Source organism: Lichenostomus cassidix, chromosome 4 (assembly GCF_008360975.1).
Source record: "Lichenostomus cassidix isolate B80296 chromosome 4, HeHo_3.0, whole genome shotgun sequence".
Taxonomy (NCBI): domain Eukaryota; kingdom Metazoa; phylum Chordata; class Aves; order Passeriformes; family Meliphagidae; genus Lichenostomus; species Lichenostomus cassidix.
In genome coordinates, this window is record NC_139484.1 from 60763441 (window position 1) to 60825916 (window position 62476).

General features: G+C 38.9%; 1 long non-coding RNA gene across 1 annotated transcript; it reads right to left on the bottom strand.

The window, feature by feature from the left end:
* Positions 1-30862: 30862 nt before the first annotated feature.
* On the bottom strand, positions 30863-34076 carry LOC146438647 (uncharacterized). The gene is made up of 3 exons (XR_014852106.1): positions 33950-34076; positions 31434-31453; positions 30863-31341 (listed from the first exon to the last, which is right to left on the bottom strand). It is a non-coding gene; the product is annotated as an uncharacterized LOC146438647 (long non-coding RNA).
* Between the last annotated feature and the right edge of the window lie 28400 nt (positions 34077-62476).

Genomic DNA, 62476 nt, shown 5'->3' on the forward strand with positions numbered 1-62476 from the left:
AAAAACCCTACCCAAAACCAAAACCAAAACCAAACCAAACAAACAAAACAACCAAAAAACTAAAACAAGAACCCAGCCAACTGAAACAGCAACAATGAAACAAGCCCAAAAACCTCTCAAACCCCTCGGAGGGACCTGAGCTAGGGGAAAGTGTCCCTGTGTATGGCAGGGGGTTGGGACTAGGTGATCTTTAACATCCCTTCCAAACCAAACCATCCTCTGATGTGAAACACTCAATAAAGTTATTAAATATATATTATTTCCTATCAGTCAGGGAACAAGAGAGTGAAGTTGCACCTGGGAGAGGAAAGGCAGCAGGTTTTTTTTTGTTTCTCACTACCCAAATCTAGTTTAATTTGCAAAGATTAGAATCACAGTATCATTTGGGTTGGACAAGACCTTTCAGATCATTATGTCCAATGTTTACCAAACACAGCCAAGCCCATCACTAAACCATCTTCACAAGTGCCACATTTACACACATTTTAAATGCCTCCAGGGACAACAACTCAGCCACTTCCCTGAGAAGAACATTTAAACTCTGATGACTTTCTTCAAGTTGAGCCTGTTTTGGCAGTGACTGTAGGTAAATCGATGTACCTCTGTTTGTCTCAACTCCTGAGCTTTCTCATCCCATTTTCTCCTATCCTGATATTAGCTTCTCTCTAGAAGAGAAGCTGGCTGGGAATTTGGCCCTTGATGGTGGTTAACTCATCACAAGAGTGTGTGTGTTGTCTGCAACAAGGAGTCCACAACAAGAGAGCAAGTTAAAAAAAAAAAAATTAATTGAGGATTTTAAGAACACAAGGCACAGTTCTAGGCTGATGATTTGTTGCCCACTAAACAGAAAGAGAAAATGTTCCTTGTCTGAGTGAAGCAGCCAGCACATCTATTTTATGCAATACTAAATATAACATTACAGCTAATCTGTTCAATTTATAGCACCAAGAGAGCTTTTCTTGCTTCTGTTGTCTGGCCTATTAAAACATATCACCATAATAAAATAATATCTACAGGGGTGTTGTGCTTTAACCTCAGCTGGCTAGTAAGCCCCACGCAGACACTCAATCACTCTCCCACAGTGGGATGGGGGAGAGAACCCAAAAAGTGAGAAAACTCATGGGTTGAGATAAAGACAGGTTAATAGAATAAGGCAAAAGTTGTGCACACAAGCAAAGCAAAGCAAGGAATTAATTCACTTCCCATGGGCAGGCAGGTGTTCAGCCATCAGTACAACCATTGTATGACATCTTGAGAGCAGAAAACATAGTGAAATTACATGGTACTTGGGTGCCACTTCCTCAGGAATTAAATCTTATTAATAAATAAGAGGGGCACAATCAAACAGAGCAAAAATGTTTGCTTAGACTTCAGAGAACAGATGTACATGTGGGAGAAAACATGGGACTAATGATGGACTTGGAAAATGTGAGTTTAAGTCTGCTTTGCAGAATGCTTAGCAAGGAACCCCAAGTAGGCTGCTGCTGTGCTGAGACCAGATACTGCCTGACAGATAGCTAGTGATGAAGAAATATTTTTCTTCTCTTCCAAATTACTGACACCATGTCAGCACTTTTCCTTAGCCAAGAAAGAATCCCACTCCATTTTTTGTCCAGTTTTAGTGTTGCCTAGGAGTGAGGGCTGTCTGCCCAAGGGCTGAGGCAGCTGGCCTGCTGGGAGCCATAAAGGACATTGATCATGAGCACACACTCCTCAGCTATTTGTCCCTGGACCTCATGCTTGTTTAACCATTGTCTCTGAGACACAAGCTCTGGGCTCTGTCAGACCTTGATCTCTGCTGGAGCAGCTTTGGAGAATGTCCAAAGCCAGTTTGGAAAAGCCTTTTTCAGACATATGTCTGTGCTGAATGCATAAATCATGCCAAAGTACTGTGTCTCCTTGAACTCCTCTGATTTCAGGCAGGAGGGATGGAACCCTGATTGCTCTGACACTGAAAGACAGTTCTCATTTTATAAAAGCCTGAAATATCTTGGCTTTGAGGTTTAAGAGAATTCACTCAGCCTCTCTCCCTTATAGCTGCTCTAAAGAATCTCCAGGGTGATTTGTGAGAGGGTAGATTGGAATTGGCCAATCTTGGGTTATTTGCTTCCCAACCCTGTTGTGTGAGGAAGGCAAAGAAAAGCAGAGCAAACCTCAGCTTCCCTCAAACCTCTTTTATGTAACAGTTTTATATATCAGGATTTCCTGAAAGCTCTGCACACATTTTCATGTGTTATTCCTGAGACTGCCCAAGAGGAAATGGAACTTCAAGCACACCAATCTGTGCTTTTTCCTTGTACTTAGCAGGGTCAGAAGTGGGGTACCAGGCTGAGGCCAGGGCCACAGAGGTGACAGAAGCACTCTCACTGGAAGTCAAACCATTGTAGAGGTCCTAAGGCTCAGATGTTTTTTGGATCTAAACTATTCTGACAAAATAAATTCTGTTTGGAAGTCTGGTCTGTCCCATCTGGATGTGTTTTGTCATGAGAAAAAGCACCCCAGATTGCTCCAGTCATGGGTGAAAATCATCAACAACTGTGGCTGGAGCAGCAACAACTTTTCCTCCTTCTCCAGTCAGAATCATCCCATGGACATGGAAGCTGCTGATCCATATTTCAGTGACTCTCAGCAGAAGCAGCTTTTGGGGAACAACTGATGCAATTCTCCAGCTTCAGCAACAAAAGGCAAGTCTAATGTGATTTTTGTCACTACAACCTTCTTTAACCCTTGTCATTATTCTCTATTTATTTAATTGCTCTTTTTTGGCATTGTTTATTGAACTACAGTAAGGTTACTAATTACAGTGTTCTGATCCAAACCCCCTTTCTGTGAAGAGATACCTGAATCTCTCCTCTCCTTCCCATCTGAAACACAATATTCCTTCTTTGAACTTCTGCTCACTTGGAATAGATTCTTTAAAATCTTGGCTCTTTCAACACTGGTGTTTATTCTGGTTTTTGGTTTTTTGTTTTCTTTTTTTTTTTTTTTTTTGGTTGGTTGGGTGGGTTTTTTTCTTCTTTGAAATTCTTTCCTTTCATAGGATAGAATAAGTCAAATAAAAACAAAGTGGAGCACAGGATAGAAGTTGTAAGAACAAAGCATCCAAATAATCTTTCATTCTCATTTTTTCTTTTTCTCTAAACTAAGATCAGAGGATGGCAGAAGGCTCTGAAATACAAAGATACATAGGATGTGACTCTGTGTGCAAATTTCTGTCACAGAATTTGGAGAAACATTTAGAAAACATTTGTAAAAGTTCTCCAAATGAGGAATAGATCCAGAAGTTTTATAATGTTTTAATATTAATATTTATAGGTAGACATAGGTGGCAAGATGTTAAGAAATCTGCAGATTTTGTTCTTTTTCCTGTTTCCAAGATACTACTGCAGCCAAATTTTCAATATCAAGAATTTGTGTCAATACAAAAAGGTGTTTAATTCTGTACTTACATGAAATGTTGCAAAATCTCAGTCTTCCTGCCCTTTATCTGTGAGAGTATAGCACAGAGATACTATTTTATTATAAAGATGCTGTAAAGCATGAAACAAAGCAGATGACTATTTAGGCTCTAGTTTAAAAAAATACTCATAGAACAAGTTTTAGTGAATCACTGTGGACATTGATGATCTTGTTTATCATATTCAAGGCACCAAACCATGGTAGTGCCTTGAGTAAGAGGAATTGTGGTAGAGAAATGTTTTCCACCTGTGGTCTGATGCAGAACCTGATCTAGACTTTTTTGATTGTTAGCTGTTGATATTCTGTGCCTTCTGTTTCCAATTTTTACTACCTTTCCTATGAGGTCTTCATGGATTTAGACAAGAAGTTACTTGAGGCAGAAACATCCAGGTGTGGGAAAAAATAATGAGCCCTGGCTGGAAACTTTCTATGTAACAGAAATACAACTGGAAATAAGTAATGCTAACAAAAATAGATTGACCACCCTAACCTAATCTGTTCCTTCACTGTGGTCATCCCAGTGTCTTCCCAGAACATGAAATTCCAATATTAGTAGGCTGTACAATTCTGTGTTTTTCTTCTCATTGCATATTATGTGTCAGTTTTATTCTTTTTTTTTCCTCTGGAGAGAGGCAAAATTGCAGAGGCTGTGGCCTCTGCAGTTGAATTGCTCTGGGTAGGATGGCAGACAGTCAGAATTCTGTTAAACACTGACAACTGTTGAAATAACAGAAGAAGTAAACTTCGTGACAAATACAGAGCCAATAAGTAGAACTGAAGTGCTGTTAAAATTTCATTGGACTATTCAGCCATACTCTTCACACTCCATTCCTTGTCTTTGTGGGCTAAATCAGATGTTAATGCACATTCATTTTTGACAGATTTTGATAACTTTGCTGCTTTTTAGCGATTAAATCTGACAAGCCAGCAGACCCATTCTATGGCTGGGGATGGAGAGGTGGCAATAACTGGAATTATTTCAGGCAGGGGAAGCTGAGTTAATATTGAAGAGCAGTTTTCAAATAAAGCAGAAATTAGTCAAGTGCATTAAGAAATTCTTTAAAGTCTCAAAGCATTCCCTCTTTTCTATTTCAATAAAATCACAGTAAATTTCTATGAAGAGCCTAATGACAGAACCATTTGCTCTTGCAGTGGCTGTAAAGAAAAATGACTTCATGAACATGAAGACACAACAAAATGTTGCAACACTAGCTGTTAATATAAAAACCTGTTTTTCCCAGGCCAGGGAATGTAAGTCTTGTTTACTAACATCACAATTTATAAACTCTTGCACAACCTTATTACAAATAAATAATCACATTGAAGAACAATTCCATTAATTTCCTGAAATTAGGTTGCAGAGCTGAGCACACAAAAGCAAAGGAACATTAAAATTGACACAGTCTTTTGTTCCTATATTTTTCCTAGAGCTATTTTCCGTTAAGTAAACTGAAAATAAAAATTGCATTATGTGTAGAAACACTAATGCCCTCAGGAGGAGTCAGCAGGGAGATTTGCCTCCACTCTGTAGATTCATGTGCCTATTTATTCTCTCCCTGATATCCTGAGGATGAAATATGCTTTGATAGTGCAGCTTTCAAAGGATTGGTGGTAAGATGGGCTGTGTTGGGTGAAATCCTCCAAAATATTTTTAGTCTAGCATGGACATTTACCATGCAAAAATGCCAGTTTTAGTGTTTTAGGCTCATCAAATCAAGTTCCATATGGCCAAAATCAATATCTCGGTTTTATTAGATAACCCTGATTAAACCATGGTTATGATAGTGGAGAACATGTCAGACTGTGGAAGTTATTCCTGCTTCTGGAGACATCCCACTTCCCTACCCAGTGTTCAGCAGTCATTAAAATTGCAGCCTTTTGTCACAGTCAATTTTTAAAAGTAAAAGGAAGGATTAATTATTGGCTAAGAGTTCTGTTATACAATTTTTAAAAGGTCTAATTGAAAGCACATAAAATTCAACAGAAAAGCTTGAAATTACTTTGTTGGACATTTTTACAGAGAGAAAAGAGGCAGTCCCTGTACAGCCTGGAGAGAGCCCTGAACTCCTTAGCATACATATTAGAAATTAGGGGAGAAATTCCTTTGTATTTCTGGTAAAATATCTTCTGACCAAACCCACTCAGTCACATACTCCTTTGGCAAGCAAAGCTGGATATCTCCTCTGCAGTTTCCTCAAATCCCAGTTGGAGTCTGCACTAGGATAGGATAAAACCTACAGACCATTGCCTGAGGAGGTTGTTTTCCATTTCTTCATGCCCATAAGGCACTGGAGTATCCCTCAGAGGAGACAAGCAAAATTCTTCTCTCTGTGTCTACCTATGCATACCATTTGAGGGAAGGGAATAACTCCTGAGGAGCAGATTCTGTACATCCATTTGTTCCAGCTTTGCTGGCCTTGCTCCGTTGAGGGAAGTTTATTTCTCCATTTGGCTTTTCACAGCTGGCCTGTATTTCAACCTAGATAAACTGATCCCCTACAAAGACAATATCTAGAGGTAGCAAAATTTTCTGCTGACTCTTGGCCCAGATGTTCAGCTTCCAGCTGCTTATGGTTGCTGAATAGGTTTTGATTCATAAACAGGCAGTATTGACAGTAATCCCTCACAAGGCCATTCCTTCATATCAGGCCTTTGCAGCACATAAATCCTATTCTTCAAGGAAAATACATTATGTTTTCTCCTTTATATACTCAGAAACACTGCATACAGTACACAATATTGTTCCCTCATAAAGAAATTTAATAAAAAAGAACACATAGCCATAACCTGCTTCCATCAAGGTGTGCAAGTGCATCACACTTTCATGTCACTGGAGATATAGTCAGATAGAATGGCAATAACAGGAAAAATTGCAGTGGCTTGTCCCTTTCTTGGATGGATGGATGGATGGATGGATGGATGGATTTCTTTTTTTTCCCCTCCAGATTCCATGTGATCGGCATTGTCTCTCCAGGAAGTTTGCTGATTCTCAGCAGGAGCTTAACAACAATTTATTAAGCTACTTCTGTAAATTCTCCTGGCCCCTCAGTGGAAACCTTTAGTCTTCTTTGTAAATCAAGTCACTGAGCTTCTAAATCACTGAGAGTCATCTAATATGTAGATCAGACCCCTCCAGAAAGAGTAATTGTGCAGTGAGTCAAAGATTCAAGTAGGAAAAAGAGATATCACTGATTGAATTACCTGGTCAAATTTAAAAATGGTCAATGAAACAAAGCCAAATGAGTACATTTCCCATTGCAGTGATGTGTTAATGTCTGACTTCTTTTCATACATTTTAAAATAAAACATAGACTGCAGATATGTTATTGGAATGGTATCTTTAGAGTGAAAAAACTGCATAAAGCAGATGGTAAACACTAGCATTGATGTATATTCATAAAGGTACTTTATGACCATAATCAATGTGCTAAAAGAAAACACAGTTTTGCCAGCTGATAAGCACAGGTGATGAGTGTGTTTTGTCTCTGTTGAGAATGAACAAAGGAAACAAGAAACAATCAAACTGAATTTTTTAAATAAAGAAAATATATTTTTTCACCAGGCAAAAAGTCAAGAGGCTCATCCATTTTCATGGTCCAAATAGTTTTTGCTCTCTCTTGGAAGACTGCATGGGTTTGTTCCTGTATAAAGATTGAACCTAAGCCTATGGAAGTCAAAAAAGAAGATTTTAATTGACTTCAGGTAACTTTGAAACACCTCCACAGATAATTTTATTTTAAACTGTTTGCAATTTATAGAGGTGAAAGAAACCTAAATGCATAGAAAACATACATATACCTTAAGCTTGGTCTAGTACCTACTAGTCACTACTGATTTTGTAGCAGAAATCCTTCCTCTCTCTGAGCAGAAATGCATCTTCAAACACCAAAACCCAATCCACAGGAGCATGAAACAGCAGAGAGAGCTAAGGGCAGTGCAGGGTTTGTCCTTATACAGCAAGGAACAGTTTAGTGAAATAAGTTCTGCTAACAAGATTGATGTTCCCAGCTGATAAACCTGTTATGAACCTCTCTCTTATCCATCACTTGAAGTCCTCTAGCAATTTTAAATGATAAACTGCACATATACAAAGTGACTTGCCACAGCTCTTTTATTTGTTAAAAAAAAGAGAAATACATTATTTATGAGATCCAGCTATAGGGACAGCTAAGCAGCTTCCTTTAGGTTGACTCAGCAGGGAATCTGATGCTGAGCCATACTCATGGAGTGACTGCCTGGGAACATTTGCAAAAATGATCAGAAGGATTTATAACACCAAAGCTCAGCAAGACACATCTTAAAGCATCACCTGTCTTTATGAAGGACATTGTATTTCATTGGTGGGACTCCAGCTAAACCAGAGCTTCAACAGATTTTTAAAAACTCATGTGGGTCAAGAAATCTGTGTCCTCATTATATGTTGCCTGAATTTTTTTTAATCATAATCAAACCATATCCTCTTGGTTTATTTTTATAGTTTTGTTTTGTTTTTCTGTGGTAGATATTTTGTCTTTCCTTTCCATACCTGTTTTTTTGGAATTGCCTGGAACTGCCTATTCCAGTGTGCCCAGACAGAGCAGTGGGACCTCATCTGCTCCTGTCAGTGCTAACCTTGTTTGCAATTTTGCCAGTTCTCCTTCATGTATGTTAGGCAGGGTGGCTTGGACATTGGAGTACCTTGTACTTACCTTATTCTTTATTTGGCACCTTTTTTATCATGTGGGTTTCTTCAAGTTTTACACCTTTAGCCATCACATTGCTCAGATGCTGCAGCAGCAGCATTACAAAAATCACATGTTATTTGTGTTCTGTTGGATAGAATATTTTAGTGTGTTTGTGTTTATATCTGGGTTCAAGGCCAGCTAACTTTTTTATTTACCTGATTAATGCATTTTTAGTTTGAAATTGTCACAGTCCTCTGCTTTGGTTACACCAGTCTTCCCTGTTTACAGCAAATAAAGTGTATATTAGATAACATGGGAAATCTGAAGGCAAACCTCCTCCAGAGAGGTACTTGCTCCAAATTCCTTCAGTTTGGACATCCTCTTCTTTGTGTGACTAATGAAGGTAATGACTCAGCCAGATTTACTTAAAATAGCTCCTATAACTCCACATTAAACCTGTGTCTCTATCTGTGGTGTGTTTTCCTGCCCTCTGTCTCATACCTGCTGTCACATTTTCTTCCTCTCTTGAGAGCCTTTAGATTAACAAATGCCACACCTGAATCTGCATTGGCTCCAGAGGTCAGACTGCAGAGCAGCATCTCCACCTAGGAGAGATGAAATAACATAATCCAATCACTGGTGCATCAGAATAACAACCAGCAGACATGGATTTTACTCCTGACTCTACCACTATCAGGTTGTATGACTTTGAGAAAATAATTCTGTTTTCTGCGCTTTCAGTTTTCTTATCTACACAACCCCCCCCCCCAAAAAAAACCCCAAAACTTCCCAAAAAACAAAACCAAAACAAACCCAAACAAGCAATAATAACTTTAAGTAAGCATTTTTTTCAGTAATGTCCATGAAATTAATGCATTGAAAATAATGTGTGAGAACTAAATATTGCCAGCCATTCTGAGGTTTATTTGACTTGACTGTCTTTCCTTCGTAATCCAGTGTGAAAAAAGATCTTCAGAGTGAAGCAGAAAAAGGATTAAAATTCAGTATTGTAGGACAGTTTCATTGCCAGTGTCTACTTCCCTGTTTTCTTATAGTTTAGAATAGAGGAAAAAAAGCTCATTTTGTGTCCTGTAATTTTTCATTTAAACCTAATTGCTAAATTATTCCACATCGGCTTAAAATTTTGGACTAAAAATATCCTTTAATTGTCACTTTAGCAAGAGACAAAATACAAAAGAAAACCAATGGAAATATTTGATAGACAAATATATTTAAACTAAAAAATGATATATTTATTTATTTGGTTGATTGGTTGGTTGTTTATTTATTTAAATAAGGAGCTTAAGAGATCCAAGGCCTATGTTATAATTTTACCTAATTACGTATATCTTTCACTAGTTTCTAAATGATGCCCTATATTTCAAATTTCATTGCTTGTGGTAATTCAGGGATCCATAAACATAATTTTCGGGCTGACATCTTGCAAAAGACTCACAATAAATCAGAATTAGAAGCGTGGCCTTGATGAATGTCCATGTAGTAAAGAGATCTTTGAGGAAAACAGAGGTGTTTCCATAGATAAATCATTTTTTATGGCATCTCTTAGCAGAGGGAAGGCAATTCACACCCACCTGGCCATGGCACAGGGGTTGGGATGAGGTGGCCTTTAAGGTACCTTTCAACCCAATCCATTCCATGACTCTTTGTTATGGATAGCAAATATTTGATGAAGCCACAAAGCCAAGGTAAGAGCAGAAGAAAAGCAAACTGGAGAGCTGAATAAGCAGGAGCATACATCCAGGAGTTAAAAAGATGCACTGAGTGGCACAGCTGAGTTGTTTGTACAAATAGGTGAAGATTCAAATTAGTCACAGGACCCAGTGATATTTTAAAAAATACACCAAAGAATGGAGCCTTCATGCTCTGCTCCTCTCTTGGGATTTCCATGGAAAGGGGTTTGACTGCTGGAGGCACAGACTTTATTGTGACTCCACATCAACATGGTTTGGGAGAAATGTCCCTTGCAGCCTTTTCTGTCTGCACCATGCTTTGGACATGACAAACTCTGTGTACCATCTAAACTCACTGGCTGGAGAGCAGTTTGCCATATTTAGATCCCAGGGCATCATTAACTAGGATTCACTGAATTCAACTGAGTGGATTAGGTTGTCAATGAAAGCAGATCTCCCAGGTTGATATGGTAAATACAAGGTCTTGGCTGCATGGGAAGAGCAGCCACAAAATTTGGAGCTTCTCCACTGGCCTGACAAGTGCTCTTGCATAAATCTGTCACTCTGTTCCAGTCTTCCATATCCTGAGGTTGTTCTCTGCTTTAGTTTCAATGTTTTCTCATATATACAGAAATACCATTCATTTCGACTCTATGGGATAAATTTCTTATATTCTTAACATCTTTTCTGAAAACATGTCACTCGTGGTGATTAGATTATATACAGAAAATGAATGTTCTTTTTTTAGCTCCAGAACCATCACAATTAAATGGGTATTGTCATTACATACAAATGACCAAAATAAATGTGTAGTGACCATCTGGAAAGCTCATTCCACAATCTGAATTTTCAGTGGTGGAAAATCTCAACCTGTCTGCTCCATATTTCTTACCTCAGATAAGCATGAGATGGACTTTCATTGCTAATAAATTAAATTTTGTCTTTAAATTGTGTTTCTACACTGTGAGAGATTGTAAGAATACCGTGAGAGAAAGAACAAGATTCTGAAAAAAAGGATCCACTCATAGTCTGCTTTTTTTAAAGGAAAAAACATTTATTTTTACCAGTCAATGTAAATTGAAGGGAAAAGTAAATGAGCACAAAGAGCCATGCAAGATGTGTGCTGCTGTCTATAGATTTTCTGAAAGAATGGTTCTGTGAAATGTGACTGTCATTTTGTCATTTTCCATGGTCCTTAAACCTTTTATGTCGAGTAATGACTTAATTATATAACCGTGTGCTCAGATTTCACAAAATAGTGCTGTATTTTCAGATGGACTCCATGTATCTTTGAGATGACATAATAGAGGAGTTACTGGCATCTCCAGACTTTATTCTTATTAACATTGTTTGAGAAAAATAATCAATTTCTTATTTCTGAATCACACATAATCAGTGTTTTAAGCTCTCAATACTTTTATTTTCTTAATATCCATGTGCTTTTTTACAGCACACAGTGTAACAAATTGGTAAGTAATCAAAACCTGGTAATTTTCACCTCTGAAAAGTCAGAATATGCTCACAAAGTGCTTTTTTCAAGATGGATTCTAACACAATAAATGAGAAATATTCTTGCTGCAATCTATTTACCTGCTGGTAAAGTCCTCGCAAAGTTTCTTGCAAAGCTTCTTACAAATATTTAATTCTATCCTCCTTACAGACCTTGATGCAAGAACTAATTCAAAGACCTCTACTAGACAAGGTTTCCAATGAGAAATACCTTCCCTAGACTTTGGGAAGAGGAGACTACATGCAAGAAAGAAAATATCTGTCATGTTTCTGTGTGAAATGGTGTTTGTCTGCTTAAGAAAAGCTTTGCTGGAGAGGGCAGACTGGCTGGAAAGGAGTTTTAGGGGGAGAGCAGGGTGATCAGAGTTGCTGTTATCACTTATTGTCAATTCTGCTCTGAATAACTCAGTAGTAATTTCACATTAATGCATGGTGGAAGTCTCACTAACTTCAGTATGCTCAGACTCTCTCCCTCTGATAACAAAAGGGGATAAAGGATAGTCTGGGGAAAGGCTTCCCATAGAACTTTGGTGAGCTTTAATTAGTTTCCTGATGAAAATTAAAAATCTTCCAATGTACATGTCAAACATACATGCTTGCCCATTAGCCTGTGAACGTGACACAGGTTACAGAAACCTTCTAGATGCCCAGCTCCTCTAAAAACTCACACTTACTGAGTTGTTGGTTGTCCTTCACACTCTCATTGACTTGGCTAAAAGGTAAAATCAGGAATTATTGCCTCCTTTGAGTTTTTCAGCATTTTCACTTCCAGCTGATACATACAAAAAGTTGAAATTCTCTGAAGTGCAGGAGGAAAACATAAGTCATCTTGAGTTAGCAGATCTTCTCCTGAAGTACTCAAGATGCTGACCATGCAGGAATCCCATTCTTCTTTGGTTATAAATTCTATTTCTCAAAAAGCCTGAGAAGAAAAATGCAGTAAGGAACATAAACTAAAACCTAAATTGTGAAATACATTTCTTTCTTTCACTTCAGGTATTCAGCACCAGATACTGCACTGCAGCTCATGATGGTCTGCACCAATTTATTAATATTACTGGATGTTTATTCAACACATTAAATTATATCTCGGATTATAAATGACCAGAAATCAAATGCATGAGAGTAATCCAGATGGGAAATCAAATGTATCTCTCTCAATATCCTTGATGCAGTGGCAGATGAGAAAATTTGGGAAGAGAAAAACTTTAATTTTATCTCTTCTTGTAATATTGGACACAGTTACCTGCACAGGTTCTGGTGTTGTTTCCAGTCACTCACCAGACAACAGAAACCCCTGAAGTTTACTCATGGCTCTTCCTGGCTTGAACAAACACCTTCAATAAAGATGAAGAAGATTAGAACCTATTTTATACAGCACAGCTTATTTTATGGGGAAGGAGCTTAAAATCACAGATATTAACCAATCATTTTTTGATGCTGAATTGATTACAAACTTGCTTAAAAGCTGCACAGTGCTTGCTGAGTAGAGAAGCATCCTAGCACCCAAGGAACATGGATTGCAGAAATGACACAATAATCTGCATAAACCCTCCATGAATGTGCTCAGCAGGATGAGACCAAGCTGTTCTGTTCAGGGCTTGACTGATTTTGATTTTCTCAACAGCGACAACTTAGAACATCTCAGAGGCTGTGAAATGCCTTTCTGTGAGCTTGGCTAATGGAACTCTGTCCCCCTCTTCAGTTGAATTGGGATTAATACCTTTTACTACAGGTAATCACTTGTAAAGTGTATCCTACTTCCATTTTGAAGTAGGAGCAAATAGCATTGAATAATTCCAATTTTAGTGTGAAATATTTCTGTTCTGAGCTATCCTGACAGCCACAGCAACTGAGGCAGAACTGCTTTTCTCTTTTTGTACACTTGAGGATTAAAGAGGATTCTTGAGAACTGAAGGACAGGCAGCTGAGAGATACTCAAAATCATTTATTGGTGATTGTATAAACCCATGCTTATATCATTGAAAGAAGATGTGGAGGATTTTCATTTGCTAAGGTGTAATTTATACATTAGTACTTTGAATGAATGTACTTTGAATAGAAGCTGTCCAATATATACAGATTATATTCTGGAAGTCAACTACTATTTGAATTACCTCCAACATCTTATAATAAAAGCCAATGCTGTTCATCCATCCATCTCTTCCTATTTTCTTTAAATACTTCCTATATCATGAGTGCTGTGCCCTGCAGCCCAACAAGCTTAGCTAAAAGAGAGGACTAAAACAAAAATCCCACATCCAAGTGCTTTCTCAGAGGGTACTGCTGAAGGCTTGGGGTACAGGAAATTTGGGCCAGTTTGTGAAGAAAGTGAATTTACACCCAGAAAATCAGAAAGAATCTGAAGAGCTTACTGGAAGCCAATAGACACTTATCTCATGACAACAATTCTTGGAACTGTAATTAGCAAATAATACTTATTTTTGATCCTTTCCCAGAAGGTTATGATGTGGTTCTAGAGGATAACCTGATGGGAAAAGGTGATGACAAATCTGAACAGGGATCAATAGGTGAAATACATTCATAATACCTAAAAATAAAATGAATTAATTTTCCATAGGAGAGCTGTGCTACTGGTGATTTCTCACTGACAATGACAGAGGGGGATTAATCTAATGTTGGCTACACTGTTTTATTTTAATATTATAAAGAGAAACTTTATTAATAAAGAAATAACAGCTTTGTGTGCTGTTGTCAAGAACAATGGATTTCTTCAAGAACCCAGTGAGAAGATTGGTACAAATGTATGAATTTCACCTCCAAGCTCATCTAAGCCTGAATACATTGACACTACTGACAACTCCACCCCTCCTTTGATAGAATGAGTCTCACAGTTCCAGGACAAATTCATTCATTTCCCTGTTATCTCTGCCTGTCCTGTCATCACTTCTTCCCAAGTCCAAGGGGAGAGGTTTTCAGTGGCAGGTGAGAATATCTTATTTAAACTCATCTCTGGCTGTCAAAGCTGCTGCTCAAGGATCTTCCTCAGCAGCCTTGGATCCTCATGGCTTTTCCTTGACACTCATTATTACACTGAGTCACTCCTGAGTTATCCTGCAACCTGCATCTTATCATTTCCTCACACAAAATTTGTATTCCTGCCATGATTTCTGAGTCTTCCCCTGGCATTGCAGACAAGTAGATCCCTTTGTTCAGCTTGTCCTGAGTTTCATGGAAGAACTGCCAGCAGCTTGAGCTTTGTGCCCACATGAGCTGGCAAGGCTGTTCAAGTCACTTCTGTGCTGCTTTAATTCAGATTTTCTGAGTTCATCTCAAACAGAAAATCAGGTCTGCCAATCACATGGTCCTGTACTCTGTGTCAGCCCAGAAACTGGGAATTTTAGCTGATATTTATAGGATCATAGGCCATCATTTCCTTATCACTGAAAGGAAATACTTATTTTCATCCCATAACTCTTTTCTGTATCTTCAACTTCCTTAGCATGTTGTGTGAGGTGTTGTTAGAAATATAACAGATATTTTCTTCTATTTTATTGTTACTAAAATAGAATAATATCTAATTCTTGGATTTACTTGTCTTTACTTAGGTCTTACTCAAGACCTACTTGTCTACATCTATTATTTACATACCTTTCCATCAGCTAACCAAGGACACTAGAAGTTTTGGAACTTGGAAATCTCAGCAAACACCCAGTCAAATTTCTTAAACTTTTAATCCATTTCTTGGATATAATTTAACTTCTGTCCCAGAAATGCAACCTCATGGAAAAGTTATTTTCCTGTTCCTCAGTAGTTTCTGGAGATATTTCAGGTGATCACATATGAACACTCAGATATCATCCTTAGCTCAGTTATGTGAAATGGCATTAACACAATCACTGGCATGATATCAAAATATTCAAGGAAAATCACAATGAAAGTAAAAATGGTGAGTGTAAAAAGGCTTAGAGACAAAGGAAGCCATGCAAGCAGCAACAATTAAATCATGGGTCCTCAAATAACTCTCATTTTCATGTATCAAATATCCCTGTGCAAACTTGGGTGCAAAAGTCTGCATTGAGTTCTTCCTGAATAAATAATTAAAAGGATCAGAACTTCTGCACAAGAAACAAAACTAATTTCTAAAGAAAATATCTTTGTTGAAAGCCCTGTGTTTTCATAAATATTTATTTTTCACTCCTCAGTGAGCACAGTATTCAAATGTGGGGAACTCAGAAGATAAGTAAATAGATAGATTTGAATATTCTGATCCATATGGGGATTCCACCTCCCCCAATTTAGTAGGCATTTCATAAGCACCTTCAGAACAGACTGCTGACAACAGTTAACAATAAATTGAATCACAGAAACAAACACAAAAGATGCTCACTGTGATATTCACTCACAGCAGGGATTTATGAACTTCTTAACTTGAGTTTTGGGGATTCAGTGTCTTCATCTAACAAATATTAATTTTCTTGTTTTACACTCTTGATGATCCAAGTTTGCCCTGCTCTGTTCCAAGGAAAAAGTAGCTGCAGCCAAACTGGTTTTGAGATTTTATTACTCTAAAGGTTGACATTTCTCATTTCTCTGGGAACACAAACACATAATTTGTTATAATTTTATATTCCTGTCCTGATTTCCAGTGTTTCAAATCTGCATCAGTACAAAATTCATCATATTCACCTTACAGTGCAGCAGGTAAATGAATGGAAAGTAAAACTTTTCTAGGTTCCAAAAAGATCTGTGAAAAATTTGCTGCCCCCCATCCAAAGCAAGCCACTGAACAGAGTAAACCTGGAAGGAGAAATAAAACAGACTGTTCTTTATTGAGCCTTTTATTAGCTGCTTTTGTCTAGCAGATGCTTCTGTAGTTAATAAGATGCTTTACTTCTGTCTGATTTTAAAGAACCATAGTTCCAATGATTAGTCCTCTTTTGACATATTAGAATCACAGACAGGTTCAAGTATATTTACCTTTCAATTCTGGCAGATTAATGTCACTATAGCTTACAGAACTCTAAATGGTTTCAGCACTGCCCTGCTTCCCTCGTCAAGCATAAGATTCACTCTTCAAATATTTAAGCAGATGCATTTTAACTTTTATTTAAGAATCTGTATTTTACTATAAGAAACCAGCTTGGAACCTGTAGCCCTAATGGCAATTAGGGATCTGTGTCAGTAAGGTCAGAGGATTTGAACATGTTCCTTCTTTAGGAATAAGTATGGAAAGAAACAGTTATAACACTGAAACCTGCAATGGGTGAGCCTGTGTTTGCCTCTTCCAGATTCCTGATATCAGCACTAAAAACTGAACCAAATAGGGGCAGAAGTAGAGGATAAATTCATGGAATCACAAAATGCTTTGGGTTTGAAGAGACCTTAAAGATAATCTAGTTCCAAACCACTCCATGGGCTGGGACACCTTCCACTGGACTGGATTGTTTAAAGACTTCCCCACACCTTTTTTTCTTTTTATTCCTGTGAGCAGCTCTTGCAGGAATTTAGCAACATCAAACAACCTGACACTACATCATATCACAGCTCTGGACCAACCCTGGGGAGGAGATGCATGGCACAGAGAATCTGGAACATCTAAACCACCAGCAGCTGAGATACCTGTAATGTTCCTTCTATTTGCTGTGCACTTCTATCAGAAATGGAATTAAATATCATTTGAGTACCTCAACAAAAGGAACAGACCCACTGACAGCAATCAGGGCTTGCCAACGAGCTAGTGATTAAGAATTAAGTGACAGCCATGAGGCAGGTCTGAGATCAAACCAGAAAAGCAGGCAAGCAGGGTCAGATCAGCACAGTCAAGCATGACACACACAGGAGAGCTCAAACAAGCCCTGGAACCAAGTGCTGAGCCTAAACTCAGTGCCTGGACAGAGGGAGCTGGTGGATGTGTGGAGATGCCAGCCCAGGCTGCACTCAGAGCTCTGGCAGCACTGCCTGAAGACATGTGTGTGACACATTTCATCCTGGAGGCAGGGCCAGTGGAACAAAAGACACTTTTCAGGCTGTGATATAGAGTGTTATCAGGTAGCAATGTAGAGCCTCACCTTTCCTCTAGCTTTTCCAGTAGCCACTGTTCTTTAAGAGACTCTACCCTTCAGTATGTTTGGCTTCTGAAATGCTAACCCAATTATCTGGGGAAAGACTGAAGTAGGATCTTAATTGTGAAAAGATGGTTCTGAAATGTGAATAGCTGTATGTGAAGCCATGAGGTTTATTAGTAAAGTTTTGCAACAGCTGCTCTATGAGTGACTATGGCAAGAGATGTGTAGAAACAGATCCCTGGCTGTGTGCAACAGTTGAATTCTAAGTGTTTGTTGCTCTTTCTGAAGGATTTCAAATTATGCATCAGCATGTGTAGCTCTTGCTGCTTTGCTTGCCTCTCTGCCCAAAATGGTGTTCCTTTCCTCAAGAGAGCTTGGTGAATATTCCTAAATTATAGGATTTTATTGCCTTGAAATTGGTTATTTTGCTTTGGTAGTTACTTAAAACTTATGTTGCTTCAGTGAATCTATGGTCTGTGTATATCTGTGTAACATTTCTGAAATTCCTCAGTCTTGCATGAACAATAGCAAGAAACCTTATCAGAATGAGGTTTGTCCTGAAACTTTATGTAGTTATGACTGACAGGTAGATTGGGGTGCTAGAATGGACCTGCTTTAAATGCCTTAGTACTCCCTGGGTTAGTTGTGACTTAAGTACAAACACCATTTAAAAATCCTGTGGAAAAACATGTAGTATTGATTTAGCTGGTGTTGCCATCAGCTGCTCTTATTTCTGATTCAGTTTCACAGAGGAAATAGTCATTCCAATGCCTCATCTATCTTGAATAAGTGTTTGTTTCTGGACATCACTGAGAATAATGGTGAGAAACAGAGAAGATGTGGGAAAAGATAGCTGCAGACAGGTGGTTGTATTGGAAATGTGGGTGACATCTGTCTTGTTTTCATCCCTGGGGAGACACATACTGCTTTGAGAACCTTTTACTTGCAATAGAAATGGCTCAGTGAAGATCCTTATCTCAAGACACTTATCTTGACACTTATCTAAGAAAGAGGATGAGCATCTTGTGTGGCAGATCTGAAAAAAACAGAAAGTGGAATTAGAAGATAATCCCCTGTAGGGTGAATGCAGCTCCATGTGGTTATGACTATGTTGAATGTACACAGACATCTCCATCAGCAATGTTGTCTTGGGAATTATATTTAAATCAGTTTAGTTACATACAGTTTGCATGTGAAGCTGTGCATTTCTCCTCTACAAACAGAGTATCCATATGTTCTGATGATTTTTGCTGATATGTGCTTATCTGATAAGAGCTTATCTGTACTGTTTGGGCTACAATTCTCAAAGCTTTTCAGACCAGGACCTTAGGGGTTTGAAGAGAAATAGGATGATGTATTGCTTAGCTAGATTTTTAGTTATGAACTTAACTGTGTACCTTTTATTATTAAAAAAAAAAAAAATCAATCTAGGTGGTCCTTGCTTCTGTTTTTTTTTGCCTTCTGCCACTATTTCTCTCTGTCTGTCACATCAGCCTATTATTTTTATGAAATATAGAATTAAATAAGTTTATTCTTTTAAATGGATTCTCAGGGCAAATTCTGATCCACTCTGATAGTGTAAATCCGTGTTAGTGGCAGGGGAAGCTTCAGCCCTAAATATCTGGAATCCCATTAAAAACAAGAAGCTTTGCAGTGGGGCTGTGAGGGATCAGGGATTTTCAGGAGTTCTCCACACAGGTAATGTGCTCACTAAGTGTGCAGGGAAAGGTAGAACAGAATAAACCTGATTCTTTCTAGAGTATCCATGAGACGTTTTACAGCTGTTGGACTTGTCCACAGCTCCTGGCTGCACTTTGTGTTCAGTGCCAGGATGTGGTTTCTGCTTGCAGTGCTTCCCAGTGGGGAAACCCTCTGGAGGGTTTCAGCAGAGACCAAAAAACGCTGAAAAAGATGGAATTGACACATAAGCAGGCCTTGTGTGGCAGAAAATATTTTTCCTGAGTGACCAGAGATGACTTTTATTGCAGCTCTGGATTCCATTGAACAGAGACTGGCCTGACACTGAGCTTAAATGAAAGAAATTTGCACTTGCAAAGACACAGTGCTCAGGTGGAATTAATCATTTTTATTTCTATTCTGCTTCTTCTTTAGTTTCTTCCACTTCAGAAAGTCTTACACTTATTTTTGCTCTCACACTGTTTTTTTTTCAATTCTGCTCATGATGATTTTTATGTACTTTTTAGGATGAAATGTTCTAGTCAGTCTTGCATCAAAGTCCTGGCTTCCTAGCATCCAGTAGAATAGAATAAAGTAGTAAGTGCATGAGAGAGAGTAATAAAAATCTTGGGAGGGGTAAACCTGGTCAAAAATGGGCATAACATTGTCTGTACAGAAATTCATACAGCCTGGGAAATAAGGAACTAGATCTCCTGTATGCAGAATTGGATTCTTCAGGGAATCACAGAACCACTAAGGGTGGAAAATTCCTCCAAGATCAAGTCCAACCTTCAGGTCTGCCTGTTAAGGTAGTCAGGTGTTCCCTGGTGTCTATGAACTCAGCCTAGGAGGCAGTATGAGCATTATGATACCTCCATCTGGTCATAAAGGATTGATTTTTCTTCAGAAAGATTCCTGCCCTGAACCTTTGCACTAGAAGTGTATTACTTCTGCTATATTTTGTAGATGTTCATTTGCTGCTCTTTTATTTATTTATACTGAAGTAACTAATATCATAAGGGTTTGTAAACTGTGTTAAGGACAATTAATCTGTCCTTTCAAGTAGAGTCAGTGGATCAACATGAAGAACTAATACATTTTGCCTGCTTTTCCTGATTATTTTATCAAATATACAGAACTTAAGAAACAAAATGGAACCACCAACATTCACTGCACCTTTGGGTAGTTATGCAATTCATGTTGCTTGTCTTTCTGAACCTTTAAAAAATAACTAGGTATAAACACATGGCTTTGCACAAGGCCACTCAACACAGTTCAGAAGGCAGTAGCTCACTTTATTAATCTTTAAAAATCAGCAGATTAAATCCAGACTAGTAAAAGAGTTATGCAGATGTTCTTGACATGGCAATGCAGTCCAGCTGATTAGTGGTGCAACCAAGGACACTAAAAGGCTTCTGAAAGCACAGCTTTGTACTGGCTGGGGATAAAATATCAACTTTTATATGCTACTAATCTTTAGTGTTAGAAAAAAAAATAGTGCTCTCAGGAAATGTTCATGTGTGACCTTTTTCTCATATTGCATTCACTCAAATACTGATACTTAAGTTATTAGGCTGAAATACCTTTAGGAAAATATCCTTGGGCTGAATGGAACAGCCCTCCCAGGGAATGTTATATCTACATCTGCTGTACTAAATTCATGTTTCTGATGATTATCAGCCAAAGAAGCTGAATATTGTTTTAACCAAAAAATGGTGATTGTAGACTTCAGCAGAGTTCTCAGCCAGAAGGAGTGTTAGCAGTTGTAGTTTACTTTTGTGTTCTGATCACATGTTTTCTTTAGTCTTGGGAAATAGAACATAACATGCATCTTCTCTCTCCCAGTGTTTAGCAACTGTAAGCATAATTCACATATTTTACTAATGGTATTTAACATTTGCAGAAGACTATGGGTCATTATTGGTATATTTTCTTAAAAGGAATAAAAATCATACCCATTTCAACTTCTGCCCTTGGTGTTTGACTGTGAAACCTCACAAGACCATCAGCAGCACAGCAGTCCTTTCCAAAGATCAGTAAAATCTGGGGTAATTATTTTCAATGTTCACTGTTTGAATGCTCATCTCTATAGTCTGTGAACATATCTAATGCTTAGTGTTGGAAACAAAATGTATCCTTACTGTCCTTTACCAAAATGGAAAAGGAAGGATAGTCACTATTGCTATTGTACAGACAACTCAGATCACCTCTCCAAAACATTTTAGGCTAAAAATAGGAGAGGAGGTGATAGCTCCTTCTTTTATAAAAGCAAGATCTCACCATTTATGCTTGAGGATCTTTGGGAAGGCTGGAGATGCAGCAATCTGCCTGAAAGTAGGTTCCTGTGGCCTCCCTAATATATATATTAAAAAAAAAGAGAAAAAAAAAGGAAAAAAGCCTCAGATAAGCATTTAGCTGAAGATACAAGATTGGAAATCAGGATATCTGAACAACTTTGAGCAAAGAGAGAAGATCCCTAAGGAGGGTGAAACACCCCACCTGAATCTGTGAGAGATCACAGCACAAATGCAAAGTGATGCAGTGACTTGCAATCTTTCTATGCACTATTTAATGTCTACTCATTGAAGAGAATTTTCAGTTTTGTGTGCATATAGTGAACATCACTGTGATGCAGATTCAAGTCTAAGGATATTGCAGAGTTTATGACTTTTGTTTGGGGAGTGGATCATAATTTAACATGTCTGATAGTTCTCTCTACCAGCATCCCAAGCATGAATATTCTACAATATTCTATGAGAGTGGCACAAAGTTCTCATCCAAAGGTTCTTCTGCTGGAGATATTTTGTATTGCAGTTGTGCTTGCAGAACCAGCAGTATCATTCATCCACAATGTAGTTTGTCTTCCTGACTACAAAAAGTTGTATTTATCCTGCATTTTCATTTGTTTCATATTTAGAGGGGATGGAAATCAACTGTAATCACACCATAAGATATGTGGTAAAGTAAAATCCATAGATGTGCATTAGTTTGTGATGTGTTTCACTTTCACAAGGTGGAATTTGAACATGGTGATACTTAAATACTTAAATTCCCAAATTAGGACAGCTATGCCACATCCTTAGAGGTTTCAGCAGCATATCGTTGCTTAATCCAAATAAAAGTGCCAGAATTAATGTTATTCCTATGAAATGTGGTGCCAGGAGACTTACAGTAAAACCTAACAATTCCCTGACTCTTCTAGGTGAAGTAAAAAAATCTTTATGGATGATGATTAAATGAAAGATGTGCTCTTGGATTCAAAACAGTGTAATGTTATGCTGGTCATTAAAGTGAACTGCTGTTTTCCTTTCATTTTTATGACAGAATCAAAGAGAAAAGCACTTGAAAAATACTGAACTTACAGGATGAAAGAGTAGAGTATGATCCTTTGCAAGTGGCAATTTGCAGAAGTGCTGAGTTCATGGATGTACAGGGAGTGGGATTTATTTCGTCTGATTTTAGACATCCAGAACAAGATGTGTATGAGTAAGCTAGTAACTTCTGTAGCCAATGGAGAGAAATATTCACTTTATGGAAGGAGTTTCAGTGTGTTAATCTCTTCAGGAGAATGTTCCTCATGTTGGGAAATCAGTGTGCTTTCCAAGAATGTGCCTGCTGTGCAGCCAGTCTGTGATCTGATTCTGTTCTGGTCTGGCAGCTGATAGAACACAATCACAGAGATTTAAGTGAAAGGCACTTTTCAGAGGACTGACAAAGTTAAATCAATTTTCTCAGGGTCCTATCCAGTCAAATTCTGAAAATCTTCAAGGATAGAGGTTCCACAACTCCTTGGGATAATTTAATCCTTAACCACCATCACACCAGAGGCTTGTTTCCATTATGTCCAATCAGAATTTCCCTTTTTGTAACTTTTCTGGTGCCTGACTCTTTAGGTTCTGGTCTCTCCTGAGCACCACAGTCTTCATCATATTTGTCCTGTGCTGCTTCCAGCACAGAATGTCTGTCAACAACAAAAACCTCATTTAAAGAGATGTCCAGGCTTCTTGTTTGCTGCAATCAGGATGCATTTTCTGGATCTATTTCCCACTGGTCCTTTGGGAGTTTGGTGTCTTTCTTGTTTCCATCACTGGGAACTGTGAAGTTCATCCCTGTTTGTGTAGGATTTTCCAAGTGGATATCCAGCTATGTGAGGCATGGCTTTGATGTGCCAAATATCCCCATGCATCTGGTTATTCTGTACTCCAACACAGTACAGCCTATTCCAGTAGTAGCATTAATCTACTTTTATGTTCCAGACATTTGTTTTGGAGTTGTTCAGACTTGTATCCATTGATGAGCAGCTGCAGGTTACAAAAAATGTGTGTATTCATACACCTTGGATGTGAAATTTCCTTCTGTGCAGAATCCCTGTCCAAAGTTGTTACTCATAGAACTGAGAATTTGGTACTCTTGGCTTATTATTAACAAGTTGATCTTGTGGACAGCCCTCAAATTCACTGAGAGTTGTGTTCAGATCTGTGGCTAAATCCTTGATTTTTGGTTGCATTAGCTGACCTTTACCTTTGATCACTCCAGATAATTTTTCACCTTATTACTCAGGATAGTGGTATTTCTCTGATGGCCTAAATGCAAATCTACTTGTTTTGCCTAGAGTAGCTGAAGCAGCTGTTTACTTTTGTATTTAAAATCCTCGTACAGTTACTCCAGGAATCTTAATTTTCTGCTGATAGTAGATTGAAACTTTCAGTGTTGTAAAATTATGTTATTCTCATGACCAGAAGCACAAAAAAATATCACTTAGGAAACCTGACATTGGCATTCAAGCAGTTCACAGCTTTGGGAATTTTATTACATCCTTGAGTTTTACAGGACCTGGGGAAGTATTAATTGACAGTAAGACTGAAGAATATTCAAATAGATGGGTATTTGTCTCAGTGTATGGAAGACTTGTGAAGATCAAATGTGTCTATTACACACTCTATTTTCTCTAAGTGTGTGGTTGCTGCTTGACTCCATCTGTATTTCCCCCTATTATTTTCTATGGTTTATTATTCTGAACTAGTGATCTTACTAAAAGAAAATAACTGTTACACCCTTGATTATAATTCAGTTGTTATCATTTGGCCCTTAAAATCAGATGGTACTAAAAGTTTACAAATGACATTTCCTGTTTGAGATGAGCACCAGCTGTGTAGCTTGGACATGGATTTCAAGCCACAAAGATGTTCAAATCTCTGGGTTTAGTTTTCTTGTCTATCATCACTCTATATTTAGAGATGCATGTTTTCTCTTCTGTAAATTGCATCCTATTTCTGTCCCCCTGCACCCCCTCACTCTGTACAATTAACTGTATTTTAATCTGGCTCTGTGATGCATTCTGTTCCAAACAGGGACCATCATTTATTACAGATATTTTCTGCAGTGTCTGTAAATTAGATAATCATTCTCACCAAGCTTTCCAAAAGGAGTCAAGTCGGCTTCTGCTCAGCAGTGTGTGCATTCTGAGTAATTCAGCACTGTCCAAATAATTATCTCTCTTTAGAATTCTGAGGCAGTAGAACAATAGATAAAGGAAACAGTGAACTTCTTTCCTCAGAAAAGCAATCCATAAAGATGCAGTCTAAAATCTCACATGGTTTTCCTGATGGTCTCACAAGATAAATAGGCTCTGGGTCCAGCAATGGAGAGGGGGATTGATAATCCAGGCTCCCAACTCCTTGAAGGACTTTGGAGAGATGTATGGAGATCTGGCACCCCTAGGCTCTTGGAAATCAGAACAATAATTTCTGCTTTTTGAACTGAATCATAGCTGGAAATCCCACACTCTAAATAAGCAGACATCATTCAGAACCTGCAGTTGTTTCTAAATTTGGTGTTAAACTTTAGTGCAGGGTCAGTAATCTGTTTTCTGTTTTGTGTTTCTATATCAGCATCTCTATGCATAATTTTACCTAATGGTCTTTTTACCTGAGTCTCTCATAAAAATTCATCCATCCCACCCCATCCTTTTTTTTTTCTGTCAGGAAATATTTTCTGTGTGCTTTTCATTTGTTTGTTTCATTTATACTTTTTTCCCTTTCTAATGAGCAGTATTAGCATTACAGAAATCTCAGTGTAGGGTAGGGACTCTGTGGCTCTCAGTTTAACCCTGACTTCAGATTTCATTTCCACTGCTTGTGGTTACAAAGGGTTTACCACAGCAATGAATTCCATGCCTTTGTAACATCTCACTGAATTAAAAATATCAGAGTCTGCTATGACACAGACATGGTTATTTAGAAATAGAACTACATTCTGGAAGTAACAATTAATTTCTTAAACAAGCTTCCTTTCCTCCCAGAATGTCTTTACTATGCTTGTCTCAGTTGGGAAATGATGTCTTGGCAAGAAATCAGACATTATCATTGTTCATTAGAGATATGTTCAACAAGAGAACAGTTCAGAAATTAATGCCAAAATCTCTGATCAACCATTGTTTTCAAGTTTTTGAAAAATCAAAGCAATAAAACTTTCTGACTCTGAGAGTCCTTATCTCAAGAAACAACTTCAGTGCTGTAAAAGGATAGGTATAGTCTGACATACTTGCATTTCTGAGAGAATCTATGAAAAATTATTGTGTTTGAGGGGCTAAGCCAGTAAGGCTGCTGTGTTCCAGACTGACAGAGATGTCTGTACTTGAAAGAAAACAAAACTCAACTCTTCTCTTGCCTTGCTATTACACAGCTCTGAGCTGGTAGCTGAAGGGAAACAAGGAATCACCTCAGATGATAAAGACATATTACCAAGCTTATGCATAGTAATATTAAACCTTATTTCTCTGCAAACATTAAAGAGAATAGACTAGAATAATGCAAGAACATCACATTCACAGGATGCTTTCAGTCACATCTGTAGTAGAAATCTGTCTTAGGCACAATGTGGAGGTGTAATATTATGGCTGTTTTTCTGAACTCTGACTGAATTGGATGGCTCTGCTTTGAATATAAGAATAAGGTGTATTATGAAGATTTACATTTGGTCCAAGTTAATGAAGAGTGTAATAAATCAGAAGGCTTTTAAAGAAATGTACTTAGCTTACATAAACCTCTATGCTGCCCCACTGAAAGAAGAGGAGGTAAAATTATCCCAACCATACCTGTTTGAATAACTTGGGTCAGCAGAGCTTGGTTTGACTCAGTTTACTCTGGTAATAGTAAGAAACTATTATCCCTAAAACATGACACTTTCATGTTCCTTGCCATGAGTCCTCATGTCAGAACTTGGTGGATTGTCTAAATAGGTGATTTATTGTGGAAAGGTTGATGGGAATCCACTGAAAAGCTCAGACAAATACTTTTGATCTGGCCAAAAGTGTTAATTTGCTTTTTGCGCAGGAGTTTCCTTCACACCAGGGCTGGACAGTCTGTGGGGATCCTTGACTGTCCACTTACTATGGCCTTTCCTGGCCTTGGTCTTTTGAGCAAGTAACAAACCTTGACAACCTTGATCTTTCTGCCAAATGATTTTCTTTCTCCTATTAAATGCCATCTAGTGTTTGCTACTTCACAGGTGATGTAAACCAACATGATTGCATGAACAGCTTTGCAAAGTCCTTTTTTTAGCCAGGAAGGACGTGATGCTATTTATGAGTCAAAGTAGGCTACGTTTAGTTGTCACTGAGCCTGTGATTTATTTGGCAGGATTACTGGATTTTACTGATTTATCTGTTTATTTTGTTGCTGTCACACAGTGCCCTTTAGTTAGTGATGGACTAATACATGCAGTTTTGTTTGCTTGCTTTTCCCTCATTAGTAAACAGCTCCAGACACTCTTAATTTGCTCAAGCCATATGCTTTGCAGAGGCTTTGGCCATTCATCTGAGATGAGAGTTGTGATGCACAGTGTGCTCTGCACAGCTTACCTTGTGCTGTCCCAGGTGTATCAACTGGATAATGGAGACATTGGCTTTTTTCCTTCTCATTTTACAAATAGTACCATTAATTTCTGCTATACATTCCTGCTGCAAGTCTACCAACAGCTGAAGCAGGAGCTGCTTGCCAGCCATGTGGGAGTGAGGAAGCCTGTGAATTATTTTAACTCTCTATTGATCAGTTTGAATTTTATGACAGCAGGTTTTTGGGTGTGTTTTTAAAGCAAGCAAACAAAACCCCCCAGCTCTTCCAAAATTAAATGCACTGAAAATAGGAAGGTACAGATCCTTCTGGAAAAGCCTGGTGGATTTAGTAAAAGTTTATTGCAATAAACTTTTACAGATCTGTACATAAATTATAGAAATGGAAATACCAAGTTCCATAGAAATTACTGTAAAAACCCTATAGAATTTAAATGAAAATGAGCCTTTCAAAAATTGCCTTTTTAACCATCCTATAAATTGTTTAAATGAGAATATCATTCTCTATGAAACCCTTTAAGGAGGCTCTGAGAGTCCCTAATTTTCTATTCAGATTCCAAGAAGTGATCCCAGCTCTGAAGTCTTGCTCACAAGATTGGATTAATTGACAGCAGTGGATTTGTTCCAAAAATGTAAAACCCATGCTGTACATCATGACACATTATAGGAAAGTTATCTAACATAAATTATTATCTTACTTTCTAGTACAAATCATTCCTAGTGCAGATTCTTATAACTCCCAGGGCAGAACCTATGGATGGGTTTGGTGGAAAGCTGCCACAGCAGCCTCTCAGTCTGAGTTCATGTTCAAAATTACAGACAGTTTTAGAGCTGAGTGAACTGCTTCACCAGTGGAACGAAGAAGAGTCCCAGGAAGAATTATGCCAGCCTGGGAACACCTCCCCACCTCCCTTTGTTCTCTGAGTTGCTGGTTGTATTCATACCTGCAGATCCCCAGTGCAGGAGTGAATGCTGGTTGGACTAGGGTTCTGCTGCTGAGAGGGAAGGGCAGGCACAGCCAGAATTATTCCTGTTCATCATGAGGGGATGGAAGACAACATGGTCCTGGCTATCCAGGATCTACAATAAAAGCATGAACTACACAAAAGGAAAAGCAGAAACTCTTTATTTCTGGTACTAAGTCCCAGCCTATAGCCCTTCCTACTACTGACTGTGGAGTGAAGTTGACTGGCATTTTACTTTAGGGTTCTTAAGGAACAATTAAATGAAAAGCTTTTACATGATTTTCATTTTGATCTGTGCTCATTTTGAATCTGAGTGATAGACAGTGGTGATCTCATTTGCTCAACCCATGACAAGCACCTCAAATGGATTTCCTGAAATCAAGGTCTTCACTCCTTCTTGTTCACATGTTGTTCCTGAAGATGTTTTTTGTTCCTCCTCAAATTCAGCCCTAAGCCCTTTATGCTCCAGGACTGTACTGCAGTTAGTTTCACTTCTTTTGGAGAGAAGCTTATCACAAAGACAGGACTCATGTTTCCCTTCCAGTCAGATGACTGTGCTGTAATACAATGCACTGCACACGAGATTGTAAAGCACTTCTGTACCAAGCCTGTCTCCACTTTCTGTTTAGTGTCTGTCAAAATAGTACTCCTGCAAGCCTTCTGTATTACAGAGGGTGAAAAAAAACCCTAGAACAGCAGCAACCAGCAATCTCTGTATTCCAGCAAAAAAGAAAAGAAATGGCTTTGAGATTACAATGTAATTTCAGGCTCTGAAAATGAAATTGGCTTCATGGAGGAGGAAAAGGAGGGGAAAAAATGGAAAATAAAAAGAACTGCCATGGAAATGTTTTCTCTCTGTCTCTTTTGGCTTTAATGACTTCTCCCTGTTCTGGCCCAATTGCTTTTAAAGTGAAGTACATGTTTAACATTGAAATAGTGAAAGCATGAATTGTTTGCCTGAAATCAGTTGCATTTCAAAGGGAGATGTCATCTTTCCTCCCCCTTACCTTCATTTCTCCATCTATTCTTCTGAACTCCAGGAGAAATCAGAGGGAAGAAATTATACACTAGAAAGAGATTTACCTTCATGGTGATTCTAATGGTGGGAACAAGTGTTAAACAAAAGTATTTGGAAAGATTACCAAGGAATGGGCACACTTTGAAAAGCAATCAAGTTAGTATTCTGACCTCCATTATGGATCCTGTGCATGTTTTTAGGCTGCCCCAATTGTGAAGGAAAACATTAACTTAAGGCACTTTAGCAAATAGACCCCAATTTTTTACTTTTTTTTTTTTTCATTGAGGGCTGTATTCACCATGAAGGGATACATAAAGCAATGGAGGAATTTCACAATTCATAGGAAGGGTCAATTGAAATGGCATTTTGCCTGGCCATGGGGTCACACATGCATCACTGCTATTGTGAAGGAAATTGACTCTGTCCCACCCCAAACCAGTAGAGTTGGAGAGTCCTCAGACAATAGGTGGCTGATTCTTTTCCCACCTAATGAGGATATTTGGGATATGGTATTTAAAAGGCCTAAACTTTAGGTAAACTGTCACATTTGCATGAAAGACAACAACATGGAGAGATTTAAAAGAAATTTTGTGCAATCTATGTTTGTGTTTGGACCAAATTAAACTGTGCTGTGAACAACTATAGACCATCTAAACTGACTTTTTATTCTTTCAAATCACAAAAGGTAAAATATTTGAAGACTGCATCCTGAGTTCAGCTGGGATGCAGTTCATTTTCTTCTCACTAGCTGGTACAGTGCTGTATTTCAGATTAAGGTTGAGTTTATTGCTGAAAACAGTGATGTTTTAGTTGTTGCTGGGTAGTGTTTACTCTAAATCAGAAGTGTGACCATCTCAGTGATCAGAGGGATGGAGCACCTCTTCTATGAGGAAAGGCTTGGAGAATTAGGATGGTTCAGCCCAAGAGGAGAACACCCCAGGTTGATTTTATTGCAGCCTTTTAGTACTGGAAAGAGGCCTATAGGTGAAGGAGAGATTTTTTTATCAGAGTATGTAGTGAGAGGACAAAGGGGAATGGTTTTGAACTGAAAGAGGACAGGGTTGGATTCAGAAATTCTTTCCTGTGAGGGTGGGGAGGCTCTGCCCCATCCCTGGAAGTGTTCAAGGTCAGGTTGGACAGGGCTTGGAGCAACCTGGGACAGTGGAAGGTGTCCCTGCCCATGGCAGAGAGAGTGGAATGAGATGACTTTTAAGGTCCTTTCCAACCCAAACTCTGTGATTCTGTGTTTCCATTTCCCTGTTCATTGCAAGGGGTTTGATGTTTAAAAAGTCCTTCCCAACCCAAACTGTTCTATGATTCCATTATTATATTTTACTTTATTAAAATTATGAATAATTAATTCTTCATATTATCAATTATTAAATTAGTTCTTATTTCAATCCACAAGTGTTACCTGGTTTTGATTCTCTTCCCCATCCCACCAGGCCAGGGGATTGAGGGAATGAGCAAGGGATTGTTTGGTACTTAGTTACAACTGGTGTTAAACCACATCAGACTGTCAAACTGGCATTGATAAAATCTCTTAAGTTGAAGAGGGAAACAAAAACCCTAACAAATTTTGAAAGCCTCAGTAATTAAAAGCAGTGAAAGCATTTTAAATATATTTCCTTTTTTTTTTTTTGTCTTAACAGTCAAAATATTTTGAATTGTGGTTGTTGACAAGGTCTCCAGTTATCAGTGAGAAACAAGATCAAAGGAAGATATGTTAGCAATACTGAAATGCACAGAAGGGTTGCTGCAGACCAGGAAATTGCCTCTTCCCCATAACCATAGATCAGCTAAAAACCAGGAGGTTTAAAAGTCTGTCTGGGGAGATTTATGTTGGACTGGAGGGAAACTTTCCTGGTGGCTCATGGTGAGGATCATGAAATGGTTAATAGATTACCTGAAAGAACTACATAATTTCCATCACTGTAAACACTGAGAGCCAGGGAAGGTAAATACTGATCAGAAATGGTAAATCTTTAATTGGCTTGGGTTTGAGTCAAAGACATAGTAGACAATCACTTGATGCTGCTTTCATCTTTTTTTTAACATTTATTATTTAACAGTTGCTAAGTGCCCACGGATTAAATAAGTTAATTCCTTTTTCTCTTGCCTGGTAAACCCCCTTATAAACAGGGGTGCCCTTTGAGAAAAAAAAATAAGGAAAGAAAAAAATTTTTAAATGAAAAAATGAACCTGAAACTTGAGTAGATCAGATAAAACAATCTCACTTCTCACTTCTTCCCCCTGACACTGGAAAGATCCCAGATGACCAGCTTAGAGTTAGACATTGATGCTGTCAAAGTCTAAACTCAGCTGAAATGCATCTCCTCCCCTGCCTGAATCCCCAAGGCCTGACTTCAGTAAACATGCTCAGTCTATCTAACACAAATCAGAAATGCAAAGCTCTTCCCAGTATGAAATGCCAGACATTTTCTTTTCAAATAACATAACTTGATTAGTGTGGCCATCTGTAAAAATGAATAGAAGACTCAGTTGAATTCTCACCTTTTCCTGGAAGAGGTCCAAACACAGATCAATCTTTTCTCAGAAGAGAACTCACCAGAAAGCAGAGTAAATTACCTCCATAGGAAAAAAAAAATTAAAAAAAAATAAAAATCAATATTTATGAAGTCTGTACATTGCAGCAAAGAAGTCTGATTTTTTTTTTTTTTAATAGATGGAAAAGAAAATTTCAGGCTGTCAGTCTTGAAGGGACAGAGGTAACTGCTGGCAGCCCTCATTTTCACACACAAAGTCTGGAAGGAAATGTGTCCTTGCTGACAGCTTTAAGTTGCTCCCTAGCTAAGGAGAGGGATTTCTCAAGCTATGCTTTGGCACAGGTTGCAGGAAGCCCAGCTGCCTAGGGTCAGCATTCTCTATGCCATCCATGGATAAGTTTCAGGCACATAAATATTTCATGAGATTTTGAGATGTGTGAAAATCCTGCCTTACGTCTTTTAAGGTAGAAAACCCAACAAAATGCAATTTTAACAAATCACAGAGACAAATTAAAATATCTTTAAACTTCCTGAAACAACACTATGACAAACAACCTGTTGTCTTGCTTTACTGTTTGCTTTCATTGGTACCACATTTGTTTACTTTTAGTCTAATTTTGGGGGTTAGATTTTCTCTAATTAGTTAACATGCATTCATGACCATTTGTGTGATTACAATTTGACTTTAATTGTCTTTATAATGCCCTGAGTCACTTGGTGAAAAGAAGGCTTACAAATATAACTCATTACATTGACATGCTTTTTTAATTTTCCACTTAGAAATGTAATATTAAACAACTATGGAAAGCATAGTTTAATGGCATAAGGAGAATGGGAGGTGCATCTATTTAATTAGCTGCCAAGCAAGAGTGAAGTTTTCCTGAGATTGGGTCACTTTTGATTTTTACTATATCTAGAAAACTCAGTGGAAATTTATCAGTGGTTGTAGCAGTATTGACCCATATACAGTTTTCTTTAAATCCAAATGAACATTTTTCTCTTTAAGTCCTCAAAGATATGCAGAAACATTTAAATAGTGTCTGTCCTGATTACGTTGTCACTAATAAGGACTATTTGATTTTGAGAGTGCAACAAGATAAACCAACCTCCTGCATGTTCATGAATTTTTGGGGGGTGATTTTGACACCACATTTGCACAGAGCTCAAGCTAGGCTGATATCTATACCCAAATTAATTAATTTGAGGACAGTTTTGCCTTGAAGTCATCACTGTAACTATTCCTGGCAATGACATTTGGTTTCTGCCTGCAGGTATAAGGAATTGTAATGGTTCTTGATGGTATTAATAATTTGGAACCAAATTCCTTCAACTAATATCAAAATGTAAACAAAAATGAAGTTTGTAAACCTTAAGATTGAGTCAGTGGCAGCTGATGTGAGCACAGTTTTTACTTTTATTTTCATCTCAGAACTCTACCTAATCCAAGCTGTTTTTCTGACCTAACAATGAAGCTCCCAAAAAACCACAGTGAGTAACTGGAATGCTGCAGCCAATGGCCAGATTTGTGACTCAGTTGAGCTTTGCATTCTACTTTTAGTCAAAGTCAGGTTTTGATTTTCAAAAAAGCAAAACCAAAAAGAAATGTTGAATAAAGGTACCTTCAAACAAGGAATATATCAAGAATATCCTTATTTGCAAAGTTCTAGGACACACTGCAGGAGTGTCCATAATAATGGACATAATTATAATAAATTATCCATATTAATTCTTGGGTATATGACATTACAGTCAAACTCTAGGGCTGACTTTTAACACACCTCACATTAATGAAATACCCCTTTTTCTAGGCCAGCATAAACCACTGTGTGAAAACTGCTGTTACCTGAGTCCAGATGTCACTAAAACATCAGAATTGCTCTTGATCCAAACCAAATCCCACTTAACCAGAACCATTTGCAATAGTGGTGAAACCAGAAGCCTAGGGGAGAGTGAAAGGACAGGACCAGTTTATACCAAGATTTCTATGAATATCCTTCCAGACCCAGTTATTCACATAGGTTCCACCACTGGCTTTGCATTTAGCAACTCTCAGTGAATTTCCCTTCCACAGACTGGTCTAGACAGACCTCTAGTTCATCTAGACCTTTGCAATCCAACACCTCCTTAGTTCACTAAAAGTACTAAAGATATCCTTCGGGTTCTGTGAGATAATTTCTCCTGAAAAATGAGTTTTGTTCTAAGTGTGGGGAAATGTGAGGTTTCAAAAAGAGTTATTAATTTTGGAAAAAGTCCTCTCAAAACATGAAAACCTGAAAAAAAAATCCATCTGTGTTTTGCCTGTTTCACATAGCTAAAACTCTCTGTAGAAAGCAATGATAACCCAGGTTCTGGTTAATAAATCCCTTGAGGCAAATTAGAGTCAAACAATACTAAATGAAGGGTGTTTGTAAATATACTTAGGTAGGGTTTATTGCAGAACAATTTGATTGCACAGGAAAACAGATATATAGCCATTTTGGTTGTTATCAATATTAACATAGCAATATAAAAACATAAAAATATCACATAAGGAAATGCATAAGAAAGAGAAGGAAAGAACAAAGTGTAAGGATCTCACCACTTACATGCCTTGCAATGAGACTTGGTTGGTGAGCAGTCTTGGTCAAAGTGTTGGTCACAGACAGGATACATTGGACAATGAGGAAAAGTTCCCAGGGAAATCCCTGAAAAACAACTTTTATATGGATTTATATTCACTCAGGTTCAGGTAGGAACTCCCAGGCACCTCCCCTGGGGTGGGAGTTTCAGCTGGATGATGTGATGTTGTGGATAAAAGACACCTGGATGATGTGATGTTGTAGATAAAGAACACCTGGATGATGTGATGTTGTGGATAAAGGACACCTGGATGAGGTGATGTTGTGGATAAAAGACACCTGGATGCTGTGATGTTGTGGATCAGGGACAATTCAGAAGAATTTGACCTTGTCAGTCCATCCAGCTGCTCATCCCATCAGTCAGCTGGGCCCATTGTGCCCCATTGTGCTCATTAACCAGCAGAGTGAACACCTTCAGGCCACCTGAGAATGTCCTGGTAGCTCTGGACAGGGGAGTTATCACAGCTGAGCTCACTGATAAGGACAAGGAGAGTCTCTGCCTCACTGGGTTCACCTCTTCCCTCCTCTCATTCATCAGCAGCTGCAGCCTGAGCTGGGCTGTGCTCACCGTCAGGTACTTTGCCCATCACAGCTTCCCCTGACTGTCTGAGCAATCAGCATCCCAGTCTCTCTTCCAGTATCACTTCTGGATACTTTTTTCTCCCTAGACCTGAGATTGGACAATAATATCCCTTTATCTTATCCCAAGTCACAGTCCTGGTTCCAGTTAGGAGGTGTATTTGGGGAGGGGTTGTTCAGGGGTCACAGATGAGCAGCAGTTTCTTTACAGTTTGCTACAGTGAGCAAAAATCCTTTGATGATTTTAGCAATGTTGAAGCCATTAAGGATTTCAGTCTCTCACATGTCTTCCACAGGTGGGAGAGTAGATTTTAATAAACCCATTTTTCACATTAGACATCTGTTGAAGATTCAATAGAGACACTTCTATTTCAACAAAAATGTCCTTTGCCAGTAAAAATAGCCTCTACCACTTTCTTCACTCTGCAAGAGCTCCATGTGATTCAGCAGATTTGGAGCCTTGGTTACATCACTTAACATCTGTGTCTCTATCTCGCTGGCAAGGTCAATTTGTTTCTGCAAATAGATTTCCCTCAACTACAAGGGGCAATCAGTCCATGAATTCCCAGAGGTTTGGTTCTTCTTGCTCTCCCTTCTCTCTGACACAATTCCAACTGGGGATGCTATTAAGCATTATAAAGTCAACCTTCTGCTGTGTTTGGACAGCAGCACTCAATTTTTATCTGTCTTTCAGGTCTTTTTGTGCTGAAATCTTCATTGTAGACATACTGTCTACATGATATTAAGTCAACTTTCGAATGAGTTGCAATTTTTTTTTTTTACTTTTGAGCAATGATGGAAAGCCAGATTGGTCTTTTGCAATAATGGGTTGGACTTTTGTAGACCATGGAGAAATCCAGTGTTTCCAACAGAAAATTCTTTCTTTTGTTTTATATTTACATTGGCATTTTAATTTTAGATTTATGTTGACTTTTAAAAACAATTTTTTCTTAACTGCTAGTATTGAAGGAGAACTGCCAAACTTCATGCTTCAGTATATTTCTTTTCTGGCTAACACTGGTAATTACAAGAGGAATTTAAAAAAAAAAATATTTTAGATTATTGGTTCAATGTTTGTTAATTTTTCCATCAGATTAAGTGTATAGTGGATCAAAAACCTTTTAGTAAAAAGTACTAATGCAGTATTGCAGCTTAAAAAAGTCAGTCTAAAACTGACATTTTCTTCCAAAATTATAAATTATTTCCTTGAAAATGAACTGTCTGTACAAGTCAAATTAAAAACACTATGGTTAGTATTTTATTGAGCAGGAACAATTCATTTAAACAGACATCTGGATTTTAAAATAAATAAGGGAGAAAACCCATGTGACATTAATTGAATTCAGTGCCATTTGTTTAGTCATTTGTTAATGTTTATTCAAACTGAAATAGTATAAAATAATTGATTTCATATATATTTGTAGGAATCCCTCCAATTTTTTCTTCCAAGGAAATGCTTGGAATACACCTTCTTAGCAAAGCAAATGTGGAAATAGTGTATAAGATGTTAACAAAACATCAAGAGCAATATGAAATAAGTACATGGCATTTAATCTTTTCCCTTGTAACCTGTTTTCCTGACATAACTCCACTGACTTCAATGAAACGACACCAAAACACAACAGCTGGCTCCAGGCAAGTGACTATAAAGCCCTTTCAGAGTGGGGCAATGGAAGTCCTCCCTTTTCCAAACATCAAACACCCAATAAAACAGAAGGGATCAATCTCCTGCTGCTTTGGTCCATAACTCACAGTGACAGCCCAGGTCAAGGAATAGCTCAGTGGCATTAATGCAACAGTGACAAATCTCCAGGAGCACCAAGAGCTGAGGAGTTCAGGATGAAGACAAAACACAGGGAGCTGTGCAAAGCCAGCTCGGGTCTGTCAGGGTCAGCTCAGGTGGGGTTAGCAAATCCCTTTCATTCCTGAGAGCACAGAATAGACATTCAAGTTAGCTCTGGAACCAGCAAGGCCATGTCTGCCTCTGTGCTGATCAGCTTTGCCAGGCTCAGCTAATCCCATGTGTTTGTAGGGTTTTGTCAGAGCCAGTGGGATAACCCACCAGAGCTGACTGTACTTGGTTCTGCCCAGAACACACTTTAACCCTCCTCTCTCTTAGCAATGTGCATAACAATCACAAAAACCAAGCTCATGAGGAGAGGAGGTAATGTCTTTAATTAGGCAGTTGCAAGTGGCTGCAAAAATTAATTAAAATCAAGAGGATTCTGCAGTAAAAATCCTGCTACAAGGTAAAACACTGAGACAAGCACATGGGAAGGTTGAGGTAGGATGGTTACAGAAGTGTTTCTGTGATTCTTCACTCTGGAAACTGGGCTGGCTTCACTCTCCTGATTACCTTTCAGGAAATCTCTTGAACACCTGTGTGATCTCATTAATAAACATTTTTGTTTATTCACACATCTTGACTGCAAACAGAATCTTTAATGTTCATGGAAGGTGGATGGTGCTGTGTCTAAACAGTCCTAGAAAATGAGGTAGGTAAGGAACACAAATTAAGATACTTTTCCAGTAATATCCATTCTGTTTGCTTGTTCAAACAAATACTCAAAAAGTCTTGGGACAAACTTTCATACAGTGAGAAACCACCATGATAAGTCATGCAGGGATTATTCTGAAAAACCACAATTTTCTGCACTTGATTAATTTACTGAAAATTCTGAGAAAGACAATAATATTTGGTAGGCAATGTTTTCAATGGGATCCATAGAAGATTGCTCTACAGCAATGTAAATCTGTGCAAATCAACTGCCTGAAGCCTCTTGCCCATTTTTATAAAGGGGATGTGTTCAATGCTTCAGGGTTTAAAAATCTATCCTATGTTAAGAGGAAGTTTTCAAAAGGATATATATATTTATTTTAAATTATTATTTTATTACCTAACAGATTTACAAACACAAATCCAGTCCAGATTTGAAGTGAGAGATCTATGGGGTATGTGTAATCTACAGAATGACAACAAATATTCTCAAACTGTTATTGTTTTTCCCTTGTTTTGCCTTCATCCTTGTTTGAGTTGTGTTCCCTGACACGAGTAGGAGAATGGTCAGGGAAGCACTGAGAGGAGCTGCTGAAACAAGTTTTCTGTGAAGGGTGAAACATCAGGCAGAGTAACAAAACCCTGGAGGGATAAAGGGGAAAGTGGTCATGTTCAAAGGTCTGACAGCTCTTCCTGCTTTGGATGCATTTCTTCAACCTCCTTCAAGACCCTTTTTCGCCCATCCTATGTGATTTCATTTCATTATCAAATTCCATAGCATGTCCAGCCTCCTACCTCTCAGAGGAGAAGAGATATCTTTCATATCCCCCATCTTTTCCTTGTGTGCCATGATACAAGCATTATAATAATCAAGATCTTTCTAGTCCCTATTGCTCCTGAGCACCTCAGTGCAAACCTGAAGGTTTTGTTTAAAACAAACCCTACAAAGTGCTGTGGAGCTTGACTAATAAAACCCATCATACTCTGAACCATGCCATGGACCACAGCATTTTGGAAAATGCTCTCAGACACATGCTGTGATTTTTGGGATTTTCCTGTGCTGGGCCAGCAGTTGGATTCGATGATCCTTGTGGGCTCCTTCCAGCTCAGCATATTTATGGTTCTATGGTTTCTCTTCAGTCTTAAGGTTGATCTGCTTTTAAAGTATTCCAAAAGTGGAAGTGTACCTGACTTTCTGTCCTGTCACCAATGGGAGCTGCTTTATTGTGGCATGGATGTATCCCAGTGGGTGATCAACACGTAGGTGATGTGAACATTCTGGTTATAGTGTGGAGTGAATTTACAAAACACTTCATAAATGTTACAAAACTGGAGCTGTGCTGGCATTCAAGGGGGAAGATTTAAGATATTATCCTCGTAGCTTTATTCTTTGTAAAAGAATGTTATTTCCTAAGCGAGGCACATGTAAACTTGCCACTACAGCATCTTGTTATTTCTTCTTGAGGACCTCCAGCATGTCTGGTTTTAGGGAATAGGGAGGTAGCCAGAGTTTGCTGAGAAGAGAATATCCTAAGTAGACAAAATTCTTTTGCCATTTGTAATTTTATTCTGAACTTTATTTCATTTCCTAAAGTTAAGAGATTTGAGAACAAAGTTCATCAAATCTTTCTGCATAATGAAGGGATTTTGTTAATGTCAATGGCAGGATAGAAGCAAGATTTCATGGTGCTTTTTCCCTGCAAGAATTCCTCACAGTCTGAGATCCAAAGGCAGTGCTTTCTGGATCCAGCTCCATGGACAGACTCCCTGAATAACACAGAGTTACTTTTTTGCCCTTTTGTGCCTCAGTTTCCTACATTTGCCATGGAACTCGTCTGACAGAATGAGAATGATTTTTAAAAGCAGACACCTAAAACCCAGCCCTCAGTCCTGACACCATCAGGGTGTGTCAGAATTATCTGACACCATTCTACACCCACTCATGTGCTTTATATTTTCATCACAGGCTGTTCAGAAGTTTTAAAAAACACATTGAAAATAAATAACTGGACTGACTAAAGGTATGTTTATCTCCTACTGCTATGGAGACTTACAGTTCTTGTCTCCAGAACTTTCTGCTGCATCACCTCAAGCCCAAGTTGTTCTAAGTCAACAACAGAACCAACAGTCTTTTTAGGGAATATCACATCAGTCCAGCATTTAAAGAATGGAAAATAAAAATCCACAAGGAGGTGAAACATAGATGAAATACAGAGATTAATCAAATAATGAATGTAGTCTCTTATCCTAAGTCACTGAGGTCCATAAAATCCTGTATGGATGGACAAAGATCTGACTTAAAATTAATTTCTGTTCACAACAAAATGTTGGCCAAAAAGATTGCATTTTCCTGGTGTTGATGACGCATTTCTCATTATTATATTTCCACAGATCTGCAATACCCCTGGAATTAGCTTTTCTCCATTCATTTTTCCTGCTTTGGAGTTCATTTGTATTTCCTTCCCTTACTGACCCTGTCACTTTGCTTCCACTGCAGACTCCCATTGTTCTGCTCAAACTATTTATATTCCAGTCCTTGGTTACACTTCAGTCCATGACTTATTTCTGAATTAGTTACAATCCCAGACACATTATTCAATCTACTCCTTTCTTTTCTCAGCATCATATCTCTCTATCAGAATTCATCCTCCCACTTAGTTTTTCATCAGCCACATAGGTCAAGGATGGCTGCTTTTTATTCACAGCACACAACTCAAAAATATGAAATAACACTTTTTTACCCACTTCCACTTTTTTTTTTAATAACATACATTTTGTCTCCAACAATTTTTCCTAATAAGATATTATTAAGTGTTTAAAAGTTTCTCTAAATAGTCATGAACTGTGCAGGAAATATTCCTCCCAGTCAGCTGCACTTTGGCATTTCTGCTTCCAGCACATTCAGAAGTGAATATGTGTTCCATGGATAACTGCTGGATTGTTACTCCATTGGGTTTGCACCTCACCAACACACACTGGTTTTCTATATGATCCTGAAAAAGTTTTGGCAAAGATTTCATTTCATCCATTCTCTTTTCTCTGTGCTGAATAACGACAAGGTGGAATAAGCTGTATGCAGTTAGTCCTGAAGGATTTCTATAGGGATCAAAATAACTATTTTTCATGCTCTATAGGAAGTACATTCCCAGGACCAACCCTGAAAGGTTAATGCACACATCCAGCACCTGATCTTTAGTAAAGTGGGAAGAATGAAGCATGACATAGTGAGATTAATAAGCTTTGGAACAATCCTTACAAAGACAACACTAAGAATGATTTGAATACTGCATTTTGTACCAACCTGAGCATAATCAGATTTTGTTCTTTAACTGACCTTTATGTCTATTTTCCAGGACATTGTTTAGTCTGTATTATGCTGTCTGGCTTTACAAATGGATCTGCTGTGTGGTAAAGTCTCAAATGTGGGTGTTTTTTTCAGAAATGTAGACAAATTATGCCCAATGTTTTCACCTTCAATGGGTTCAACAAAATCAATTCAGTTATATTGGTAATGTACTTTCCAACACTCAGCAGCCATCTAGGTTTGAATTTTAATAAAGCTAACACACTGTGTATTGGCTGCTGTATGAGTAGTAGTATTACATTGCACTTATATAATAATAATTCTATTTACTAGGCAAGATACAAATGAAGCACCCAAAATGGAATAACAAAAACAAAAAAAAAAATTAGAAGTCAAGATACTTTTTCAAGCACCATTACACCTGAAAATTAAGTGAACTGCAATGCTTTGTTTTACTTTTCTCCCTTCCCAGGCACAGGTCCTGCCTCCCTAGGTAGGGAGCTACAATAAGTGTAGCTGCTTGGTATTGATGTGAGTTCTTGGACTGAATGCATGAAGATGTGTAACCAAGACAATCTCCAGATACACTCTGTACCATTTTCCGTACTACATAGCATATGGCAGAAAGTAAATCTGGAATAATCAACCAGCTAGCAATGAAAGAGCAAAGTCTGGGGCTTTTTCCTACTGCTTGTGCTGATACAGAAGTAATTCCAGTACAACAGTCCCTTATTCAGGTTCTTCAGGTTCTAAATTTCACCACTTGCTGGAAGCTTTTTCCAAAAAATTGGACAGCACAAATTGTTGGATGACTGGAGAAGATGAAGAACTTCTTTTGTGCTAAGGAAGCATCTTACTGCTGAAACAGTAATTTACCACTGAAGGTGGAAGGATTGGCAGGGCAATGAATGTGTGTGCTAAGCTGAACTAAATACCTCTGAGAGGATATTTATATACTTATCCCATTTGCTAATCTTAATGTAGCTATTGAAGGAGGTTTGTTTATGAGATTTTGCTTTATTTCTCAGGTCTTCTCAGAGATGCTGAACTTAGAGTTGTGCTTTAGTGGTGGCTTGGCAGTGCTGAATTCATGGTTAGACTCAATGATTTCAGAGGTCTTTCCCAACCAAAATGATTCTGTGATCTTTAGAGTGATTAAAGAGAACTTCTACACAGCATTGTAAAGAGCCTGGACCCGAGTCAGTGTGAGATGGTACCATCTGCATTCTCCTGCCTCCTCTTGCCTTTGCTGCTGTGTTTATTATCCCAATTAGTTGTTCACAAAGCTATTGGGCACCCTGTGATCAGGACAAACACTGATTTTCTCTCTCTGACAAAGCTTTATGAGCAGCAATCCCTCCTCACTTGAGAGTTCCAATTACCAGTGTACTACTAAGAGGAAAGCCATCCTAGTTTTGTCTTGGAGCCAAGGTTACATAATTAGCACACACCAGAGTGATGTCACACTGCTGTGAAATACCTTGGCATGATACATCACAGCAAAGGCTCCTCAGCTAAAACTGCATCCCAAGAAATACTACAAAATAAACACAAATCCTACAACATTCCTTCTCATCCAAATTTAGAACAGAGATTTTCCACAGTACAGCTTTGCTCCTGACATCAAAGTGTAACTTTTACAGTTCTAATTAGTTTCTCTTGCAAAACCCCACCACGTTTGCAATGTATGTATAATTTCCCCTCAGCTGGTGTTCTCAGAGCCCTGATTCTGTTCCTGTTCTTCTTTCCCTGGCATGTATTGTGTGCAGAATGAGGCTCCTGTGAATTGTCACAGTTTCAGTTGAATGAAGCTGTAATAATGTGTTTCTTCTGAGAGTTTTGTCGAGAGCCTCTGCTAACACAGTGGGAAAGCATCAAAACCACAAATTGGAGATGAGTACTCAATGGCTCTTTGCAAAGCTCTCTCATCAAATGTGCTTTCCTCTCTATTAGTACTGTAAATGCTTTAAGTGTGGAAAACTCATTTTGTACATTGCTGCGGAAGAGCTTAGCTGAAAATGGACTATGAAATATGCCAGTAATTTTTTGGCTAAAATAGGAGAAAAATGCACCTTATAATTACAGAATCACAGAGTATTTTAGGTTGGAAAACAACTCCAAGATCATCGAGTCCAACCTTTAACTAATCCCCACCTTGTCAGCCAGACCAGAGGACTGAGTGCCACATCCAGTCATTCCTTGAACAAATCCAGTAATGGGGAACCAACCACCTCCCTGGGCAACTCCTTCAATGCTTGACCACCCTTTCACTCAAGAAATTCCTCCTGGTGTCCAGCCTGAACCTCCCCTGGCACACCTTGAGGCCATTTCATCCTGTCCTGTCACTGGTTTCCTGAGTGAATTTATTTCTGTTCATTTTGTGAGCACCCAATTCTGATTCCTTGAGGCTTGAATTCAAGCAACCTGAGCACTCACAGATTCATTGGCAGCTGTAGCTCTTTGAAATATAAATTTAAGGATTTTAACCATTACTTGCCCAAAGACAAAGGATATTACTATCACATTACTATTAAATTCTGCAAATTTTATGCAAATTATGGGACTAATAAGACTGGGTTTGTATTGCTTTGTGTCTGAGCTGCCCAGTAGGCTTCAAATTTCAGCTAAATCTCCTTTTTTCTGGTCATAATGCCCCATGTGAAAGTAAATATTCTGTTGTCTAATAAGGATTGAGCTGCACTTCATCCTTAGCAGAGGAATCAATAGGGAGGGTCTACTCTGTCCAACTTCCTAATTTGAATGGGAGGAAAACAAAGAAAGGATCTATAGTATGTCAATTTATTTGCAGACTCTACACTGTCCATTAGGTTTGGACGGAATTGGTCAACAGCTTCAAAAATCAGTGAACAAATAAGTCAAACACCCACAAGGACATGTGTGCAATGTGTTTCATGGCTTACAAACCACACTACAAACCTGGAAATGCACCTTCAGCCAGTGTCAATCTATTTATCAATTCTGCTTCTGTGAAATTATGCTGATTTTTGCCCATTGAGATCTGAGATCTTTGATAACTTCTGTTAGAAATCCTGTTTTGTTGGATTTATTGTACCTTAATCAACACTCAGCTTTCCTGAAATTCTCTAGGGCAGTAATGTAAAGGAAAAGCAGGAGATAAATGAATTGTAGTTTCTGCAGTTCTGTTAGAGAATTTTAAGAAAGGGTTTGGGCTGATTTATTGGCTATTGAGTAGCACAACAGCAAATGTTCATCATCCTTCAATCTAAGGTCACAAGATGTTCTCAAAGATCTAAAATCACAATTACAACTGAGGGCTTAAATTTACTGCAAATGAACTGTAACATCTAAGGATCAAGAGATAAAAGGGGAGAAAACCACTATGCTTAAGAGATACCAGAAAGTGGATAACATTTGTAATGTCAAATGAACAGGCTCTGATAAAGGATTTGACTCTTAGAGGCTATTTCAGAAATTTTTGTTGCTGTTGCTGCTGTTATTATTATTATAATTATCATTATCATTGATTGATTGATTGATTATGGTTTTCACTTGCTGGATGGCATTTTGAATAGAAACACTGGTAAATTAAACTTATAAAAGGTCATACTTTATACTATTTATCATGGAATCATAGAACCACAGGATGGTTTGGGTTGCAAGATACTTTCAAGACCATCTTGTTCCACCCCCTGCCATGGGCAGGGACATTTTCCACTACCCCAGGTTGCTCCAAACTCCATCCAGACTGGCCTTGGACACTTCCAGGGATCCAGGGGCAGCCACAGCTTCTCTGGGCAATCCATGCCAGAGCCTCACCACCCTGACAGGGAAGAATTCCTAAGAAATAATACAAACAGACAGGTCTGGTTAGAAAGAGATAAGGTTGACAAAATTACCTAAATGTTAGTGGTGATAGAGTGAGCTTAAAAGGAGAACATGCCATTATGTAAAACCAGGTATTAAACTTCAGTGGGGATGACTGATGTGTCTTTTAAGTTAAATGAAAGCAAAACAGAGCTTTAAAAAATTATAGAAAAGAAAATATCTGCAGTATTGTTAGAATTTTATGTGAGGAAACAGAGGGACTATAAAGAGGACATTGACAGTACAAATGGAAATAATGAGGCAGTACTGAGGAAGAATATTAAGATAAACATAAAAGGTTCTTTAAATACAATAGAAAACAAAGATAGGAAAGAAAATATTAAGAAATTGAAGGAGAAAACAAAGCATAGCAGTGTGAATAGCTAAAAATGAGTAGGCAAGGGAACCACATCTTAACTAGGAGAGTATCATCAACACAGTTGTTGTGCAGACATGGATTTCCACCTGCTTTCACTTTCAGGAACAAAGTGAAATAATTGGAGCAGTAGAATAAGAAAAGGATACACCTCATAAGCATTCTGTCTGTAAAAGATTTCATTCAGAGGTGGAGAGTGAAGTCATAAGGGATCTTTTCAGATTAAGTCAGAGATGGTTCTAAATGGCCATTCCCTCTGCAGGTCACCCCTTCATGGCTTTATACATGCAGAAAGTGATGCTAAAGGAAGGAAACAGAAGTGGAATGACTAGGGCATGAAGTTTATAGCTTTGGGGGCTACTTAGAGATGGTTGAATTGAAACCTGAGGATTTCTTGTCAATGTCAAGAGAGATGCTTTGCTTGATTCAGTCCTTTCAAATTTGTTGTGTATTTTTTGCATTTCCTTTTGAAGCAGCTGCTGTTGACCACTAGTAGATATTAATCCTTTACTACATTAATCATATTTCTTCTTTTCTTAACTCCCATGAGGACTAAAATCAGGACTTGACTCCTGAGATGGAAAAGTTCTTTTACAGCAGACAGTAGTAGTGAACTTTTTGTTCCCTGATTTTGTGAGGCTAATAGGCAAGACCCAGGGCATTGCTTCCTTCTTAATGGCTGATTTTTCTGGATGATGGAAGAAGGGGGAGGAGGCATGACATTTGCAGTTTATAATTATACATACTTGGGTCCTTTCCCTCTCATAATAGTGAGTGATGAAACCGAAGCACTCTCTTTCCTCTTGGTGCCTATTTTGTACACAATGCATCTGTGTTATGTGATAATCAGCACATCTCCCACTTCATTATAATATATATAGCCAGGAGCTGCAGGAGTTCACACACTCTGCTACATTCAATTTACTGCCTGGTGGAACCCCCAGAAGTGCTGCAAAGTTTGGCCACTGGCACTCTTAGGAGTCTCTATTGCCATGAGAGGGAGATGTGCTGACTACTCAGGAAAGGAAAAGTGCATTTAAAAGAAGCAAATGCCACCACAGAAGGCTGCAGTGAAATAACTTTTAAGCATTTCATTAGGAGCCTCCAAAGCCAAAGAAGTTTAGAAGGAACAGCAAAGGCAGCTAATAACCTTAATTCAGTAGTATCCTGGCAAAGGTTGGCAATATACTTGATACTGAGGGAAATATGGTGGAAGGTTGCTGAGTGAGCAAACGTGCTAATGGAGATACATAAACTGCATTAACTGATGGGACTGGGGAGTGAGAGTCTGCCTGGGTTTTTAATATACAAGCTCTATTTATTACAGTATTTATGAAAAAATAATATATTCAACAATTTTCTCTCTCTGGCTGCTCCCACAGCTTTGGTGGGAGGAGGGGACAGCTTAGGATCTGGGGGAATGCTGGGATAGGAGTCGAAAAGAGGCTTGAAAATTGTTTCAAACTGTTCTCAAGAGAAATCAATGCCTTTATGTTTTGCAAAACTTAGAGTAACATAAGAAAGACGTAGGAAAAGCAAATATTTCAGAGGTCAGGCATCACTCAGAAAAAGTGACAAGGCCCAAAGCAGAAATAATTAAGAAAATAAAATCTAGCTTTTATTTCTGCCTCTATCACTACACTTCCATGTCACTATTGGGATGTCACTTCATCTGACTGCTCTCCCAAACAGCACTTCTCCAAATGGGCTGAGAGTACTGAATGGATGGGCTGGTTCTTACTATGTATTTGCATTTATACAAATAATAAAGAAAATCACATTCACCAGCAGATATGGTGACCAAGAATGTTTAGCTTTCAAATAAATACATAAACACAAAGATTATGTAAACCTGAGGGAAAAGTGGAGGCTCCTGTTAGAAAAATAATGAACTTGTGCAGAACAGTTGCAGAGAACACAGGTTGGTCACAAACCCCAGTAAGTGAAAAGATGATAAGAAAACACATATAATGCTGCCCTGAGTGTTTCATTGCAGAGGAAACAGGGCAGGAGACTGCCCAGGAAAACTCTTCATCCTGACACAGCAGAGTTTTCCTTATGAATGGCTGGTCTGAACAAGAGAAGATCTTTTCTGCCCATGACCCTTCTCTGGTACTTTTCTATTTGAATCCAGACACTGGAGTCTGAGAAAGGAGGATTTTCTTCTCACTGAGCTCTGCAGAAAGTCCCTGACTTGGACAAGGGCAGTGCAAGTCCTTCTCACATCCTCGTGTCCCACCTCTAACACAAACACACCGAGTGCAGACCACAGGAGGAAACCTAATTTGGGTTCTCTGGACATCTTTCTGACACCTCTGGCACCAAGTCTGTCAATAAAACCTGAACTAGTTGCAAATACACCATCAGAACCATAAAAACCCACACACAAGGCCTCTGCCTGTTCATGCTGTCAAATGAGCCTGGTGGTGTCACTTTGGTGCAGGTTCCAGAGCTGTGCTCTGAAGCCCCCTTGGACAAAGCCAGTTGTGGTGGCTGTGAGGTGACAGCACCTCTAGCTGGGGTGACACATCACACCCAAACCAGGTCACATCGTTTTCTCCCTGCTGTGTAATAATGCTTGTTCAAATGCTTCAGATCCTATCTAAAATTAAATGCTGGGTATTCTGTGACAGCCTTGGGGGAGATGGAATATTTTTTGTTAAAATCTGTGCTTATCAGTCACAGCCATACTTTATCCTTTTCATGTGGCATCACTGGATACATCCAAAAAATTAAGGCATTGTGGTGAGAAACAGAAATTTTATTTTGTTTGATTTTCCATGCAATGATGCGAGAAAGCCCTGACCAACTAGGGCATAAAGGTTAGAAAAATAGCAATTAATGGAGAAAACCTCCAGGTCCATGAGGACAGAGAAATATTGAACTACATCTTGCTAAGCACAAAGCAAAAGCAAAAAAAAAGAAAAAAAAAAAGAAAAAGGCTATGTGATAAGATGACTCATTCTGGACACAGATAGTGCAAACAGTGGGGAATTTAATTGCCTTACAATTAAAGGGTGAAGGCACAGAGAGGGCAATAGCTTCTATTAGGCAGGAAGACAGCTCGACTAGCAATGAATCATTCCTAAAAAACAAAGACTCTTGAAATACTGTGATCATTTGTAGATGTCTGTAGGAGAATTAATGTGTGAATGTGGGAAAATTCATACAGACTACAGCAATGCCAGAGTTCCCCTGAAGACTGACTGGAGTGTCTATCATGGGAGACAGATAAGATATTAATATAAAAACTTCCAGTGAATTCCAAAGCAGAGTTATTTTACCATTGTAGTCCTATAAATAAGACTTAGAAATGTGCAAAATTCCCTTTCTTTTTTTCTCCCCTTCACATTTTTAGCAAAGCAGAGAATTCTCTACAGAGAATTCTAACAGCAAATACTGCTAAGTGAAACGTGATACATTTGAGGCAATTTCCCTGGTAAATAACTAGGGAAGATATCCAAATAGAATCAGTGATTTGTCAGAGCTATAGCACACTCATGAAAAATACCAGTTCTAGTAAAATATTTTTTGTTGTTGATACGGTGAGGGAGGAAATCAGAAGCTGGGGGGATGAGAGAGTTACTGGTTAGTACAGGAATAAACAAAACCCTCCTTGCAATTCACAGAAAGTTATTTCCCAGATCACAGAGTGTATTGTCATGAGAAGAAATCCCAGTGAAAACATAATTTATAAAATCATGCTTTATCTCAACATCCTCCTATAACAGATTAACAGAAAAGCTGTCTAATCTCGTGTTCCTTTTCATTGTTTTTGATTATCCAGACATATTTGGTGTCATCAAAGTGGCTCTGTGATAATTGGAATGTTGCTGTACCGACATCTGACCTTTGTTAACATACATTAGTGAAGTGGATTCCTTGCCAGCATCCTTTAGTACATCAGCAAATTAAAAAAAATCATCCATAGCTTAGGAGAAAGAGAGCTTGTGCTCATCCTCCTCAAAATTTACTTTATAAAATGTAAAGTTGCTGAAAAAATCCACCCTGCACTGTACACCAAATTCCTGGAGTCTGATTGTCAAGGAGCAGAGGGGAACAAGGACATTATCTCACTCTGTCACCCTAAAGGTTTTGTCTCCTCATCTTCTTTTCACTCTGTCATTATTGTGTTTATGACATAATATGGGCTCCCTCTGGTGACTAATTGAACACCTGCAAATTCCCAAAGCTTTTAATCAAGGGCTGAAGCCTGATGGATCAAATCATCTGCCTGCATTCAGGGGACTGTGACACCCTTCTGCATTTCAGTGTGTGCATAAATTCCATGGCAAACATAGACAAGCAACAAATCTGAGAGAAAGATGCCTATTTTGCCCAAAACTCCAGGCATGCAGTTTTTATTCTAATATTTTCCAACCATTACAGACTATCCACTGCAGCTGAGCAATGCAAGGCTGGGATTACAGGTTCCACATGAAGACAATGATTTTTGCCAACCCCTTTTTTCTGTTCAAAGAAACTGATCCAGGGATGGAAGAAGGAGTTTTCATGGCCATGTGCCTGCTCTCAGGAACAGGGTGGGATTCTTCTCCTGTGCAGGGCCAGGACATGGACTTGAATAATCCTTGTGGGTCCTTCCAACTCAGGATATTCTATGATTTCATGTAAGAACACCCTGTAGTTTTCTAGAGTGTTTAATATGATTTATTTCAGAGGAAAGACAAGGTCAGTTTTTAAGATGCACAGCAGGTTCAAAAGGAAGCAAGGCTAGACTGAAATTTCAGGGATTTTTGAGGCAGAATGCAGAAATTCATGGAAATCACCACTGATGGTACTCTCATTCCTCAGCATATTAGTAATGTGCAAACTGGGCCTTTTTAGATATTCTTGGTGCCTGCAAGCCCTTCTTACCACGATTTTGGTTATAACCACAGAAACAAAACTTCCTAACAGCTGTGACATAGTGAGTGCAGGTAGCCTGGCAGAAAAGTAAACAAAAAATGTTACTTTAAATGGACAGAGAGTAATTGGGTTTTGTTTAACATAATGCAATCTCATGGACATAATTATGTGGATTTTAAGCCACCCTGAAGGTCTCTCATTATTTTTCCCAGGTTGCAGGAGCACAGAGATGTCTGAGATGAAGACAGGCCATGTCCTGTAGAATAAGCCTTTCAAGGATGAACATCCTGACATTTGAGATCACTGATAGTTCTCTGTGTCTTTTGGCTGGAAAATGAGGCAACCATAGGGAAAAAAGGGAATAATATCTCATTTTGAGCATCATTCCAGAGATGTATAATTTTTCCTACTGTATCTGCAATATTACAACCTTTAAGGCATTGTTTAATGATGGTTATCCACTGTAATATGTTTCATTACACTTTTTCCTAGGAATTTCATAAAACTTCTTGAAGGCACAGTAATAGTTAACATTATTTTGGATTCCAGCCTAAGGACTATCAATATGAAGCTTTATTCTACAACCTGGTTTGGTGTTTTCAATAGCATAAACGTATTTTTTTTTCTACTTTTGCATTTGAAAATGCAATGGTACAGTAAATTCCGTAAGTATTAAATCTCAGTCTCTCAGCTACCAGGCTGTACTCAAGGGTTTGGTCAGGCTAAGAGGGTTGGGGTTGTTTAACCTGGAGAAGAGAAGGCTCCAGGCATAGTTTTGAGAGCCTGTCAGTACCTAAGGAGGTGACAAGAAAGCTGGAGAAGGACTTTGGACAAGGGATTGGAGTGACAGGATAAGGGGGAATGGCTTCAAACTGCCAGAGGGGAGGGTTAGATGGGATGTTGGGAAGGAATTCTTGGCTGTGAGGGTGGGGAGGCTCTGGCACAGGCTACCCAGAGAAGCTGTGGCTGCCTCTGGATCCCTGGCAGTGTCCAAGGCCAGGCTGGACAGGGCTTGGAGCAACCTGGGATGGTGGAAGATGTCCCTGAACATGGCAGGGGGTGGAACGAGGTGGGATTTAAGGTCCTCTTTAACCCAAACCTTTCTGTCATTCTGTGATTCTAAGATTGCTCAATAAATTAATGATTTCCAGGAAAGACACTACAATTGCCTTGAAAGTGGTGACTCAGATTAGCGTAATCTAATTTATAAACAGTCACATACTCTACACAATCTATCAAGTCACCTACTAGAGAGTTAGTGAACTTAAATCCATTCCCAGACTCTTCATTTCTCCTCCTGTGAGACGATTCCTTTTCACAGGCACACCCCACTGTCTACATTATTCAAGCTTTATGAATTCTATTTTAGCAAATACAAGGAATGAAACATTTATTTATATCACCTTCAAGATCAAGTAATAATTATTTATGTTGCTCTTGCACCTTTACTTTTTTCCCGCTTTTTAAAAATTTTGTAGACAGACTGGTGTCTACAAATTTGGGATTTATTAAGGTTTTTTATTATTAGCAACTATTTTTTAAAAATAATATTTTTATTATCTATGGATGTTCCTATAATTTCAACACCTTTTTTCTCTATTTTCCAAAATTTCCTTCTGTGTATTCATTGCCTTCTTAAAAGTAATCAAGCAGCAAATGGATTTCCATTTTAAGTGTGTAGAAGTGAAAAATTACGGGAAATATTTCTGTAACTGGAGATATCAGAAATGTGTCTTGCAAAAAAAAAAAAACTTTTGACATTTTTGCAGTTTCAACAGAAATTAATGAGTAAAAAAGTATACAAAGTCTTTTTCCTGCTTGCAAAATGCAAGCATTTTAACAAAGGGCTACTCTTGGGGAGAAAATAATAGTATTTTTGCAATGACCAAGTGATGTACACACATGACTATGAACAGTACAGTGATATCACAGAATCACAGAATGTTTTTGTGTTGGAAAGGACCATAAAGAGCATCTCATTCCACCAGAGCATGTTGTTGCAAGCCCTGTCCAACCCAGCCTTGTATGCTCTCATTGCTCCAGGAGCAGCCACCTTGATCTTCTCTCTCACTTGCTTAGCAACAGGAATCAAGATCTTTGTTCTTAGAAACAGCAGAATCATTTAATGATCCATTACATTTTCAGACTGTCTTACATCTGACAGTCCATCTCAAGCAACTGAAAAATGTGTGCATAAAATACAGGAGGTTTTACAGAAATAATTGCTACCTTTGACATTTCAAGAAAAAAAAAACCCAACCTGTCTCATTCTGAAAGAAGCAACAGTTAATCCTTTTGAAGAGAATAGATAGAACTGCTAAAGAACTCTTTCCACTGCACAACTATTACTGCATGAAAAGGTGTCAGTCATGTAAAAGTGCAGGAGATGTTAGATTTAGTCATGGATTTCAAACTCTCTTTCTTCTCTCCATTTTCCCTCTGATGGTAGAATAGATCCCAAGCATTTTGTTCCACATACGCAATTTTCAGCTAAATGTGAGTGTGTGAAATAAAAATTGTCGTGTGGATTAAAAAATATCATTTCATACTAAAAGAATGAGTAATTAGGAGAATATAATCTTTGGTAGGATTTTTTTTTTTTTAGATGGATCACAGGTTTTGCTTGTTGTTTTCAGAAACACATTTCAAAGGAGATGGATGTTGTTTGTTCTACACAAACTTTACAAGAAAGCTTCATCAGTCAGGATCTTTCACAATCAGAGATACTGAAGAACTGCAGCCAGCTTTAAGGTTGTGTGGTTTGATACTTGTATAATAATGCAAATGAGTGGCTTGGAAGTGGTAGAGTCACCACATTTAAAATAATGATGTCCTGTATGAGGTTCTTTGCTTTAAGAGAGCATTAAGCCTGGAAGAAAACTTCCATTAGTAATTGGTAAAGCCAATGTGTGATAACTGTCAGACCCTTTCAGAACAAAGAGCTTGATCCCCATATCAAAGTCTGCTTGGTGTGATATCCACCCAGGGCCAGGACTATTCAAATAATTAGTAACTAATCTTGCCAGATTTAAAAAGAAATTATATTCCATTTTCTTCAAAAGCAGAAGCAAGAGCTTTTGAATATTAACATTTTTTAGAAGCAAAGTCCCACTTTAAGAGCATTACTCCTTGTATGCAGTTCAATGTGGTTTTAAAATAATATATGTATTTTTTTTTACTTTTGTGATTAATTTGTGTTGCTGGGTGCTTTGAGCTGTGAAAACAAGGTCGCTTTGCAGTGGCTTGGTTGACTGAATCAGTCTTGGTGTAATAAATGATGGAACTAAAGGACACAATGACACTTGAAAGTTCAAATCAAAGAAACCGTGGATGTTACCTTGAAAATTTGCTAAAGCAGGGCCTGTTCATGAGGCAGCAATGTGATTGGAAAACGTGCAAGAATCATTTTGAAATTGCCTGAGACTGCTCCTTCAATATGGGTTCTCCACCTGTGCTAACCAGCAGGAAAATGAAGGGGGAGCAGAACAATCACAATATTACCAAATCCTTATCTTATTAAGGAAGAGATAAAATGAGAAAAGAAAAATTAAGCTAAATATGAAAAAATAGTTTTAATAAGTTGTCATATAATTACATCCTTCTGTCAAACATACACAGTCTTCATATTTAATTCCCTATTGGAATTCATACTGATTTCTAATTAAAGCTAAAGGTGTAATATTCAAAGTGAAAAAAATTCAATTTTGGGCTGTCACAAATAATTCATATTCCATTCATTTATAGAAATGGCTAGATGGGTCATGGCTAGAAAAGTCCCGGTTTTGTTTGATTTGGGTTTTGTTTATTTGGTTTGGTTTTGTTTTAAATCAGAGATAACCTAAACAGTTAAAAATAGTTTTTAAGTATGTACATGGTAAGAAGTATGCATTTAAATAAGGATGAAATCAAAGAAAGCATAGAAATTCATTTGCTACACAGACATCTTGCAAAAAGAGTCTCTTGAGAGACACAATTTATCGAATAGCAAGAATGTAAATACTTCTCATTTAACCAAGTTTAATATATTTTTTCTGTGGAAATATATATGCAAAACCCCTTTGATATTTCATGAGAGAAGCTGTTCCTGTTTAAGACTATAAATATTTTTTCAGGTTCCCATTAAAATCAGATAAAAATGAATTAATTTGGGAAGTTTTTAAGAGGGTAATCCTCATTCCTTTGTGTGTCTTGTCTTTGCTACTGGAGTTTAAGTAATGGCAGAATTTGGGAAACTGGCCCTCTGCTCCTTGGCTGTTTCTTTTAGGTGCTGCTTACAGGATCCTTCATTGTTTGTATCCTGATCACTGCTTCCTTCCTTAACAGAGCTGAGGGGATGAACAACTAAGAAATTACAAGAACAATACTGAATTTAGGAGACGGAATTTATCTTTAGAGTCTGGGGAGAAGAAAACAATGATCTCTGTTTTCATCTTTTGCTGGCATAACTCCTTTTCAGATGCTGTTTGTGGCCTCATTAGTTAAAGAAATTTGTTAGTGGAGGTGCCAGTCTTTATTCCAGGAAGCCCTGGAACATCTTTAAAATACATCTTTCTTGTGCTATGAGTATATTCTGGGATTTCTTAAAATACAAAAGAACTGGCAGGAGTTACTCTTCCCAGCAAGAGGTGCTGGACCAGGTTTCCCAGAGAAGCTATGGATGGCTCATTCCTGAAAGTGTTCAAGGCCAAGTTGGACAGGACTTGGAGCAACCTGGGATAGTGGAAAGCATCCCTGCCCATGGCTGGGGCTGTAACTAAATGATCTTTGAGGTACCATTAAACCCAAATCATTCTGTGATTCTGTAATACTTCTAAAATTAATTCTGTGTAGCTTAGATACTTTTTTTAAAGTATTCATGTTTTTGCTTTCCAGTTTCTAGAGACACAATTTGTTTCTTTGGGGGTCCTTATCAAATTTTGTAATCAGCTCCGTAAAAGTCAATCTTTCAATAATATAAGGATATTGAAATGGTTGAATACTTTAATTAAAACCTTACTGTACCATGCCTAAACAAACTGCCATTTAAATAGCTGTGCTCTAAAGAATCTTTTTTTATCTTAAACATTTTCTCCAAAGCCACACTTAAACTTCAAGCTCTGTATGAGAGGGAGGTGCTACTGAAAATGTTCCAAATGCCTTATCATTAGCTCCAAACTGAAGGGGATTTCCCCCCTTACTTGGGCAAGAAGACAGAGAAGAAATTCCTGCTTCAGGAGAGAGTGGCTGGTTTGGATAGGCTGTGTGCCATTTATGTATAATCTTTTTCACAGAGATCATGGAAGGTTTTATCTCCACACTCCATATCAAGGGGAATGTCATGCTGCTGGGGAAGAAGGCAGAACCAGCTGGCTCTGCCCTAAAGCCCAAATCTTCACCTCTGCAGCCCACAGATGTGAAGTCTGCAGGGACACTGCCTTTGGCTGGGATTGAGCTAATTGACTTCACAGCAGCCTGCAGGGTGCCATGGTTTGGATTTGTGACCAAAACAGTGTGGATAATTCAGGGATGTTTTCCCTATGGTTGGGCAGTGCTTACAGAGAGTCAAGACCTTTGCTGCTCCTCACCTCACCCCACCAGAGAGGAGCTGGGGTGCACAAGGCACTGGGAGGGGACACAGCCAGGACAACTGACCCCAACCTGCCCAAGGGAAATTCCAGACTATATGGCCTTGTGCTCAGCATGTTTTCTTTGCTTGTGTGTTTTGTTTTTTTTACTCATTAAACTGTTTCTCTCAGCCTCTGTGTTTTCTCACTTTTACCCTTCCAATTCCCTCTCCCTTTTACTGGAGGCAGCAAACCAGGGCTCTGAGTGCCTTATCTGCCTACAGGGTTAAACCACAACTGGTTACATGAAATCAATTCTCCTGAACACTCCACACAACATCAAGATTATCAAAGCCCTGATCTAAATTAAGAGATGGATGTGGAGGCTGTGCCTACAGATTCTGGAGCTCACAACTGAGGGCTGATGCTCTTTTGCATCTTTTTTCTCTTTGCCTGAAAGATCTAAGTCTTATCTTACACCTACATGGTAAACACAGATCTTTGTGCAATCAAGAGTTTTCATTTTGTAAACTTCTGCCCATCCTTTATTAAAGCAAAGCAGAGACCTCCTGGGGGCAACTTTTGTTAAACTGAACTCTTTAGTTTCTAAATCAAACAATTCAAAAATACATGGATTTTGCTCCAAATACCAAATATAGGAATGTACTACAGATTTATTTTTCCTTTGAATTTTAGTCAGGATGAGGTGTGATTATATCAGTCTTGCAGAATTAATACAGCTTTTTTCTGTGTCAATTCATTCTTGCACCCCAACTACAGGAATTCCTATGCTGCATCCAAAAGAGCATTTTAAATCCATTTTTCTATGCTGACATCAACTCCAACATATGACCCAGCTGAAGTAATGTTGAGTTTAAAGGTTAAAACTCAGACATCTCTGTGTTCCTGTAACGTGGAAAAAAATGGTGAGAGACCTTCAGGGTGGCATAAAATAAAGAAAATTCCTGTAGCCTCCAGGCTTGTTTTTAACCATGGGAATTAACAGTGAGTCACTGTTGGGTATAAGAAACAGGTGTTTAAATGCATGCTGCATTTTGTGTCAGCTTTTAAAATATATTATGGTAGGGACCAGGCACATGAATATCTGCGAAAGAAGCAATATGATAAAAAAGAAAAAAAAGTGCCTCATTTGCCTGCTTTATTTTTGGCTATGCATGGCTGAATGCTTACTCTGAAATTTTAGAAACTGTAGCCATGTACAGCAACTAGACTTGGTATTTTACTATCTACTGTGACGTTGTATTTGATGTCTTTGTAAACTTAGAGAGCTATGGGATGTCTACAGGACAACATAACAAATGTCTGCAAAATAATTACAATAGGACTTGCTCTCTAATCACTAGTGGAGCAGCCATATATTGTGTGGTATTTTTTTTTAATTTCTGCTTTTATTTAATTTGTGTGTTTGCTTTGTTTTATAGAATATTGTCCCATAGCTCCACTTTCCCTCTGATTTTGGAGCTGCCTCTTGATGACATGTGTTCATTCTTCAGCTGTTTTGGTATGGCACTAATGCTACACATCCAAATGAAGACTGGGGCATTTAGTAGGGGGAGAGCTGAATACAGGTGACACCTTTGACTGACATTATAGCCTTTTGCTTGGCAAAAGAACAGGAACAACATTGAAGAGAATAGGAACAACATCATCCCCTAGAAAATATTTATCTTCTATAGAGGAATAAAAATGGATGATGTACTCACTCTGTAGTTTTTTGGTACCATGCCTGTTCTTAACCAAATATTTTTTTCCTTTCCTTCCAATTCCACCCTGACATTTTAGAATTGAACTCTGTTCTTATTTCAGCAACACCAAAGATGTAGGAAGGGGAGAGGAAAGAGTTGCCCTGTTCTGCTTCTTTTCTCCCAGTAAAAATGAGATGGGGTATTGATCCAGTGTATTTTCAGTTATCTAACATCTAAACCTAAATTAGAAATTAAGAATGTGGTCAGTGAAGAATTATTACTTAATTTAGGCATGCCTGGTTCTCCTCTACATGCCCCACTGATGATGTAGAAATTCTGGGTTTTCACTTAAGACATCCTAGGTAAGTTAAATCACTTACCTAGGTGAGCTTCTGCTGCTGTGGCTTGACAATCCATATCAATGTTTTTGTCTTAGCAGTCCTTAGATAGTTCTGAGAAAAAAGGCTAGAATGATATAACTTGAGATTTCTTTTCTGCTTTCTCAGAAAGAATGCAGAATTTGGTAATCTTGTCTTTTGACACAGTGGTTCACTCTTTCCTGCCTCAGACTCTGCTGAAATGCAGCAGGAAAAGCCTTTGGGACAAGGGCACATCGAGACCCAGGTCATTAACTTGGCTTCAGGTTTAAGAATCATTTAACCTCTTTTATCTTGCTTTAATGTGAATGTCAGCAGATGAGTTAGTTTCCTTTACTCTTCATAGGTGTTTAGGAGAAATGGGCACTTCTGACCTATTTTCAATGTCTGTGTTAGGGTGCCATGGTATAAAATTTGTGATTTCTCTCCACAGATATAAAAGATTTTCCTCTGAGGCCTCAGAAATATCCTTTCATTTTTTCCATGTCTCAGCTTAATATGGGCATATTATCTTTCTCTTCCCTTGTTTTCTTCTCTTGCAAAAGCAGACTGTAATATTTTCTGCTGTAGGGACTGCTTTTCAATGTATTTTGCCTGTGTTTAAAACAAAGGTTCTCTGTAATGTAAGCAAAGGAGATGAAGAACCTTCCTTCCTGTTGCAAGGTTAAAATACTTATGAACTTCATAAATCTCTGTGGTTGACTGTGCAGCAGAACTACACAGTCCTTTCATGTCTGGATTTTTTCAGATATCTTTCTGATGTTATGGGGATGTCTCACAATGATCTCAAACTGAAAGATGTTAAAGGAAAAACCAGATGAGAGAACTATTTCTCTCTTTAAAAAGAGCTACATGTACACCCAGATGTATAAAAATGTCAAACATGTTCCAGTGCAGAATATGTTTAAATATGTCATTATAATTATCTTTCTGAAGTGATGCCATTAGTTAAAAAATCAGTGCTCTGAAGTAATGCTTTTAGAGAGTACAATGTTCAGTTGGAAGGTTGTTCTCTTAGATGAGACCTTTACTCAACATCCATCATTCAAAGAAGATTTAAGGACAGCAGATGTGTCTCTCATATGCTCTGCTTTTATTAGAAAGAATGAAGAGATACTTTTGTAATTATCTCTTACAGCAGCCTAATCAAAAGGTGTGGGTATACACAGTATTTAAAATTACTCAATTCAAATTACCTTTATTTTTTGCTTTCCTGAGGTATCATAACTACTCTTGAAAAAGGACTATTTCACTCTTTGATCCTAAGGTTGAGGGGCTGGGCTGGAGATATGATCCATATTTTCTAGTGCAGCTGCACTGTTTTATACAAAATACTTTTCAGGAGAAGGGAGAGATACAGTAAAAGAAGAAAGTAAGATATTTTTGTAGCCTCATGCACAGGGTCTTTGCCTGGTTGGATAGGAAGGCTTTGGATGACTTCTTTCCAGGGCTCTTCCTTAACACATAGTATAAACATTGGTTTTTTTGAATCTAAAGGGAAAAAAATCATGAGATTTTGTCACTCTTATCACAGCTGCCAGCTTGATATTTCCAGTCCCTTCCTGGCAGTTGCCTCAGGCTAAGGCATAGAAGATGTCTTCAGGACTCTGGGTGAACTCTGTGTTCCCTCACAGCTGGCCAGTGACACCACCCCCAGTGTCACAGCTCTGCTGGAGACTGTCAGACAGAGCAGAACAGGCAGCTGTGTTTGCCTGTTCTTGAAGGGGATTGCAGGCATTGCATGAGAGAGGTATCCTTAAATCCTGACTGGTGCCCAAGAGGTGGAGGCAAGCACGCTTTCACAAGGAGATCTGTGTTTAACTCTTGTATTGACAGGTTTTATAGTCTCCCAGTTCAGGAGGTTCACACACAGAGGATCCCTCAGGAATCTGGAGTGCGTGCCAGATACCTAAAAGGTGCCATTTCATACTTAAAGCATCAAAATCTTTTCGTGTTTGTGGCCCTTGAGTCACTCCTAACTGTCCCATTTGAGTTGGTCCAGGGCTTCTTTGCCCCATTTTCTTATTATGACTTCTCAGATTCTTATAGGAAAACAGATGTACTTCTTGAAAATAAGACTAAACAGTATTTCAGGAATGTGTTAGAAGGTTAATTTGTTGCTCTAAAATCTAAGAGAAAGGGTAGGAAAAAGACTAGGAGCTACATAACTATGTGATCATGTTCTACAGAGCTACGAATATTTGAAAAATACATAAAACCCAAAAATCTTTAGGAATCCATGGCAATGCCTGACCTATCCTGTCTACACCTGGCAGGGGGTTTGGGAGAAGGGTAGGGTGAAAAGCAAAGGATGAGAAGAAGAAATGAGTTAAAGACGGGGAGAGAGATAAAGGGAGAAAGAAATTGAAAAAGAGAGAAAAAGAGATCAGCAGACCTGGATCCAGTGTCAAGCCTGCTGATGGTGGTCTCATTTCTGGTTCAAGCCAGGATCCAGATGATGGGATGTTCTGGGTCCTGGGAGCACTTCCTAGGCACGAGAGAGGTCCATTATATGGAGGGCTTTCCCTGCCCTGAAGACAGCTATCCTGCTTTCTATGCAAATTTGTTGTCATGCACAGTCTGTTCTTTCTGACCTTTCTGGAATTGGGGCAGAGGCTTTGGGGCTCTTGGGTGGTCTTGATTCTGTCCTGCACTCCACATTCTCTTCTTGGTTTCACTGCTGCCCTTTCGCTGTCCTGTGTTGTGCTTCTTTCCAGGGACTAGAAGCAGATGTTTGCTGTCCTTCCCTGCCATGGACCACTTCTCCAGTCACAATTTCTTCTTTGCCACATCCAGTTCTTACCAAGAGCATGGAAGATCATTCCAGTAGATAGGAATTTCCAGTAGACAGGAATTTCAGTCCAACCACTGTGCCAGGTTGTATACAGGTGTGTTGTATACAACATGGCCAGGGAGTTCCAGCAGACAGAAAGGCTTTCAAATGCCTTGCCTCAGCTCCCTTGTCTCCCAGCGTCGCTGAGGAATATTGATATCAGAAACAAAACCATCCTCTCCTTGGTTTGAGCAACAGCCTTCAGGAACATTTCCTCCAACAGAACCTGTAGGGCCCAAGTGAGCATCCAGTTCAATGGACAAGGAGAGAAAAACATCTTCTCTTCCCTGATCTCAGCAGACACAGGTGCTCTGCTCCAAGAGATACTTTTATTTCTGGCTTTGGGAGGAGAGCCTGGATCACTGATAATGTCCAGATGTTCAATTCTGTGTCCCATTCCAGTAAGGCAAAGAAGAATCTGCTTCATGGGAAAGTCATGTTTCAGACAGGAGAGAAATGAGGTTCCATTTAAAGAGTACCTCCTGACTATGCCTGCCTTTGGTAAAGCCTCAGCTCCAGGGGCAAACTCACTTGGAGGCAACAGAAAAGGATGGTGAATGGGATAAGAAGTGATCCCAGGAGGTAACATTCACAAGCCACACAAACCAAACCCTGTGTGCTCTGGTGTCACCATGGCTGTCTACTCCTGGCCATGCAGCCCGGATGGTGACCCCAAAGCTTGAGTCTCTAAGGGAGCAAGGGACACCTTCAAATCAAGTGCCCTTTTCCTTCAGGGGAAAGTAGCTTTTGGCATGTTAACTGGCAATACCAGCCAGTTGGGACAAACTCATCCAGGAGATTCCCAAAAAACACCCCAAAGAAAACTGCGTGAGACAGAACTTTGATTAGTGTGTCCCTTGTGAACCCACCCTCAAGGGGCAGGAAGCACCCAAAACTTGTAAATGCTCATGATGGAAAGGAATGACAAAAGTCACAGTCTGCAAAAACTCAACAAGTTTTATTAGAAAATTACATCGTTATATGGCTACAGCTACACTATCTACCCCTGCATGGGGGTTTGAGACAAAGGGGTAGGGGAAAAGGGAAGGGAGAGAAGAAAAGTTAAAGAGAGGGAGAGAGAGAGAGAAAGAGAGAGAGAGAGAGAGAGAGAGAGAGAAAGAGGAAAAGAGAAAGAGAGAAAGAAAGAAAGAAAAAAAGAAAAAGAAAGGAAGAAAGGAAAGAAAGGGAAGGGAAGTTTCAGGGAAGTTTCAGGGAAGTTTCAGGGAAGTTTCAGTTTCAGGGAAGTTTCAGTTTCAGAGAAGTTTCAGGGAAGGGAAGTTTCAGGAAGGGAAGGGAAGGGAAGTTTCGGGATGGGAAGTTTCGGGACGGGAAGTTTCGGGAAGTTTTGGGAAGGGAAGGGAAGTTTTGGGAAGGGAAGGGAAGTTTTGGGAAGGGAAGTTTTGGGAAGGGAAGTTTTGGGAAGGGAAGTTTTGGGAAGTTTTGGGAAGGGAAGAAGGGAAGGAAGTTTTGGGAAGTTTTGGGAAGTGGAAGTTTCAGGGAAGTTTTGGGAAGGGAAGTTTCAGGGAAGGGAAGGGAAGGGAAGGGAAGGGAAGGGAAGGGAAGGGAAGGGAAGGGAAGGGAAGGGAAGGGAAGGGAAGGGAAGGGAAGGGAAGGGAGAAAGAGAGAAGGAAGGAAGGAAGGCACAGCAAGGCAAGGCAAGGCAAGGTATGGCAAAGCAAGGCAAGGCAAGACAAGGTATGGCAAAGCAAGGCAAGGCAAGGTAAGGCAAGGCAAGGCAAGGCAAGGCAAGGCAAGGTAAGGCAAGGCAAGGCACGGCAAGGCAAGTTTCAGGAAGGAAAGGAAGAGAAAGAGAGAAAGAGAGAAAGAGAGAAAGAGAGAAAGAGAGAAAGAGAAAGAAAGAGAGAAAGAGAGAAAGAGAGAAAGAGAGAAAGAGAGAGAGAAAGAGAGAAAGAGAGAAAGAGAGAAAGAGAGAGAGAAGGAAGGAAGGAAGGAAGGAAGGAAGGAAGGAAGGAAGGAAGGAAGGAAGGAAGGAAGGAAGGAAGGAAGGCGAGGCAAGGAAAGAAAGGAAGAGCAAAAGAGTGAAAGAGCAAAAGAGCAAGAGAAAGAAGGAGGGAGGGGAGGGGAGGGGAGGAGAGGGAGGGGAGGGGAGGGAGGGGAGGGAGGGAGGGAGGGAGGGAGGGGAGGGAGGAGGGAGGGGAGGGGAGGGGAGGGGAGGGGAGGGGGGAGGGGAAGGAAGCTTTGGGAGGGGAGGGAGGAAGGGAGGAAGGGAGGAAGGAAGGGAGGAAGGAAGGGAAGTTTCAGGGAAGTTTCAGGGAAGTTTCAGGGAAGTTTCAGTTTCATGGAAGTTTCAGAGAAGTTTCAGGGAAGTTTCAGGGAAGGGAAGAAGGGAAGAAGGGAAGAAGGGAAGAAGGGAAGAAGGGAAGAAGGGAAGAAGGGAAGAAGGGAAGAAGGGAAGAAGGGAAGAAGGGAGGAAGGGAGGAAGGGAGGGAGGGAGGGAGGGAGGGAGGGAGGGAGGGAGGGAGGGAGGGAGGGAGGGAGGGAGGGAGGGAGGGAGGAAGGCAAGAAGGCAGGAAGGAAGGAAGGAAGGAAGGAAGGCCAC